This window comes from Sceloporus undulatus, chromosome 5 (assembly GCF_019175285.1).
Source record: "Sceloporus undulatus isolate JIND9_A2432 ecotype Alabama chromosome 5, SceUnd_v1.1, whole genome shotgun sequence".
Lineage (NCBI taxonomy): Eukaryota > Metazoa > Chordata > Lepidosauria > Squamata > Phrynosomatidae > Sceloporus > Sceloporus undulatus.
This window is the reverse complement of record NC_056526.1, coordinates 25,450,065-25,517,248: the sequence shown is the minus strand read 5'-3', so window position 1 is coordinate 25,517,248 and position 67,184 is coordinate 25,450,065. Positions and strand designations below refer to the sequence as shown.

The 67,184-nt window shown below is 41.6% G+C and overlaps 2 protein-coding genes across 4 annotated transcripts in view; one reads left to right on the top strand and one right to left on the bottom strand.

Moving 5' to 3' along the window:
- Positions 1-16,814: 16,814 nt before the first annotated feature.
- SLC37A3 (solute carrier family 37 member 3) lies at positions 16,815-50,229 on the bottom strand. 3 transcript variants are annotated; one of them, XM_042468992.1, is made up of 16 exons: positions 50,152-50,195; positions 39,842-39,969; positions 38,466-38,644; positions 37,227-37,341; positions 35,139-35,231; positions 33,244-33,327; positions 32,749-32,894; positions 30,808-30,904; positions 29,329-29,413; positions 27,256-27,473; positions 25,881-26,022; positions 25,074-25,175; positions 22,799-22,846; positions 21,787-21,938; positions 20,333-20,398; positions 16,815-18,602 (listed from the first exon to the last, which is right to left on the bottom strand). In XM_042468992.1, the coding sequence occupies exons 3-16, from the start codon at positions 38,558-38,560 to the stop codon at positions 18,510-18,512; spliced, it is 1,536 nt and encodes a 511-aa protein (XP_042324926.1). In that variant the 5' UTR covers positions 38,561-38,644; positions 39,842-39,969; positions 50,152-50,195; the 3' UTR covers positions 16,815-18,509. The 3 variants fall into 3 exon arrangements, with proteins under 3 accessions (XP_042324926.1, XP_042324925.1, XP_042324924.1); XM_042468991.1 differs by lacking the exon at positions 39,842-39,969 and having other exon boundaries at positions 50,152-50,229; XM_042468990.1 differs by lacking the exon at positions 50,152-50,195 and having other exon boundaries at positions 39,842-40,311.
- Positions 50,230-62,537: 12,308 nt separating this feature from the next.
- The window catches only part of RAB19 (RAB19, member RAS oncogene family), a 6,572-nt gene continuing 1,925 nt past the window's right edge, over positions 62,538-67,184 (top strand). Inside the window, 5 exon segments of the mRNA XM_042469469.1 lie at positions 62,538-62,739; positions 65,139-65,170; positions 65,172-65,208; positions 65,211-65,278; positions 65,280-65,316. Of these exon segments, the coding sequence (XP_042325403.1) occupies positions 62,538-62,739; positions 65,139-65,170; positions 65,172-65,208; positions 65,211-65,278; positions 65,280-65,316 (376 nt within the window).

Below are 67,184 nucleotides of genomic sequence, written 5' to 3'. Positions count from 1 at the left end.
TTAAATTTATTAATTTGCTTTTTAGAGGTAGCAGTTGGCCGTTTGATGATCACAATCCCTGTCATTTAAACTGACTCCTCCACCCATTCCTTCTTATCTCACTAATCCACACCCAAATTTGCATACATAGTTTATTTCCTGGCATGCTCTGGCACAAAATCAAAAGCATTACAAAATAAAATATTTTTGTTGTCTCTTCTGCACATAAATGGATTAATCAAATACCATCAGATGTCTTGTTTGTGTTGGCACTACACCAAGAACAGCTTGTCAGAACAAGATTTCAGAAATCAGGGAGCAGCAGTACAGGCTGTGCTCTCCAGTAGCTAAGGCTGCTTCGGGATGCTTTGTCTTCCTTTCAGCTGTGATCCTATACCAGACATATTAGTCCGGATTTGCAAAAGCATACATTTATCAACATATAATACCTCCAGGTTTGTCTGTTTATCTGATCTGGGGCACTTGCCAGGTATGTGTATTACTGGTACTCCTATCACAAAGCATTGCATAAGCTTGGAAAAGTTACCTTTTGGACTGTTGTTGTTAATCGCTGTTATGTCAGTTTAGGCATATAGCCATTAGAAGTTGTTGCTGTTGTGTGCCTTCTGACTTATGTCAACTTTAAAACAAACTTATCACAGGATGTTCTTGGCAAGAGTTGTTGAGAGGAATTTGCCTTTGTCTTCCTCTGAGCATGAAAAAGTGTGACTTTGGCAAGGTAACCCCATGGCTCTTCATGGCCAAGCAAGGATTTAAACCCCAGTCTATGAACCAGAGTGTTGTAATGGCTTGAGTGTTAGACTAGCTGGAGGCCATGAAACCCACTGGGTGACCTTAGGCAAGTCACATGCTCTCAGCCTCAGTGGAAGGCAATGGCAAACCTCCTCTGAACAAATCTGGCCAAGAAAACCCCATGATAGGTTCACCTTAGGGTCTCCATAAGTTGGAAACAACTTGAAGTCATACAACAACAACTCCAGAATCCTAGTCCAAAACCCAAACCACTACTCCATGGTAGCCTCAACTAGCTGAAGTTAGGCAATATCTTTATATGTCACAAAGTTGTGGCCTTTTGGTTGGTCCTATTTAAGGTATTACTCAGCTTTGTTTGTTGGTATATTAGACCTAATGAAGATATTGCCCAATTGTGAATTGTCACTAGAAACCAAAACGATCAAACTTAAGCTATTGTACTTTGGGTCTATTACAAGACAACATGACTCATTGGAAAAGATAATAATGCTGGGGAAATTGAAGGCAATCAGAACCAAGGAAGATTATATTGCAGGTGGATTGAATGCATCCAGGAAGCCAGAGTTCTGAATTTACAAGACCTGTTAATAACAAGGTGTCTTGGAGGTCTCTCATTCATAGGCTTGCCATAAGTCAAAGCCAACTTGATGGCAACTGGCAACCATCTATGTTTAATGTAGTTGAGTAGTGGACAACCAAACTTACATGAATGGTATATAGTGACCATTATATATTTTGTATTTTTCCAATGAACATTTTAAAATAGAAAGCACCACTTATGTAAGAGAAATTAAAGACCCAGTCATAAAACCCCATAACATAGCTTGGATGTGTATGAATAAGTTCGTGTTGATCTCTCTGTTAAGGGGCTGATTTCTTTTGTTCCAAATGCCAGTGCCGGAAGAAATGACTCTAGGGTCTGAATTTGAATTTAGAGAACTTAAAAGAAACTTCTCTATTCAATGCAACATAATTTAATGGAGCCATCTTGTTCTCATTTGCAAACCCTATGCAGAGATTTTGACAGGGAGAGCTCCACATAAGGTTGAGTGGTGGTGTTGGGAATTTAAAGGTATTTTATTAATCTTGGTACAAACAATGGCTTTTGATGACAGGTATTTGCTCACAGCACCATGGCAACCTGGGTCAAGCTGACACAGCCAAACCAGCTGACTAGTGCTTTAGTCAAGGCAACAGCAGTATGTCGACACAGTCTTTGGAATGACTGGCACCAAACTGGCTCCAACACCAAACTCAACCATGGCTCTTGCAAAATTCTTTCTTGGCTGCCTGGGAACTTTGAACAATTCCTAAGCAGTTTGGCTGCAGCCGAGCATAACTCAACTTATGACTAGCGCTTCCATTAAGGAAAATTATTCCCCACAGATATTTGTCACTTATTTCAATGGTATTTAGAAGGAACAGGGGGTTAGCACTAGGTTAAAACTAGTTTCCACACTATACAATGACTCCACTTTAACTGTTATGGAAGCCTTCAATGGGGTTCTGGTATTTGCATTTTCATAATATATTTATATTTTCTCTGCCAGACAGCTTGTATAATGTAGTTTGGGGAATGGATAACAACAGTGGTTTCACCATCTTTGGTCCTCCATTTGGGCTTCAACTCCCAGGGAACATGTTCATGTTCATTTCAAAATTGTGGAAACAGAGCTATGCATGTTGTGCCATCATGTATGGATGCCATTCTTCAGGGTCATACATTATACATGGTTGTGCATTGGATATGGATGCCATATGCAATGTCTGTGGTTGCACACTGAGGCACATAATGTATATTATACATTGGGTAGAATCATAGAATCATAGAGTTGGAAGAGACCACAAGGGCCATCCAGTCCAACCCCCTGCCATGCAGGAAATCTCAATCAAAGCATCCACGACAGATGGCCATCCAGCCTCTGTTTAAAGACCTTAAGGAAGTAGACTCCACTACACTACACTGTCAAACAGCCCTTACTGTTAGGAAGTTCCTCCTAATGTTGAGGTGGAATCTCTTTTCCTGGAGCTTGCATCCATTGCTCCAGATCCTAGTCTCTGGAGCAGCAGAAAACAAGCTTGCTCCCTCATCAATATGACATCCCTTCAAATATTTAAACAGGGCTATCATATCACCTCTTAAACTTCTCTTCTCAAGGCTAAACATCCCCAGCTCCCTAAGTAATTCCTCATAGGACATGGTTTCCAGACCCTTCACCATTTTAGTTGCCCTCCTTTGGACACGTTCCAGTTTTTCAACATCCTTTTTTAATTGTGGTGCCCAGAACTGGACACAATATGTGTGGGAATTTCTGCAGTTGCAGCTTTTCCTCACCATGACAAGCCATACTTCTACTGATGCAGCCTAAAATTGCATTGGCCTTTTTAGCTGCCACATCACATTGTTAACGCATGTTCAATTTGTGGTCTGCTTGGACTCCCAGATCCGTTTCACACATAGTTTCATTCAGCCAGGTGTACCCCATCCTATATCTGTGCATTTCATTTTTCCACCCTAAGTGCAGTATTTTGTATTTCTCTGTGTTGAAATTCATTTTGTTAGCCGTGGCCCAGCTTTCTAATCTATCAAGGTCATTTTGAATCTTGATCCTGTCCTCTGGAGTATTAGCTATTCCTCCTACTTTGATGTCGTCTGCAAATTTGATAAGTATGCCCCCAATTCTGTCATCCAAGTCATTGATAAAGATGTTGAATAGCACTGGGCCCAGGACAGAACCCTGTGGGACCCCATTGATGCATTGGAATGTATAATATCACTAGTCATTAACATGGCAGTGTTGTATAACTGCATAACTCCATGACAGTAAAGTTATGCTCTCTTTCCCCAGTGGAGGATCCTGTCAAATAGATCCCATTTTGGGAGAAAGGCAACAAATAAATAAATAAATAATAGATCCTAGCATTAGCCAGAGTTGCTTCCATCTTGAATCTGTACCCTTGCATGACTGAATAAATTCTATACATTTGTTTGTCTCCACTGAATGTCCCAAAACAAGGACTAGGTGTCCATTTGAACATCCAAGTGTTACTTAAAATATACTTTGGATTTAGTGCAGACAGAAATTCAGAGCCAGACTCATTGGAATTAAGTGATGAAGATATGGGAATCGGGGTGGTTTGGGGAGAATACCAGAAAGTGAGATAGTGAGGTAGAGATGTCTACTTGCAAAGCAGATCTACCTATTTTTAAAATGTATATTGGTTTCATTATCTCCAACAGCAGCTATTTTGCCCAGCTGCTGCAGACAGAAAAGCTAGATAGCAAGACTACCTTCATCAGCCTGTCTGGCACTAATGGCTGTTTGCTTCCTTCCCTCCTAACACTAATTCTTAAAACTACCATTCTCTATATCAGCTGAAATTGTATGAAAGGGTTATGCAGAATGAACTTCATATACTCCCAACTGTCCTGATTTGGTGGGGACAGTCCCAATTAATCTTCCAACATTACATTTTATTCACCTGCCTTTAAACTGTCCCAATTTCTCTCTCCTTCCCCCATTTTCCTTTTGCCCTCAGCTTACTTCAGTTGCTGAAAACTGAATTCAAAGTACAAAAGTAGTTTGCACTTACCGGTAACTCAGTGGGGGAGAGGTGAGAAGAGACAGAATCTTGTTCTTCCTAGTAGGCTCGGACCAAAGCAAACTACTGCAGCCTCTCCTAGCTTGTGTGTTCCTTCTCATAATGACTTTTCCCATCTCAAGCACACATATGGCTTGGCCCCATGTGTCCTGGTTTTCATTTGTGAAATGTTGGAGGGTCCACTTCTGGCAGTGCAGCATGAGGGTTGCAAACAATGCAACTTTTCTTCTGCCAGAAGGGTCACTCCAAAGAGTCTTGCTGGCTGAAGCATATGCTACAGCTGGGAAGCAGTTGGCCTGGTTCTTCAGAACAAGGCGTTGGACTCAAGGCATTGGAATCAAGAAAACCACACCAGTTGTTCTCCTTCCACTTTGCTAAGTAATGTCTGGCATAGAGCTCTCTGAGGCAGACAATTTTTGTTTGTTGTTGTGTGCCTTCAAGTCATTTGACTTATGGCAACCCAATCACAGGGTTTGCTTGCCAAGATTTGTTCAGAGAAAGTTTGCCATTGCCTTCCCCTGAGGCTGAGAGTGTGTGATTTGCACCCAGTGAGTCTCATGGCCGAGCACAAATTGAACCTTGGTCTCCAGATTGTAGTCCAACACTCAAACCACTAATATACTTTAAAAGGTTTTCCCAGAGGGGTCCTCAAAGCAAGGCATTAGCAAAATACCCTAGGAAATCACTTGTATTACAGAAGTTCAGAACCACAGGCAATCTGTTATAGCACCCTAGACATAGTGGCAAGCTCTGAAGAACATTCTCCACAGCCAGGAACCCTTAGCCTGGCTGGCTCTATGGCAGGTTTTGCATGGTTGGTGCTGCTCTCGTCAGAGCCCATCTCACTTTATGAAGCACACAGCTGGCAGGCAGTGGCGATTTGTTGTGAAAAATGAGGAAGCCAGGATTCTCCTTCCCCTTCAGATAACAGGAGAGCTTGGGCCACAGTTGGTTACCTGTGTATGGGTGTATATAGCTTCCTGCCCTCTCAGTTCTTTTGTCATTTTGGGTTGTGATTGCAAACCATTTGTTAAAAATGAAAGCCACCCTGATCTCTTCTACAGAATGCTGACATGAAGATTGGGCCCTTGGTATCTGCTGGGGTTTGGTTCCAGGATCCCTCATGGATACCAAAATCCATAGATGCTCAAATTCCATTAATACAATGGTGTAGTGAAATAGTGTCCCTTATATAAAAGACAAAAACAAGGTTTGCTTTTTGCAATTTATATATAAATTTAAACATTTTCAAGCTGTGGATGGTTGAATCCATGGATACAGAGGGCTGGCTGTACACAGTGATAGAAAGAGACTGGGCAAGTCAACAAAGAAACTGTAACTTCTCTGAAGAAGAAAATCCTGGGAGTTGTACCATAGTGAAGTGCTTAGAATTCAGTTAGTGACGCCTGGACTGTATTTGCTGTTGGCCAAACTCCTTCTCTGCAAAGAAAATAAGCAAGCTCAGAATGCACAGGGTCTTAGGGGCTGTACAGATTACTCCTACGCCTTGGTCTGGATCTTGACTTTCCACAGTGCAAAAAGGAGCCACGTTCTCTGAAGATGCCAGCCACAGATGCTGGCGAAACATCAGGAATAAACTCTTCTAGAACATTGCCACATTATCTGGAGAAAAAAAACACAAAAAAACTATGGATGCCAGCCATGAAGCCTTCAACTTCACACTAAAAAAGTTCCTTTTTCAGGACTATAACTTTCAGAATTCTAGCATGGCCATGGAGTTGCAGTGTAATGAATGCACTGGAGCAGTGACTGACTGACATTGCTGGGAAAGCTTTTCTCACCAGAGAATAGAAGAATGTGTCTCCATCCACCCACTCACTGTCAAAAGTAATTTTCTATGCATTCAGGAATCAGCTCTATTTCAGGGCAACAGATCATGACATTAAAACAACCACAGGAAATACTTAACTTCTCCGGCACTCTTAACTTCCCTTGAGGAAAGGTTTGTGTTTCCAAGCCTATAGAAACAATTCTTCAACAGTCTTATGATGCATTAGAAAGGTAAGTCTGACCACCTAGGTTGCTATTATTTGGAAAGAATCAATGCTATCAGATATAATTCCTTTTACACAATCCTTTCTTTCACTGCTGTGCAGCCAGTGTCAGGGGACTAATCTATTTTCCAGTAGATACACCAACCCAGTGGATATCTCTACAACCACTTACCTGGCAAGTAATTTTACTTATCTTCTCATGCTGTCAGCTATAACATATGTATGTGTTATTGTTGTTGTGTGCCCTCTAGGTTCTTTCTGACTTAGGCAACCCCAAGGTTGAACCTTTCACAGGTTTCCTTGGCAAGTTTTATTTAGCGGGTGTTTGTACCTTTGCCCCTTCCCCTAAGGCTGAGAGCATGTGACTTGCCAAAGGTCACCCAGCGGATTTCGTGGCTGAACAAGACATCAACCCTGGTCTCCAGAGTCATAGTCCAACAATCAATCCACTGGCATCATACTGCTCTCAGTATCTATTAACCAAGTTTAAATTAAATATACAAGCAGTGGATATACCAAACCCACTGATATAGAGATTGGACTTTGTACTCACTCTTGTTGACAATCAATGGAAGAATTCCAGTGACCAGTGACAGTGGGATGCCACAGGTTCTGTCCTGGGCCAGTTGTTCAACTATTTATCAGTGATGCGGACAGCTCAAAAAGGTGAATGTGATTCCAGGCTAGATCTACATAAGTATGAGTGTCTGAACAAGGAAGTAATACTGTACTCTATTCTGCTCTGGTCAGGCCTCACCTGGAATACAGTGTCCAGTTCTGGGCACCACAGTTCAAAGGAATGTTGACATGTTGGAGTGTGTCCAGAGGAGGGCGACCAAATGGTGAAGGGTCTGAACCATGCTCTATGAGGGAGAGTTTAAGAAGCCTGGGAAAGAGATAGTTAAGAGGGATGTGATAGCCCTGTTAAGATTTGAAGGGTGGTGTCATACTGAGACGGAGCAAGCTTGTTTCTGCTGCTACAAAGAATAGGATTCAAAGTATGGGATTCAAGTTACCGGAAAAGAGATTCCACCTAAACCTAGGAGGAACTTCCTGGACAATGGATGCAAGCTACAGGAGAAGTAATTCCATCTCAACATTAGAAGGAAACTCCTAACAGTTAAGAGCTGTTCAACAGTGGAACATACTCCCTCAGGTGTGGTGGAGTCTCCTTCCTTGGAAGACTTTAAACAAAGGCTGTGACCATCTGTGGGGGTGCTTGATTTCCTGCTAGTAGGGGGCCTGGACTGGATGCCCTTGTGGTCTCTTCCAACTCTATGATTCTATGACAATAAAAGGTTATTTGATCAGTGGAACTAACTGCCCTTGAGAGAGATTAGTGGGAGTCCCTCCTTCTTTGGAGGTCTGTTAAATGGAGGCTGGACGGCCATCTGTCAGGGATGCTTTGATTGGGAGTTCCAGGGCGGCATGGCAATGAGTTAGAACTGGATGGCCCTTGAGGTCTGCTTATACTCTATTATTCTAACCAGGGTAGGCAACCTGCGCCCGCGGGCGATGCGTCCCCGGCGAGGCCGTGGGACCAGGCCCCACCCGGTCCTGCCGCCGATTCCGCCGTGGCCTTTTGGGGGGCAATTGTCTATAGAGAAGCCTCAAGAAACATGCATTTATTTATACAATTTTTAAAAAAAACAGCAAATTTTTCGTGTGTCCTCCATTTTTTTAAAAAAGTGTCGTTCCATTTGAAATTTTGTCCTACATTTTGTCCTGGTTTCTTTTATCTTTTCCTTTTTTTTAAAAAATTCGTGAATCATTTATTTTTGGGCTTCCGCCCCCCCAGTTGTCTGCGGGCCCGCAACCCCCGCCCCAGCTCCAAAGGTGCCTACACCCCTGTTTCTAAAACCAAGAAATATGGAGGGCCAGCTGTAATATATAGACTGTTGATGGAGTGGGACACTACCTCTGCTATCAGACAAAGCATTTTGGACTTAGGGACTCTCCATTAAAGAAAGAAACCCAAAGCACCTCCCTTAGTGAGATAGATAGATGGCCCAGATTCAGTGGGAGCCTTTAATAATTGGGGGCAGGTTCACAGTTGATCCTGAAAGAGGGGAAAGAAATGAAATGGAATGGAACTTAGAAAGTTACTTTGAGCTGTAAGGAGGAGGAGAATAACAGAAGAATAAGACAGTAGTAAATTAACAATTACCATGGTGGCTCTGTATCAATGGGGGGGGGTGGGACAATGTAATTCCAAAATCTCTAGGGAGACATGGCAAGACGGAGCACAAGTGAATAAGCTGTTAGTGCTCCTAGCCAAAAGAACAAAACATACACAAGTATAAAATTCAAATTATATGTCACTCACTGAGATTCCAGGCAAGCGAATAACCTGTAGCAACGTTTTAGTTTTATCTGTACAGTAGAGTATAAAAAGGTACATTTTAAAGCAGAACAGACGCGATGGTGGAAAAATATCAATTATAATTGTATTACATTGTATTGTATTAATTGTACGGATCAGTCCTCTGTATTGCCTTGGATTCGTTATCCACGGATATTAAAAGATACTACGGCTTGGAAAAAGATTTGGTTAAAAAAGTATAAACTTTGTCCAAATAGCAAACTTTGATTTTGTCCTTTTATGTGAAGGAAAATCCATTTTACCATGCAAATGTATTTAATGGCACTGCAAAGATAGCCACTGATTTTGAGTATACACGGAGGGTACTGGACCACCCCCTAGTCGATAAGGATTCCACTGATTACACGTGATACATTTTTTTTGTTTTTTTTTTTTTTTTTTTCTCCTTTCCCTTTCTTTCCTCCCCTTCTTTTCCCTTTTCTTGTCTAATTATCTTCAGAGTAACATCTTTTAAAAGGGCATTTTTGGAGAAACATTTGAACTTGCTTTAAAAATCACAAGGATTTTTTTCCACTTAAAGGAATAAAAATGTGATGGTCAGTATCAGCCACTTTAAAAAAAACACATTTATGGAGCGTGGATTGGGAATCTATGGCTGTTACCAGAAGACAAAATAAAAGGCTGGGGCTTGCGAGTCACAGTGGAGGTAAGTATGGTTGTTTCAATTGATAGCATGGCGTCTAAGAGTCCAGAAGTGCCACAGCAAAGCCATGCTCCAGGGCACTAAGGACTGGAGGCATGGCTTTGATGTGTGTCGACTCTGGACTCTCTGAGGACGCATGCATCATTGAAACACCATACCTTCCACTGTGGACTCGAAGCAGCTTGAGTTTTGGCTGTCGTACAGGGCCTATCTTCCAATCAGCCAACTACTCTCAGTTTTGCAAGACTAGAAGAGTTAGTTACTTAAAAAGTCATGATTCATGTCCTCATTGTGTTTAATGTAACTGTCCTTACTTTGCAACACAAATTCTATGCAGGGAACTGCAATATAAAAAGGCCACTTAAGCAAACTCTGATAGGGAACAATTCACCTTGCTGGGCTAATCCTGCAAATCATTATTCAAGGCAATATCTACCTAGTATATATCAGCACAGTAGGAGTAGGAATACTACAGCCTCATAGATAAGACTGGTTGGCCACTCCCATCAACTGGCATAGTTAATGGTGAATGCTGGGAGCCGCAGTTCAGCAATATCTGGAGACCAGCCTGATTCCCACCTTGCAATAGAGGAAGACGTATCTCACACCTGCTCTCTTCTGCAGAGGCTAACTAGGTGAGGGGATCTTCAGAACATAAAGAGAAGGCCCCAGGCTTGAAAGAGGAAACTTGCTTCAGGCCTGAAATTACTAGTTAAGGCAAAGGACCAGGATTCAAAGGATTACTTTATATGTTTTAAGCATTTAGGCACACCCAGGGGAACACACATACACCCTTCTGGAACAGCAGATGCACACATACACAACAGGTGTCCCATCTGAAACAGCTTGTGAAGGTGACCTCTGTTTCAAAAGCTGTTTGCCTGAGGGCCGCTGTTCTAAAAGTGCACACACTCTCACCCACACACCCTACATCCCTGGCTGGGACACATCCTACGAGCGGCACAGTTCTTTGGATGCCAGCCAAAGTCCACAGAGAAACCTTTGCCTGGCAGTCAATCCCATTGAGGTGAGAAGGCAAAGGGCCCAGTTCAACAATGTTTGTGCCAGAGCCACCTGCACACACAGGCCTACAAGGGGAGCTGCAATCACATCCATCTACTTTTTCAGGGCTAAGGAGAATCTTCCCCAGGTCCTACCCCTTGCCCTGTAGAAGGCAGGGCCTATTGTACAGCCCCAGAAGTACACACCTTGCTTTTTTGCATGCTTTGCATGAGACAAAGCCAAATCTAGTTCATTTCCAAATCCCACAAGTTGAACACGGTTATCGCAGCAAAGGGATTGCATCACTTCCCACCCATGATCTTAATAGGCATTCTCCAGTTATCTGCTTTGCATTGCTCTGGGGAAAAGAATTTCATTTTCCAAGGATCAATATATTGATGTTGGCATTATTGTGTGCCCTCAAGTCATATCTGACTTATGGCAACCCTAAAGCCATAGGATTTTCTTGGCAAGCTATGTTCAGAGGAGGTTTGCCATGTGACTTGCTCTAGGTCACCCAGTGGGTTTCACGGCCAAGCAGGGAACTGAAGTCTGGTCTCCAGAGTCATAGTCAAACCACTACGCTATATAGGAATGAAATAATACAATTTCCCATCATCTCCCCTACACAGAATGTTGTTGTTGTGTACCTTCAAGGTGTTTCTGACTTATGGTGACCTTAAGGAGAACCTATCATGGAGTTTCCTGGGGATGAGAATGTGTGACTTGCCCAAGGTCACCCAGTGGCTTTCCATGGCTGAGTAGGGAATCAAATTCTGATCGCCAGAGTCCTAGCCCAGTGCCCAAACCACTACACCACATTGGCTCCTAAGACAGAATGCTTCCTTAGAAAAAGTTAGACCTATTCATCAAGCAAGTCAGAAATCTATATTTCTTGTTCAAGGGGGGAAATCCTCCCTCAGCCTGGTGCCTTCCCGGTGGTTGGGACTACAGCCTCCGCCACTCCAGCCTCCATGTCCAATGGGTCATACTGGTCAGGGAGTGATGGGAGTTAAGTCCAAAACAACTTTGGGACAGCAGATTGTAGAATCTCGAATCTGGAAAGACCACCATCTACACACGTCAGCAGAGTGAAGTCAAAGGCTTTCACAGCTGGCGTCTATAGTCTTCTGTGGGATTTCCGGGCTATGCAGCTGCATTCTGGAAGAATTTATTCCTGATTTCACCTGCATCTGTGGCTGGCATCTTCAGAGGGTGGTGGCATGGAAATATGTGGGATTTATATGTGGGGAGGACATATCCTCCCAACCTGAGGCCTTGCCATTCAACAACAGACCAACACACAGATTAACATGTAAATCAGTTCCTTCCAACCAATATATATACCCCATCTACTTCCATGCTACCACCCTCTGAAGATGCCAGCCACAGATGCAGGCAAAACATCAAGAATAAAATCTTCCGGAATGCAGCCACATAGCTTGGAAAACCCACAGAAAACTATTTACTTGCATCATGTATAATAACCTCACAAAATGCTTTATTTTATATTATTTTTTGTAATCAATAAAAATATATATTTTTAAAAAAAGAAAACTATTTCCTTGCAGACTTACTCTTTCCCTCCCTTTTGCCACCCAATTAGAATATAATTTTAATTGCTGTAAATTTCCCAATTTACCGCCTCTACCTCAGGTACATTCAAAAGCACAATATTTCCTAAATAGGGATTTCAGTGTTGGAAGGCTGCACCCTGCTGAGTTTTTAACTTGCCATGTGGCTTTTAAAGCTCGCCTGGGTAATGGTGGCAATTCTTCATTATCACTAACCACCACGAGCCTTACATGAAACCAGATGTTTAGCAACAAATGAAATCATTTCCTTTTCCAGAGATTTGATTTCTGTGTGTGATACAAGACTAAAACAGCATCAATACCATGTGCTATACACACCTGATGCCCACATGTGTAATGCTTGGAAAAGCTGTTTTTAAATTACAACCCAAGAATCCTCCAGCCACCATGGACATTGTGAAACTGAATGGTACGGTTACTTTTTTAATGTTTCCAGCCCAAGAGTCATTTTTATTTTATCTGTTTCATTTATGTGTCACCTTTCTCCCAGAGTGGGATCCAATGTGGCTTCTAGAAATAGTAAATTAAAAGCATTTACAATAACATTTATAAACAATGGAAATCACTACATTAAAATCATTTTAAAAACAACCAAAAGTTTAAAACAAAATAAAACATCCCCATTAAAAAGCCCCACCCTACGTATACAGAAATGTCTTTGACTGCTGGTGAAAGGAAAGCAGGGAGAGCCAGCCTAGCCTCCCATGGAAAGGAGTTCCAAAGGATGGAAGAAGCCACTAAGAAGGCTCTCTTTCCTGTCCTTACCAAGCGAGACTGTGATAATGGCGGGATCAAGAGAAAGCCTTCCCCTGGAGATCTTAGAGCCCAGGCATGTTCATATCGGGAGATATGGCCTTTCAGATAGCCTGGTCCCAAGCCATATGTGAAATATCTTCCCTCAAAGATCTGTTCAGCTGAAAAAAGTACCTTTGAATTGGTTTGTCACCACCAACACGGAGAGCATGGGAGTTACTTTTTTGGGCTACATGTCTCAGAATACCCCAACCAGCATATCTGGTTCCATATAAAGCTCATTTTCACACAGAAGCTTAGCCCGAAAGACAGACACTCCAAACCACATTCACCATGGGATTAGGTGACTGAGCCTATGCACACATGGTTTGTAATGCAAATATGACATTGATCATGTGACATCAAGTATACTTTGACAGCGTGTTAGAATAACCATAATTGTCCACCGTACAAAATAAATGGCTGTAACAATTTGTAGAATTGTTGTGTCACACACTCAAGTCAACTCCAGCTCATGGTGACTTTCTCACAGGGTTTTCTTGGCAAGATTTATTCAGAGGCAGTTTGTCATTGCCATCCTCTAAGGCTGAGAGAGTATGATTTGCCCAAGATCATCCAGTGGTTGAGAAGGGATTCACAAACTCTGGCATCCCAGAGTCTAACTCAAAACCATTACACCACACTAAGGATGTAATTCTTCATTAAGTTCCTTTCTGAAAGTATGATGGATAAATTCAGCAATTTTCTTCTTCCTACAACAAAGCCATGGAAAACTATGTTGTTTTCAGAGGCTATTCACAATTTAGGACTTATACTGTGCAAAATTTACACACTGTTATTTTGTGCAGAAAACAGTATTTTCAGTGTGTAAAATAATATTTAAATGCAGAAACATTAAATAAAATAAAATGTTTTCTGTGCAGAAAAGAAGCTGAAATTGGGGATTTGTTTTGCACATGGTTGTTTTGTGCATAAAACAGCATTTCCTGCATGGAAAATAATATTTCAACACAGAAATGGGCAGAAAATGCTGTTTTCTATGTCAATTGATTGTGCAAATTTTACACAGAACAAATAGCCTATTACAGCTTTTTTCTGTGCAGAAAACAACAGCATCTGAGCAGTAATTGGTATTCCTGCATTGAAACATTATTTTTTATGCAGTGCAAAAATAACAGTAATTTTAAAATGCTGTTTTGGGTGCGAAATATACACATGTGAATTTTACACAAAGTCCTGAATTGTAAAGATTCTTGACAATGCAGGATTCTTCTCATCAGGGCTTCTCAATGCTAAAAAAATAAACTTATACTTATAAACTTTGAAGAATTGAACCTAGCCTACAATAATAATATAGAAATGGCAGTATATATAGGGTAAATATGATTTGGTTGGAAGTCAGGGAGTCAATTTATGTATTTGTTTAGTTAAGAATGGGGTTTAAATGTGTTTTTTTGTTCTTGTTTGTTGATGTATGTTTAGTATGTTTTGTGTGTTTTAGGATATAATGTTTTGTTGTGAAGTTGTGATGTAATGTTTTTAAATCAATAAAAGTCTATAAAATGCTTAAAAACAAGCAAACATGTTTTCTGACAATTTTTTGAATAGTCTTTCCATCCCTACACCACTCTGGCTCCAACATTTTTATAGCAATTTCAACATATTGCACTTTAAAGTCACATCACATGTTGCCACCACAATGACATCTGAAGGGGGGGGATACATCATTCAGTGTCATCTAAATAGTAAAAAAGAAAGAAAAATCCACAGAATTTAATCTAGATAAAGCAGGAGGCCCTAAAGGGGATGGGAAGGCGGTGGTGAACCAGGGGAAGTGTCTAACTGGTTTTCAATAATCAAGTACAATTGTTTCAAACCATCTTGTAGGGCTAATTTGTGCCCACCTTTGAAAGGAAAACTTTGCAGGCAGTCAAATGCAGTGTTGAGGTGGATGATTTATTACTAACACTTACAGCTAACCTGGGCTGAAGGCAGGGAGACATTCTAAGCATTATTGAAATTAAATGTTTTCCAATCCAACCCAACTGTCAAAACCATTGTTGTTAATCTTTCCCAACCAACGCCTTGCTGATCTTTGGTTGCAATGACTATCAGTGACCATGCCGGCTAGGGATGACAGAAGTTGTAATCCAATGCACTTGATGGCCCACCAGGTTGGAGAAAGCTGCTTTGGAATATCTCCGTCAGCCAAGGAATCCATGGTGCCTTAAACCAAAACACAGGGACACTGTGCAAACATCAGGGGGATGAATATGTATTGGATCCACATGTACAATCCCATTCTTTGTAGATTTCCCCAACCAATGCTAACAAAAAGACAGAAACGGGTTGTGTGCCTACATTATACAACTGGGGAGAAGTATCTATTAAAGGATTAAAATTCAAAGCATACTGCTTTCATGACAAAATTAGACTGTTTACATGTTTTAATATCTTCAGTGACAAAAGTAAAATGTAACAGTGAAGAGTTGTTTAGCCAATGTTTCAACTGAGTGGTAAGAGGCAAGGAAGTAAAAAACAATCAGATCTACACTTTTGGGCTGCAGGTGGATTGGATTCCCAAACACAAATCAGAGAAAATAACCCCTTCCAAAAAGATTAGGCAGGATTGGGTGAGACACCATTTTAAAAAAAGACACCCAGAAATTAAGCAATCACAAACAGAAGTAATCTGGAGATGAATAGCTCTGCAGAAAGAAAGCGACATAATTCAGTAAGAGGCCCTTGAGGTACCAAGAATACTTCAGTTACAACAGCCATAACATGATTAAACATTTACATTCATAAATAAAAATTTTCAAAAAAAGTATCACTGCATCTACATATTTATAAAGGCAGTTTTGGAAGAAAAAAAATTCACAGATAATTGTTTCTGTCCCCCTCCCTCTCAGCTACAAGAACAAACTAAGCTGAAAATTCATTGACAAGAAGACATCCAACTCAGCAGATATAACATGGGGGATTCAGGATTTGAAAGCCAACCTGGGGACCCCAAAAGGTTAGTGCTGAATTTAAGGTCCTAGAGATATAAACATCTACACCTTACAATGTATGGCCATCTAGGACCAAACTTTGTGTGCCTAACTGATGAATAGGCAAGATAGCAACAGATTTTTTCCCATACATGCGGGGGTAATGGCATACCTTTGCTTCAGATCATTCTAAATACCACATGGGAGCATAATGGGTATGTCTAAAACCCCATAATTGCAGACAAGCTCATATAGCTACCTGCTCATATAGCTACCTAACACGGCCCCCAATCCCAAATCTGAAATCTGAGCAGAGACTAGAAAAGTGATTTAGTTCAGAACATGGCAGCCAGACTGGTCTCTGGTACATCCAGAAGAAACCATATAACACCAATCCTTAGATCACTCCACTGGCTGCCCATCAGTTTCCGGGCCCAGTACAAGGTGTTGGTTATTACCTTTAAAGCCCTAAATTGCTTGGGTCCAACCTATCTTTGGGACTGCCTCCTTCTATATAATCCTCCCCACACACTTAGATCCTCGGGGAAAAACTTGTTACAGCCTTGTAAAACTAGGCTGTCCACGACCTCCCAGAGGACCTTTTCAGCTATTGCCCCCAGACTGTGGAATGGCCTGCCAGATGAGATCCGTCATATTACCACCCTAAATAGCTTTAAAAAAGCAATAAAGACGGATCTCTTTTGGCAGGCCTTTCTTGAATAGTCTCCTGGCCATCAGAAGGAAAATCAAATGCTGATTCACCACAGTTTATTGAATTGTTTTTAAAGTATGTTTTATGTTTTAAATTCCACACTGTTTAATTGTATTTTAAGAGGGGTGGGGTGGGGCTTTGGACTGTATATTTTAACCTTGTAAGCCGCCCCGATTGCATTTTGCAGAGAGGCAGGATATAAATCAATTTTATTATTATTATTAATTATTATTATTTTAGACTGCAATTAAGAATCTAACAGCCAGCATGACTACAAGATTCTGAAGCTGTAGTCCAAAAAGTAACATTTCCAAGCTCTGAACTAGTTGACAGACCCTTTGTTTTTTTGGTGTGTGTGTGTGTGTGCATAAGAGAGAGAGAGAGAGAGAGAGATTGAGAGGCAAGCAAATATATACTTTGTCCAAATGTCTGCAAGAGCATGCCAAGTAGACAAGCAGAAAAGGTATATTCACAAAGCTTAAGACACCAGATTTGAAGAAAGATTACATCCAATTCAGCCAAATAGATTGTTATCCCTATCTGCTGAACATATAGGTCAGGGCTAGTCATGAAGTAGAAAGAACAAACATGAGCTGGCTGCCCAAAACGACAACCCCACAGTGAAGTTCCTTTCTTCCTTCTAGTCACTTACATCTCAACACTATCACGCTGAGTACCTCCCTGCCCTCATTCAAATGCCACCAGGACATGAACTACAGGTTACATAGCAAGAGAAAGCTGGAAAGAAGGATGTGACTTGGATGTCTTCCTGACAAGAAATTTGGAGGTCTCTATCCATCTGAGAAATCACCAAAATAAGACCATAAGCTATCACAGCTAGTCAAACAGAGATGATCACAGGTAAGTAATTACCTGCTTACTTCCCAATCTGCTTCTAAAATCCATTTAAAACCACAACACAAGCATTTACCTTAATTTTAAGGACTCTGGTAAAAACTTTGATTGCCACTTTCTAGCTAAAATATGTTTGCCTCCACAAATCTCTACAGATGCAGCCTCATTTTCCCTTAACATTAGGCAGCTAAGAGAAGAATAAATCAAGTATGGAATGCAATTGCACTGCTGAACCTGGGAAAGTTAAATTACCAAGGGCAATAATATCCAGACAGGACAAATATTTAGAAATCAAATAAAAAAGCCTACTATATCCATTCTTTTTACATGAGCATATGAAGGAGCTGGCTTGCTTCCACAGTTTTCTGCTGTGTGTTGTGTAAATAAAAAACCAGGTAAGTAATAGGGAAAGCAAGCTTTTGGCACAATCAGTTTGTAAAAATCTGTGCTGGACTGACCTGAAGCCAATCTGAAATGAGGTTTTGGTACCAAATGACAAAAGGTATTTCTCCCTCGTTGCTAACAGGAATCACAAAGTGGGGTGTCAGTTTTCTGCATTTGGCAACTGAAAGGTGTCCAGACATAGCATAAAGATCCAAGCAGATAACAGTAAAAAGAATATGGGACAGGCAGTTTAAATGGAGTCATCAGCAACAAGTGGTCAAGTTTTTTCCTGGACAATTTTGCTGCAGGCAGCAGTTCCAATCTGAATTCTCCCCGCTCCCCTCTGGGACCCATAGATAGCATTGACTTGGTTAAGAGATAATAAGAAGACAATCCTGAACTCTTTCCCTGGACATGCTCCTTTTCTTTTGGATTTCTTTAGCAGGGGAGAGTTTGAAGAGGAGATCTCCTGGTTGAGGCTCAAGAAACTGCAGCCCGAGCTTGAAGACTTGATCACCATGACTACATAAGCTGGCCCTGAGAACAGGAGGTAAAATTTTAAAAAGAAAAAAGAAGAACCTTTCTTCTACATTCAGCAAATCCATGTTACAGAAGGCTGTAGTGTATCTTCACATGGGATTCAGACACCAACATCTGGGCAGCTAGATCCCTTTGTGGCCATGTTTAACCCTGCTTCCGATCTTAGTGGATATAAATAAGGACGTAAAGGTGAAGCACCAAAGCCCCTCTCCCCTCAGCAACCTTCCTTGAGGAGTCCCGTTTAATGGTCCAGAGAGAGGGGCAGAGAGAGAGGGTGGTCAGCCAGTCAACCTGCGCAAGCGCCTGGACTCCAGGAGCATATTGACATCCTTCACAATTAAAGGTGTGATGAACAGCACTGTTAAAATGATCTGTGAAAAGAAAGGGGATGAAGGATGTTAAGGCATGTGTGCACTCCAGTTCTGTGCCATGATGGCATTACCTCTAAGACTCATTTCATATACTACACACAGCTAAACAGCAACAATAATGTTTGTCAGTCCATCTGCAGTTGCTCCCAGATCACATATCACTACTGCAACAATAGGGATTTTTTTCCAGAGATGCGGGATCTCAGCTTGTAGTCTTGATATTTCGCAATTTTTTCCTTTTCCATGATGCCGTTGTCTGTGCAGTGCCTGCATGCACCCCTAAAGAAAGAGCAAGCAGCCTGTGGTGCTGAGTTAAATTTCAAAAGGTTGCTGTGAGTAATCAGTTCAGGTGCCCACTGGTTAGGTGCAGAAGGAAAGAAAGAAAGAGGCAGAAATAGAGAGAATGAAACAGACAGAGAGAGAAGATGGCAGCAGAAGCAGTGCAAGAAAAATAGTAAGCACCTCAACATTTGCTACGGGCTCCACCCACTACTGGCACACAGTCCTAACAGATTATTCACATGGCCCTGATGGGGTGTTGGGGGTGGGGATTACCCATCCTAAAACATTTCACAGCACAATATTGGATGGATTTCCTCACAAGTTTCATTTAAATTCAATGAGGCATATTCATTTATTAAGCATATTTAAGACTGCAGTCTCAATGCATAGTGTGACCCTAAAAATACAGTCTCTAGTGATTGCAAACACTGGCAAGTAGTGGCTGAGGTTTCCAGCTGGGCAATTCTTTGAGGGAGAACTTCTCACATCACTGTCAGGCAGGAAACAGTTCAAACACAAAAAAGGTACCACCTCACTTTTCACACAAGGCTGGTTCAGTGTGGAACAATCGGTCTTGTGTGAAAAACAGATCAACCACCCTATCCACTTCTCTGCCTCTGGCCTCTCTCTCTCTTCACCTTCTTTCAACTGCATTATTTCAGCTACATCTCAGGCCACCTGCCTTGGGAAGAAGATTGAAATTTACATCTCTCTGATGGGGTTCGCATGAAGCAGCAAAGGCTTGGGATAAAAGAGAGGATCATGAAATCTCATCACTCCATTTCTTCCCAGAAAAAAACCTAGCAAAAGGTTCATTAGAGGAAAGAAACTGGGCACTAGGCAGCCACAAGTAGCATAACAGCTATAAAGCAAGGCTATGAATCAGGACATTCTTGGGTTGACTTTTACTTCTGCTGCTAACTCAGTAGGGCTGCAATCCTACATACATCTGGAACTAAGCCCTACTGAAGGGAGCTGCTGTCTGAACAGACATGTGCAGGATTGAACTTAGGTGACATTAGCCAAACTCTCTTAGCCTCAACTTCCATCTGTAATGTGGCTATAATAATGTCTGCCTGTCCAGCAGTGCTGTAGTCAAGATTACAGCAGGATGGGTGAAACACACAAAAGTGATAATGTAATCCCTATGAGTTGTTGGTTTGGCCCAGATTATACTTACCTGTCCAGTCTTGGAAAGATAGTGAGCGACTGAAACCTGGAGGAGAGATGAGCTATCTTTGCCAAGGATATGAGTTAGGCCCTTGTCACCTGGAATTAGCTAATATTAATTTAACATGTGGATTTAGGAGGAAATACAAGGGTAAAATAGAAGGGAATGTACACCTTCCTTTTTTTAAAAAACTAAATAGTGTCACTTCTCATGAAATTCTCATCAAGAACTGGTTCATTATTCACAGCCTCAAATAAAAAAAAATTAGAGTCCTTACCATCAGGATGAAGAAATAGAAATCCCACATCCATCCCAAATTCTCCTGGATTAAAGAAACCAGGTACTAAAAAGAAGAGCAAAAAAGATAGTGAGACTTTGGGTCATTAAGTAATGCAGTTTTTCTTCCTTTCTTCCTTGCACCCACCTGTCAAACCTCAAAAGGCAAACAGTGAGCATGTAAGGGTACATTTGGGTGAAGGTGGTCCTTAAGGTGCCAGAATCCAAGCTGCTTAAAGCTTTCACAATTGAGACCACTGGTACACTGGGGCAAAACAGACTGCCCCAAAGGGGCGGCTTCGGGCCGCCCTGAGAAAGCTAGATTGGGGCCATGGCATTCACACACTGCAGCCCCAATCTGCCTTTTTGCCAGCCCAAAAAGAAGTGGCAAATAGCCACTCATTTTTGCACTAGCAAAAAGCCAGCCTTTCTACCCCACCGCGGATGGAAGCCAGCTTTCAGGCACTCTGGGGCATGTGGTCTGTAAACACAGCACTGTTGGAGCGCCTAGAAGCTAGCCCACGTGTGGGCAGCCAGGCGTTGTGAAGCCAGCTTCAGAGAATGTGGCATCAAAGGGGCAGTCTGTTTCGCCCTACTGAAGTTGAAGGAAAATAATTTTGCAACCCCCCAGATGTGTTGGACTGTATCTCCCAGAAGTACTAGCCACACAGCCAGTGGTACAGAATGATGTGAGTTGCAGTCTTACATCATCACGAAGACCACCAAATTCCCACTGTATTCTAAATCTAACATTGTCTTTCTTCTCTCCACTGTCTCATGTGGGAGATCTTTTCTCACATGCTGCTTATAACACTTTCACTAGATATCTGAATGATGGGTTCTTGGCCTATGAACCATTTATTCTACCTCTGACCTGATTTTTTCGCAAATTAAAAACTAATGAAGTTTGTTACTACTGTATGACAAAGTAACACAATTAACACAAAGTAATTACAATTAAGTAAGAATTTTTTAATTAAAAAACCCACAAAGTTCACACAACTGATAATATTTGGACACTTTTGACTAAATCAGGTTGCTAATTCCAACAAGAACGGACTCACTGAATCAATGGGGTTTATTTAAATGTTCACTTAATATTCAGTGATGAAAAATGGATTTACTTTAGTTGAGGTTAGCAACTGGAGTTGGTCCTTTCAATACAGAACTATGATATATGTTATTTTATATTATTAAAAGCTATGTGTTAATAAAAATACATTTTTAAAAACAGAACTTGAGATGCAACCAACATTACGATCAAGAGATACTTTTAGTAAAATGCTATTAATGCTATTGAAAAAAATATATATCATTTTTTATAAACCTGAACCACCTGGGCAATATGTTTCACCCTTTCAAAAAATAAATAGAAATCAGATCATGATGATCTCTGTAATCGTTTACAGGTAAACATTTAAGAGATGATTCTGGGTCCTTCTGTATCTCTCTCACCTGACCCACAGCTGCTCCAATGCTCCCAGTGCCATCCACAATCCCTGTAACAGTTGCCAGAGCTTCACTGCTTCCCCTCACCATTTCTTGACGCCCCAAGTCAGCAGAAATGGCAGAGCTGATCATGTTGGAAGGGCCACCAATGCAGCACCCTAATGACCACCAAAGTAGAAGGCAGAAAGACATGAGAGCTCTGTAAGGACAGACACTATTCTTGAGCAAAGCTCAGAAAATTAACCTTTTTGCATCTCCCAGAATCCCTCAGACAAGGCCAATGGTTATGCTGGTTGGGACTATACTGGGAGCTATACTTCAAAAGCATTACTTTTCCAAACTTGGTTTTGGAGACAAAGCAATGTGTTTGTTGCCATGTCCCCTACAGCCACTAAATTCAGGCACAGATTGAACTGAACTGACTTCATTTTTATTTTATTTTTTAAAGGTGAGCAACTTATGACTTGTAGTCTTGACTCTGCTACCAAAAGTTCATGGGAGTTCATTCAACATTATCTGCTTGGCCACAATCTGCCCAGACCAAATGAAAAGCATTGTTTTAAAGAAGACAGAAAATGCATGTATGTGAACTATCAATGGTGCCTTCAATCATCCAGGAAGATTGTGGTATATTAAAGACGAATAGATTTATTATGGCAAAAGCTTTTGTACATTTTATACATCTGTAAGCGCTGTGATTCTACTTCACTGGCAGGTTTATAAACACACACATACACACAAAGTGATTAAACAGGAAAGGCTGGCACTGTGATCTTTTCTATTGTTCAGGAAGATGGGGGAAAAGAATATTTCTTTCTCCTACAGCTGAAAATATACAGCTATACACTAGAACCACTAGAGATCACATTTTTACTCTTATACCAATGAGACAAAGCCTTCCTCATCTGTTCTGTCCCAATAAAATAGTACCATTTATTTTTCACTTATTTGATTTTTATTCTGCCTTGCAATTAAAAAACACACTCCATATAGCTATCTAATTTCATTAAACGATTACCTGTTAGTGCCATGAGAAATGCATTGATAGGTTTGCTGTTTGGTGAATCTGTAAAAAATATTTTAAAAATTTTTTTAACCATGTTGAGTTCATAATTCCTCTTTGCCACAGACATGCCAGACTAAGACTAGGGAAACACAAGTCAAAATCCACACACAAATATGGAACAGTCACCATCACTCTACTTAAACTACAGTACCCTTTGGCTACTATGAACATGAAAGAAAGGTCAGTCATATACACTTTGATAGGATTTTTCCAGAAAGGATGGGATTAAGTTGCAGAAAATAAAAAGTAATATGTAATAAAAAATAAATAAAAATTAAGTGCCACCCTGGGAAAAGGAAAGGGGAGAGACTGCAGGAGTGTTTTACTCTGTTTAGGCTTTTATTGAACCCATGGAATAATTCTGAATCCATTTTAATTTGTCAGAAATTCCCAAGAGTTGAGTTTAACATCTGCAATAGTATTTTCTACCCACCACTCATCTGTGTGTTGAATGACAATAAACTCAACCTGGTAGACCATTACACACACAGTTAATATAGGCCAAGTCCTTAGCCCCTGGAATGAAAAATATGCTTCTAGTTTTATTTTCTGATATGTATGTGCATCTACGTATAGATAAAGAATGGGCAGTGTGGGTGGGAGGGAATCATTTTATTCCCTATGATGTATTGAACCGTTTTACTGTCTCAGAATGCATCAGAATCTTTAATATTTTTAGATTTAAATATCTATGTTGACAGGTTATCAAGTTAAGAGAGGATTTCACCATTGCCCATGAAATTCCTGAAGTTATTCTTTCTAAAAACCTTAGAAAGCCATTCCTCAGTATCAGCCTCATCAAAATTATGAGAAGCATCAATGCTTCTTTCACTAAAACCTTAGCTGGCTTCTAATCTGAAACATGTCATCTCCTGTTCTTCTAAGTGATATGATGACAGTCCCATAAGAAATACTTGTACTTGAGTCCATTTGTGTACTTAGCCATGCATCATCAGTTCTGACTGACAGCAATGGCTTTCCAGGATCTGAGGCAGAATTCTTCCATAACTCTCCCTGAATACCTCTGCTATTTCCTGGGGATCTCCCTCCAAGAATTCCTCACATTCAACCTGTGCTCAGCCACCAAAATCTGACAAAACCAGCTGTCTTCTTTGTGGCCTGCTGAAAACAGGCAAACAGATCTTTCTCCTGTCAAAAGATCACATTACACAAATCTTTAAGAGGCAAAGTTGCACTCTGTTAAACTCTCATGTTTGCATAGCATAATCCTATGACAACAAGAGCCCACGCAAGAAAAGACATCCCATGCAGCAGAGATGGGGAAGATGCACCTACAAAATACAACCCCTGGCCATTTTTATGCCCCACAGGTTTCCCAATTTTGTGAGAGGATTTTTTTAATTGTCCCCAAACAATGCAATTTTTCCACTTGTTTACTGCAGCCCCCAACCATTTTAGGCCCCGGAGAGGTGTTTTTCCAATAGGATGTAACTAAGAATGTGTCTCCAGGCTTACTTCCTGTTGGAAAAAAAATAAAAAATAAAAACATAATTTCAGGGGTGTGTAGAAAGGAATGAAGCCCTTCCATGTCCCTCATAGGGCCCTTACCCTCAACAGGTGTCCATGCCTGCTGTACACCTTGCCTCCCAACTCTTAGGATCAACATAGCATCAAGACTTTAGCACCAACCTAGGGTTCTCCAGATACTGTATATTGGGACATGATATCCATCTTCCCACAGCCATATTCAGAAAGACCAAGTCAGGTTGACTTTGCAGTGAGGTATAATGGGAAAGATTACTCTTCCTTCTAGCTATAAAACTGCCATGTCCAGCCCACCCATCTTCATAAAAAATGAGTCTGACACAAAGCACAAGGAAGTGCATGTGTGCACATACATACTCTCTAAAATAATCATTTTTCCTACGGAGCTCATTCCAAGAAGCAGCATGAAACACAGCATCTTTCAGGTGCAGACCTCCAGAAGCATTTGGACAGCTACTGGTGCAAACAGGATGCTGGAGCAGATGATGATGGACCCTGGTCTGATCATCCAGCAGCCTCTTTTGATATTGTTTATCAGAACCTACAGAGGCGCCAAATTCTGGTTTCATTAAAGTCAGAACATGACTGTAGCATACCTCCATCACCTCTTTAACCATACCTACATGGGTCTACACCATAAATTGGAAGAAAACAAGAAAATAAACAAGTTAAACCTGAGCCCAACCAATTCAGCACAGGCCCCAGAAAGAAAAGTACTCACGGCTGTAGCCAACAAGACATGCAATAGCCAACACCAGGCTGCAGGCTAACACTGGTGATCTCTTCTGCAGCACATCAGAAATTAAGCCCTGGATGGTGCCACCTGAAGAAAGAAAAGGAAGGTAGGGCCTTCTGTTTAGGAACGCACAACACTCAATGTTGTGTTTTAGCAATCATAAGCTACATCACAATGGCAGACTGATGTGTAAAAATACCACTATCAACAACAACACTAAAGCTCAGATTTTATGATTTAAAAGCACAAGTACCCCAAATTTAATCTGGCTCTTTCTTGGTTCTTCTCATGGCTCCTAGTCCATGCTGTATTGAAGCATGCAACTGTGATCTACCAGATGTTTTTGGATTGCAAGCTGTATCAGCCCTAGCCAGCATAACCATTGGGAGGAATTCTGGGAGTTGAAAGGCCACAGTTGCCACTCCTGTCCTTCTGTCCCACTCCTGTCTTACACATAGTCATACCACTGTTTCCTTACTCCTTTCTCATCTTTGATGCTTGAAAAATATACCAATTACTGCAAAATACACAACAAATAAGTAGAAATACAACACATTCTACATTATGCAATATGCCCACAAGATATTTTTGGACCACATCTCTCATGAACCCTGACCACTGCTACACTTGTTGGGGTCTATGGATGTTGCAGTCCAAAATGCCTAAAGGGTTTCAGGTTGTCTGCCCCTGGAGAAAATGTGAGGTTAAGTTTAGAATTAAAAATCCTGCTCTGCTACATCCAATCTGACTTTGTCAGATACAGCGGGGGGGGAAATGTGTTCAAATTCATACCTATAATTCCTCCAACATCATACCAAATTGAGAGCTGATCAGCTTCTGCCTCCTTCCATTTAAATTTGCTGCTGAGGTAGAAAGGCAGCCAGAAGAAAAAAGAATAGTTCACTAGTTTCAAGCAGGCATAGGCCAGAGAATACTGAAACAAAAACAGAATGCCATTAGAACAGAAGCAAGGACAGTATAAGAGTCTTGGATCAGACAGGTCTGGGTTCAACCTGTTCCATCATAAGGCCTGCTAAGTGACTCAGAGATCATCAGCATCTCTCAGCCAAACCTATTTCACTGCTATGAAAATTAAAATGAGAAGCACTGAACAAAACCATCTACCCTACCATGCTGACAGAATTTCTCCATGTCATTGCAATTGCCAGTATGAGAAAAGCTGGGTAGTCTTACTGAACACAGGTGGGAATTACTGTATATAATGGACTGTAAGTTGACCTCATGTATAAGTTGAGGGCAGGTTTTGGGGCCAAAATTATGGATTTTGCCATGACCCATGGATAAGTCGAGAGTAAAACTTGGAGGCTCTTCTAGTATGTGTATGTGTGCACACAGCAAGAGGAATTCTAACTGAGGCTTTCTGCTTCAGAGTTTCAACTTTGATTTCACTCTTGACTCCCCAGACAGCAGCTGCCAGCGCAGGATGGAGAGCGACTGTTTTTTTGTTTAACAGCAATCAATCACCCATGACTCTTTCTGTTTGGCTCAAGAGAAAAAGAAACTATCTCCCAACTGCATGGAGAAATAAAAAAAAATCTGCTATCACATTACCATACTAACTAATCAGTAAGTCGACCTGGGATTTTGGGGTCAATTTTTGGGCATAAATTTTTAGATTTATAGACAAATATATATGGTATGCTGCCCATAAACCATACGCAGCCCACAGAGTGGATTCTGCAGCCTGCAGGCCCACTCTTCCCATGGCTGGAGACCCCCCAAAATGCCTGAAAATCAAGAAATGCTGCTCCTTGAAGCCTCTAGAAGTGTCTAAAGAAAGCTTAAGGGCTTTGCAGTACTCTCATTGACATTTTCCCACTGTTCTTTCAAAAATGGAAGTAAATTTCTGTCACTTTCATTTTGGGGGGGGGAATGAGAAAAATGCATTTTAGAGGGGGTTTGGCTCATAACAAGACCCTAGGGGAGCAAAATTAGCCCCTACACACATTTGAAACCTACACTGGAGCTTTACATCTCTAATAAATACAGAACTTGAAGGAATTACTTTTGTACTACAACTCCCAGACATCACTAGCCAGCACTGAAGTATTATGGGAGTTGTTGCCCTGCCCCTCCCCCCAAATAATAATCCTACCTTTTCCAAGCCTGGGTAAAAACATTTCATAATAATGCTGGGAGTGCTCACCAACATAACACCAGGAAGACAACACGCCTGAAAAAATCCAATGGCCTCAGGCTGAGGATCACTGTTGATGCTGCTGCTGCTACTTAAATCGGTGGCCTGGATGGAATAATTTGGATCTTCATCCTCATCATCATTTTCCCTATCTTTGCCACCAATCAAGGGCTCTGTGGCATCTTCTTCAGCATCACCATCAACTTCTTCATCAACATCAGGGAGCCCTAAAAGAACACACACAGAGTTGCAGACTGAAAACAACAGAGAAGAGCATCCCCCTCTCCCAGCATTTGCTCCTCTAGGTCAATTTTTTCCTCCCTTCTGATTTGCTTGCTTGCTCTCCCCATACCTCAAGTCTTTCTCCTTTGGCTTAGAAATGCTTCTAGATGGTGCGCTGCAGAGTCGCCAGTTTCTACCCCTGGTCTTCTAGCGCTCTCCAAAGTATCCTGTCTGATCCTGGAGCCGGCTCTGTCTGCTCTGAGTGTCTGGCCATTAGTTGGAAGACACAACAAATTAGTGCATTCCCCTATTTAACTGGGGGTGAACTTTTCCATCTGCAAGATCTACAGCACCATCTGCACTGTTGGCTGGTATCAAAGCCAGAGCTTGGAAAATGTAGCCAACCAAACTACTAAACTTTTCTAGGCTCTGCCCAAAACAAAGATACTGAAGTCTACTAGCAGCCTTTCTAGTAGATGACCTAAAAGGAAGTCTTCCCCCCCCCCCTCCCATGGTAGGCTCTCTAAAACTGTCTGAGCTAAGATCTCCAAGTATTCAGTTATCAAGGTCATTACATATCCACTCATCCTCTGCAACTACTTCAGATCCCTCTGTCCCTTTCAGGTACACACATTTCATGTAGATCTAATTACTGAGCTTGCCAGCTGCTAACCTTGAACAGGCCCTGGATCTGCATTTAATAGCTGCTATAAATAAGAACTCTTGGGAAGTGCTGTCTTGTTTATTACTTTTTATCAGCAGCCATTCTACCTGGCTGCATCAGAGTGGCAGGGTGAGATAGGTAGGGCCTATCCCCTGGCTGAACCAATTTTCATTCAGAGCCTCCCTTCCAGAACTGTCTCTGTTAGCAGCCATTCCAGATCAGAGACACAATACAGCAAGGCTGCACCCATCTACCTGACTAGGACCAAGTGTAAGGTGGCTCTTCATAAGTCCAAAACATCCAGAGGACCAAGGTTGAAGGCTACAGCTCCAGGCAGTCAGGTGGCTATGTTAATTACTAAAACTAAAGGTGCTTGCTTGTCTTATTTATTCTAAGCATTTTTACTCTGTTCTTCAGTTGAAAAGAAGCTCCCAGTCCTACCTAAAAGATCACTAAGATAGTCCTCGTACTTAAACTTACAATCAAAAAAACTCAATAGACTTCTCCAATAGAAGTGTGCCTAAATATCAAGATCATTGACAAAGGTTAATCTTTCTGTTCCAAGCTCATCACTGAAGGACCCAGATAGAGGGCCTTTTTAGTGGCTTCATCCAGACTCTGCAGGTCCCTGCCCAGAAAGATCCATCTCTCATTTCATAATAGTCTTTTGCCTCAGTGCAAAGAACATCATATCATAAAGGCCTTTAGCCATTAGTTGGTTTTGTTAATTTTGATTTCAGATGTTCATTCATATACCTATCGTTTTATCATTTTGACTTCTGTTGCTCTGTGTCTTCTTTAAAATGATTGGTTTTAGAAGTTTTTTTCAGCTTGGGCTACTTCTTTCACTTTGTTAGTTGTCTCAAACTTGGTCAAAACGTAGCAAACATGCTTTAAACCGGGGTTGGCAACTTGTGGCCCTGCAAATATTCTTGAAGTACATGTCCATTATTCCTGACCACTGGCTATGTTGGCAAGGGCTACAGTCCAGTAACATCCCACCCACCCTAATCTGAATAAGCAAACAGATACTGTGCCATGTGGACTGAATGTCACAGGCTGGCACAGATTTTTTTCCCCAGAAACAGTTAAATGGTGTGCCAAGACAAAATTAAATGTGCCCTTAGTCCAATACTGGGAATTTGGCTTTGAAAGCTGGGAAGTCAACTGAGGCTTAAGACAAAACATCTACTCACCTACTTCTTTGGGAGAAATCACAAGGCCAAAGAAGACAATGACTCCTCCAGCAAACTGTACCGATGCTGTCACCAAGAAAGCATACTGAAAGACAGAAAGCAAAAAACAGATTTCTGTTGTATAATTCTTAGATTTCCTCACAAAAAATTAAGTAATTTGTGCTTCCTTTTAAAAGTGTTCTGTGCCTCTGCAGGTACTTCTAAATTGGCAAAACATAAATGATAAATCCATTAAGAACAGCCTCATGTGAAAGGGCTAAAAGCAATACTTGAAAAGGGGAATAGACATGCATCATGTAGCCTTTGTTCACATAACATGATGGCAAATTATACTAAGCATTCTGCCACCCCGCCACCCCACAAAAAACAAACAAACATAGGGTTTATTTCCACTTTTTTAAAGGCTATTCTGAGCCAGCTTTTCAGATCTGTCCAATTCCCAGGTAAAATATTTTAATAAAAATTGACAGAGCTGAGAAAATGCAAATGAAGAGCTAATAAAATAACCAATAAAAAACTAGTCATGAAAAAATGGTATAAAATAGAAATAGGCAGTTTGAATAAGTCAGGCGTCTAGACTAGCACACCCTTCTGGCAAGCTGCTTCCAAAGCTTCATGGCCACCATCAAAAAGTTTATTTAGTAATAACAGTTAACACAATCATCAGAAATTTCTTATCTGGTGATCCTAGTGGACATAAAGAAGGGAATGATTCAAGATATCCTGTTGGATTTTCACAGCCTTTAATAGTGAGCATAATAAATCAGCATGGAAGCAGTACAATGGAGATAAGAGGTTTGCAGTGGTCCATTCAACACACTGAAACACTAATCAGGCTGCCTTGTTTTGGATTCATTTCGAGACAGTTTCCAGACAGTTTTCAAGAGCAGCCCCAGGCAGACTGTTGGAAGTAGTAGAGTACTATGTCACTGCTTATACATCTGTGGCTTTAATACTAACTCTCCAACACACCTGAAGAAATAGAATGAAATGCAGTAAACTCATACTAAAATAAGGGCCCGAACAGAGAGGCCAAAATAAAGCTGCTTTGGGTCACTTTGGAGATATGCTGTTTAAATGACACATGCATCTTAAGAGGCCAAAAGCTGTGCCAAAGCTGCGTTCCATTCTTTAGGATTGGAACATGGCTTTGGCGTGGCTTCCAGCATACCTCCAAAGTGACCCGAAGCAGCTTTATTTTGGCCTGTCTGTTTGGGCCCTAAATCAGTTACTTTTAAAACTGTTTGATTCCCCTTCGTCTCCTTTTTTCCTTATATTGAAAAAGACTAACATGGTTATCTCTCTGAAATTCATCAGATATCCAATAGTTTCATGTAGAAATTGAGCATCAGAGGCAATATGAATCCCCCAGGGACATGAGAACTGAGCTCTCAAGCATAGAAACAATAATTTGCAATACCAGAAGTCATGAAGGGGCCCAATAGATACAGAAGGCAAATTACAGGCAGTTCCACCCACCTCGTAGCCATATTGCAGAACTGAGGATGCAAGGAATGCTCCAATTATGTTGCCCACGGATGCGCAGGCACTCCAGAGGCCAAAGACAAACCCTCTCCTGAATTGAAATAAAATTATCAGAAGATAAGTGAGCTGAACAAAAGTCGGGATGATAAGTCATTTTCATGTTCAACTTATGATACTTGAAACTGTGATACACAGTGAAATTTGCCTCCACTCCCCACAAGAAGCAAACTTAGGCCCTATACAGACAGGCCAAAATAAAGCTGCTTCAGGTCACTTTGAAAGTATGGTGTTTCAATGATGCATGCGTCCTAAGAGTCTGGAAGCTGCACCAAAGCTGCACTCCAGTCCTTAGGACTGGAGCATGGCATTGGTGCGGCTTCTGGACTCTTAGGAAACATGTATCATTTAAACAGCATACTTGCAAAGTGACTCAAAGCAGCTTTATTTTGGCCTGTCTGTTTCAGGCCATGGTTTATCTTTTAAATGACAATTTCAGTCATGACGACTACTGATGTTATTAGTTCAGAGATACTTAATGGGCACATTCAGTCTTGTCAGTTATCTCACAGTGTTTATAGCTGTTAGTCTGAAGTTTTGTACTTTTGCTGTTGTTCTGTGCCAAAGCACTAGTTCTAATAATCATTTTCTTCATTTACAAATACATACAGTTTATATGTAACTGAAACTCTCTGTTTGGGTGAGAGGAATAACCAGTAAAATTATAGCACAACAAAATATGTGAAGGAAACACAAAAATCATTTTCACATGGAAAAGAGGGGAAGGACTAATAAAGTGAAGACAGCAGAATAAAAACCACAGTTAAAATAATTTTAAAAGTGTGAGAAAATAAAGGTAATAGCCTAGTGCCAAGTGGGGTTCTTTATTTCTTCAGCTAAAGAGTCCTTCCCACACAGATATTCCCACAATAACCCTGTGAGGCAGGTCAGGCTGACTGTGTGTGACTGACCCAAGATCACCCAGTGGATTCCATGGCTTGTGGGGACTAGAACTAGTTCTCCCACATCCTAGTCCACTACTATCTAGTGCACCACATAGGCTATAACTAATGGGAACTATTCCATGGGAACTAAACCCTGTTTTTTTACTGACTGATGCCTGAATTATCCAACTGGGAAAGAAAATCAATCAACTGCTAGGACTGGCTTTTTGTATGTTGCATACAGTTTTTATGGCAAAGCCAAAAATATCCATAGGATAAGCAAGGCAAGAAAAAAACTTTATTTAAAAATGGAGCCTGTTTATTCTATCATTGTTGTCATGTGCCTTCAAGTCATTTCCAATTTATAGCTACCCTAAGGTGGGATTTTCTTGGCAAGAATTGTTCAGAGGAGATTTGCTTTTCCCTTTTTCCAAGGGTGAGAGAGTGTGACTTGACCAAGTGGGTTTCCATGGTTGAATGCAAACCTTGGTCTCCAGAGTGATAGTCCATTGCTTATTTTCTTGCTTTGCACTTTCTTGCTTTTCACTGGAATAAGGAAGGTCATAAAGGAGTACAACCTCATGCCATTATAATAGAAAATAGTAGAACCTTAAGAATCTTGAAGCCGGGTTGTAAATACAACTGAAGTACACATTTTGCAAGCAACTTCAGTAAAGACTCCATTCGGAAATGTTTAAGTGTTATATTCATTTTATTGGATTTTGTAGGAGTAAACACAAATAAAATATTTAAAAGGTGGTATGGGGAAGCATGGACTGCCAGCCTATTTTTCCTATGGGTGTGAAAAAGGCATACAAATCTGTGTTTTCACCAGGAAGAGTAGGAGTGTTCATAAGGAAATAGTGCAGGTTTCTTAAATTCAAACACCTACAAAATGTAGATACTCAAACCATATGGCAATGAAGGCTCTGTTGTAAAGCACACATAAGGAAGAGAGATAAAGCACTAATGAATAAAGGAGGAACAAACATACCCAGCTTTGCCAAACCAGTTTCCCATGACAGCTACGACACAAGGCCAGCCAGTGGACTGTAGCAAGCCATTCACAATCCATACACAGCAATAGAACCACTTGTTATAGAAATGCAACCATTCAGTGACAGTGCCAAACACAAACACCTGGAAAGGAAAGGAACAATTGTAATTGCATGAGGAAAGCAAATGAGCCTATAACAGTCACTAGCCCATCCTATTCACGTGTGGCCTAGAAGAAAAAGCATAAGTCTTTTCTAAAAACGTCTCAGCTTGGTTACCTGGAAATAATTTCTGCTTGGCACAGGAAACCAAGTCTCCATGTTCTATTAAGCTGCAAATCTGAGATGTTTCTTCTTAGAATTCCTGGCATTCATTCTCTGGCATTCAGAAATAAATCTGAATATAATGTTAGGGGATTCTCTAAGTCAAAACTAAGTTCTGTATAAATATCATCCCCTCCCAATGTGGATAATGTCAAGATCTTCCAACTTACCACTAATGCAGAGGAGCACATGCCAAATGACAGGACCCAACGCATATTCAGACGATCCCCAACAATACCACTGACAAAAAGACCCTGAAATTAGAGGACACTTTTATTCAATAAGAACTGGATCAACTAACATTCAGTCCGAGAAAGTTTTACATTATCAGAATATCACAAATTATTTGGTGTTTTGTGTAAGAGACATTCAGCACCAACATGAAACTTTATATAGTTCCGGGAAAAGACATTAGCACTGCCTCTATGTCTCCTCAGCTATGAAGCTCACATTGGACCACTCATAATCACTTAGGTAAGTGGAAACACATACAGAAGGAAAATATGGAGAAAGCTTTGGATTTTTCTCTGATAATTGTTCCGAGGGAGGGGGGGGTTGGGGAAAACACACAAAAAAGGTCTTCTCTCAAATATTTTTTCTAGTAGAATGACTGACATGCTTTTGAAGACAAAGGTTTGCTCACTCATCGTATACAGTAAAGATATCTATATAAAACAATTTACAATATTAGAGAAAGATCAATCCTTTGTATAATGTAGGCTAGGAATGGGAAAACTAGAGGTCTTCAGATGCTACTGAATTATACCTTCCATCATGGTTCACCATTAACTATCTAGCTGGAGCTGATGACAGTTGCTCTCTAGCGGACCACACACCCCACACCTTTTCTGCAGATATACAAAAGCTTCCCATTCCTGATCATTTCATCCTCAGCCGCCCTTTCCATGTATGTCAAGCTCCCAGTACCTAACTTGTCCCTTTTTTAAAACTATGAGCCTGCCAGTAACACATGGCTTTAAAAAAACCAGGAAAAGTGCTGAAATTTTTTTAAGCGTTGCATGAATTATTGAAATGACTCAGTACTTTCCACAACCAACAACAATGTGCAGGTATGATCACATACCATTCAAAGTCATTAGGATATTGGAAAGGCAAAACGAAGTAAAATACATTCCTCCAACTAGCCTTCTGCCATTGTTAGTGTACCTCCTCACTGAGTGGCAGAAAGGCTCCTGGTTCAATCCCTGGCATCTCCAGGTAAGACAGTGAAAGCCTCCTGTCTGAAAACCTGATGCCAATCAATGTGACAATAATAAGCCAGATTCAAAGGTCTGACTCAGTTTAAGTCATAAAAAGCCTTGTAGAAATGTCAATATGGTGGCTTGCTGAAGTCAAAACAATGCAAGCCTTCTTGCACCAGAAGATTCACAGGTATTATCTCGCATAAACTTCCATTGATTACAGCGCACTTCCCATCAAAAGCATGACAGAAATGTTAATACAAATGGTTAGATGGATAGGTGGGGGAAATGGGCAAAGAGAAATAAAACAAGTACCAACATAGGTGATTATCTTAACGATGTTCAGATTACCAAACAATGGTCTGGAGGCCACCAGGATACTCTACCATAGATAAAGAGATTAAGATATGTTTCATGATGAAAAAATTTTTTCCAAACCAAGTATAAAACAAAGTTTAATTTCTAAATCAGGACTGGGAAGTCAAAGAGACTTCCAATTCACTTCCTGTTGGGTAGTAATACACACATTAATGAGATGATGAATATATTTCATGAGCTTAAAAGTCTTTGACTCTACTCACAACAGTTTCTTGTAGCACCTGTAAAGCTAGTCAGCTTTATTATGGCATATGTATGTTGTTGTGGAAATGGTCCACTGGCCATAAAGTTTTATGCCATTATAAAATTGGTGAGCCTTTAGGTTGCCACAAGACCTTTCACTGTTATTTGTTGTAATAGGCTAACTGAAGTGGTAAATAAAAAACAATTTCCAATTTTCAAAGAAACTATGAATTTACAATCTTGGAGTTTGATTTCCTTCTCTCTTCAGGCTTCTACAGCTGTATGGAAAAACATCTACTCACCACAGCATAAGAGAACAGGAAGATGGTGTCCAGTGTCCCAAGAAAAAGGGTGGCTTCTTTTTCATCAGGAAATAAATGACTGCTGTTCCAGAGCTGCAAAGAAAAGCAACATCGGTGTTAATGAGTCATGGTCTCAAATGTGCTGTGGGACAAAATACTGTCTCACACCAGGGCAAGAACGAAGAGGGACAACTAAAGAGCCATGCTGGCTACGATATATCTGGGAGTTTTTCCTAGCTCTGTTTGGAACGTGACCAGAGAAGAGCAACCAAGGTAATCAAAGCTCTGGAAACCAAGCCTTGGGAAGAACAACTTAGGGAATTGGGTATGTTTAGCCTGGAGAAGAGAAAACTGAGGGGTGGCATGATAGCTCTCTTTAAAGATCTGAAGGGATGTCATATAGAAGATAGAGCCAGCTTGTTTTCTGTTACTCCAGAGACCAGGATACAAACCAATGGATTCAAATTACAAGAAAAGAGATTCCATCTAGACATCATGAAGAACTATTTTTTACTGTAAGAGCTGTTTGATAGTGAAATAGACTGCCTCAGGGAGTGGTGGGCTCTCCATCTTTGGAGGTCTTTAAACAGAGGTTGGATGACCATCTATCAGGAGTGCTTTAGTTGTATATTACTGCATGACAGGGGCTTGGTCAAGCTTTCACAACCATACATAGAAATAGACAATCCTTGGGGTGCTTTCCAATTCTATGATTCTAAGGCCTGTTACAGACTGTCAAAATAAAGCTGCTTCGGGTCTCTTTGGAGGTATGCTATTTAAACGATGCATGGGTCCTAAGAGTCCGGAGTTTGCACCAAATCCACACTCCATCCCTAAGCACCGGAGTGCAGCTTTAGTGCAGCTTCCGAATTCTTAGGATGCATGCATCATTTAAATAGCATACCTCCAAAGAGACTCGAAGCAGCTTTATTTTGGCAGTCTGTAACAGGCCTAAGTGTTACAAAAAGAGGCACATAAGTGATTGCAGCCTTAAGCTGGAGCCATGCTAATTTGTGGAGCAACATTCAGTGCTGTAACACCAGTTCCTGCCACAAGAGGTCAGTCCATTTTACAGATGTCTTTAGATTAAGGGTGGCTAACTACAGCTCTCCAGATGTTGCTGGGCTGCCATGCCCATTGTCTCTCAGCAGTGCTGCTTCAAGTTGCTGGAAGTTTCCGTCCAACATCTTCTGGAAGGGCGCTTGCTCATCACCTCAGCTTTGGATAAATATATTAATCCCTGAAGATGGTGAAGATGCCCTGGCTCCTCTTATTTTGACAAAGATTTCCATCAGAAGTTTCCCAGAGAGGGTTGATTCACACATTAAGTTTTTAAAGGATATGTAGTTCCCATTTCATCACTACATACACAGAAATGTCTCCTTAAAAGACTTGTCTGTTGCTGCAAAAGGACCTCGACCTGATGCCTCCATGGTTTCTTTTAAGGAAAATTTCCATTCCCTAGAAAGAGCGGAACATTCCTAGAAAGCAAGTAATGTAGAAATGGAGGACATCATGTGGTTTCCTTTCCCCTAGTTTTCAGGAGCTTAGCTGTACCAAATACATCCAATGTCCAACAGAGTAAATATTTAACTGAAGCAAGATTACCTATGCACACTTGCCTGTGGAAGAAAATGCTGTAAATTCAGTGAAAAGATTAATGATAAGGCATGTCCCTCTCCCCCAGCCATTATTTTATTTCATTGTTCCTTAATCCATGTCATGCAGGCCTCAGTGCATTGAAATCAGCCACGTGGAAGGTGCCATGAACAGGCAGCAGATCACGCTTCTGTAAGTGTGCCAGTGTCAGAGTGACACCTGAGTTTAAGTGCTGGACAAGACCCAAAAAAAGCACAAAAGATTGGCTTTGCCTTCAGCACTCTTGCAGAATGGAGAAAGGAGCTTCACATGAACAGCTTGGAGAGACAAGATCTACAACTCCCAGAATCTCCCAGCCAGCTATGGTCGCAGCTGTGTTGGGTTGGGGGTTCTGTGAACTATAGTGCGAAAAAGAACAAAAAAAGCAACTTTGCTAAGCTTTGCAGAGTGGACATAGTTTGACAAGGTCAACAAACCTAATACTCTCACCTCATAGGGTTCAAGATTGAGGGCAGAATCGTTAAAGCAGGAAGGGGTCCACTGGCTGGAGATGCTGACCTTGACATTGCTGAATGTCTTCCGAGAGGCATGAAGCAGAGAGTAGCTGGGAATTTAACAGAGTGAGGAAGAGAAAATAAGAATAACACACACAGAATATTATATCAGACTTGAACAAAAAGCTTTACCGAGAGAGGCAGTGCTCTTGCTTTCCCAAAAAATACTTTTGGTTCAAATTGAAAAAGAATCAACAACACCAACAAAAAAACCCTGAAGCATTTGCATGTGCAAACATATGCAGATGGGTAAAGTGTGGTCACCCAGATTTTGCTGGACTCACATATCTCTCACCACTAGCTTTCCTGGCCTGGCCTGATAGGAACTGCAGTCTGACCATGTTTGAAGGGCCAAATTGATGCAGACAAAGTAAAAGGAAATCTAGAGCAGCCCTGTTGGATCAAACCAGAGGGCTACCTAGTTTAGCATGAAGTTTCCGAAACAGCAACTAGATGCCCAAAGGAAGTCCATAAGCAACAACCTTCTCCTTCTGTTATGCTCCAGCAATTGGTATGGGACTTACCCAGATCTGGAGGGGAAGATGCTCTTCTTTCTGCCTGACAGTCTCATGAAGCCCAATAATTTGGGGGAGGGGTCTTCAAAACATAAACACTAACAGAAAAGACTACTATCAAAGTAGATGTATGAACCCTGATGGTTTAGACATAAGGCCTCTATCCTCTTATCAGAAAACCAACAATAGGCCTCATCTGTCTTTGCTCCCACGTAACTGGCATTCAAAGCCACGCTGCCTCTGATCTGGAGATAAGTATACAATTGCCATGGCTTGTTTTTATTTCTTTATGAATTTCCAGTAGAAAAAAAAATTGGCTGAAAAATGAAGGTGTAGTCATCACAGACAATGACAAGACTGCAGAGCAAGAGGTGAAGAACCTTTGAACTGCACGATATTTTGGACAATTACTCTCAAAGTCCTTTACCATTTGCAATCTGGGTAATGAAGTCCAAAACTTCTGGAGGGCCATAGGTTCCCTAATTCTCTTGCAGAGAACAGAAATCAGAACATCCAATACTTACCAACAAGCAAAAGCAAATCACTAGCAAAGACTATATTGATTGGCAAAGTCCACAACAGTTTCTGCACACCTCTCTGCATCTAGAGAGTTTGAACAATGAAATGGCTGTCACACATATGCAACAGCAACAACCTACCTGAAGAAAGTGAGCAGGAACACAGCAAGATGATAGTGTGTGAACTGTGACATATAGGCCCTTTCTGCAGGCTGCCTCCTCAAAACTCCAGGCATTGCCACCTTCTAGCTTCCCTATTCCCACCCCCAACCCCTTCGCCCTTTTAAGGCTGAAAGGCAGGTTAGGTCATTCTCTTCTCTCTGAGGGAAAAAAAAGAAATAAAGTTAAGCCAAATTTAAACAAACACTGGGTGTATCCATGTTGCACAACTGTAAGCAGTTTGATTTGACTTTAACTGCTTTGGCTTCATCCTATGGAATCCTAGGATTTGAGAACAGAAATCAAATCCTTCATTCCCTTGAACTACAGCACTGGAGCTTACTGACAGAGGAGCCTAAGTACTTCACCAAATTACAAACCCCAAGATTCCATAGGGCACAGCCTTGGCAGTTGAAGTGGTATCAAAGTGCTATGACTGTATACAGTAGTGTGGATATATCAAAGAGTCTAAGACTGCACATGCCTTCAAGCTCCCTACTGACTTATGACAACCCTGTGAATCTCTTAAGAGTTATCTTAGGCAAGGAATACTCAGAATTGGGTTGCCATTGCTTTCCTCTAAAATATACCCTACAGCATCTTATCTTCTTTGGCAGTCTCATATCCAAATACTAACCAGGGCTGACTTCACCCAGCTTCCAAGATCAGATGAGATCTAATGCCTACAGGGTATTTAGATGATCTAAGCACACTTACTATGGTATAGGTTAACTACTGTACTCCATGCCTATGAGGAAGCGAAGCGGTAATCCATAAAAGCTCATGACAAAGTAAACTGCTAGTTGTAAATATGTCATAAGACTTTTCTCTTTTACTAAGGAATAAATCCCACTAAACTCACTGTGAACTTCCGATTAAGTCTTACCACTCTAGCAGGTTAAATATATTTATGTAAAAACAACCAAGATTTTTCGTGTCAGCTTATAAACTAACAAGACTTATTTTGCAAAATACTGTAAAATAAAATAAAATGTATGAACTGTGTACTTTATCAGATGAAGTAACAGTTGGCAGATATGTATATGCTTCCCAGAACAGGATGTGCAAGAATTGAAATGTAACAACATCAGTAATGATTTTAACAGTGATCAATTAGCAAACAGTGGCTGGGAGGTGACAAGGACCTGACAATAGATAAATGGACTACCCCACATATGGCACTGAAGTCTTTATCCAATCCAAGTATAAAAGAATTTTTAAAATGTTGTTGTGTGCCTTCAAGTTCTTTCTGACTTATGGTGGCTCTAGGTGAACCCATCACAAGGCCTTCTTGGCATATATTTGTTCAGAAAGGGTTTGCCTTTACCTGCCTCTGAGGCTGAGAGACTGTGACTTACCAAAAGTCACTCATCCATTTGGTTTCCATGGCTGGGTGATGATTCAAACCCTGGTCTCCAGTCACAGTTCAATACTCAGACCATGTGGGCTTACAGACATACAAGATGGAATGCATTTATGCAAATTCCTATGAAATCAATAGACACATTCTATGCATTTATTTAGAAAATTGAAGGTAATACATCACAAGCAATGCCTATTGCAAGCTCATTCTCCAGGAAGCCATTTCTTCTCTCATTTTTGTCCATTTTGCCCCTTCTCCTCTCCTCTTCTTTGCTTGCATAGTTGCCCTAAACCATATAAGGTTCATCATCTCTTGTTTCCATTTCTCTTGTACAGAACAAGAAAATCCAGTCCATCTTAACCCCCTTCCCATCTTTTGGTTCAAGGCAGGAAAGGGTGGAGATGGGGAAAAGCCAAGTGGACCATGAGCACACCATTAAAGTTATACATAGGCCCCTGCTGGATCAGACTAAGGGGCAATCTAGACAGGTATCCAATTTCTCACAGAGGCCAATCAGATGCCTATAGAAAGTGCACAAGGAGAAGGATTTCAGGGCAACAGCTGTCTCTTGCTGCTGTTCCCTAGAAACTGCACAGCTTCCTGATTGTAGAAGTAGCACTTTATGCTTAGCAGCCACTTATAACCTTATCCTCAGTCAATTTATCTGCCTCCATTTTAAAGTTATGTTGGTGTCCATCTTCCATATCAAAAGAAGGCAATCCCACCATTATAATACTGCACTGCAAGACTAGCTCTCTCCACTGGATAGAGGCTCAGGGAAGAAGATGAAACAGAACTTACTGTGGCAGAAATCACAGAAGCAAGGAATTTATGAACAAACGTAAGGCCCAAATGTTTTGGACTCCAGTTCTCATAAACCTTGGTCATTGGCCATGCTGGGTGGCACTGATAGGAGCTGAAATACAAAACATTTTAAGGACCAAAGGATCCTCACCCTGGCTTTGATATAGTTCACTACTCTGTCTATCCTCCTTGCTGGTTATCAGTCCTCAACCTTTGTTTTGCTCATCTAAATTTAACCTGCAAGCATATTAATAAAGACACCCATAATTTAGTTTTCTTTTACCAATAATGCAACAGCATAGTCTTGTTGTTGTGTGCATTCAATGGGATTTTCTTGACAAGATTTGTTCAGAGGAGGTTTGCCATTGCCTTCCTCTGAGGCTGAGAGTGTGACTTGCCCGAGATCACCCAGTGGGTTTCCCTAGCCAAGCTAGGATTCAAACCCTGGTCTCCCAGTATTTTAGTCCAATGCTCAACAATTACACTACACTGGCCCTCAATGTACATAAGAAGCTGCTTTAGACCATGAGATCACTGGATTCCCTAGCTCAGGTGCATCTATACTAACTGCCAGCAGCTCTCTGGATTTCAGATGGGGTCTTTCTTGGAGATGTTGGATCTTCGAATGCTCCTGAATTTACAACTAGCTGGGAGATTCTGGGATTTGTAGTCTAACAAGGCCAAGTTTTTATTCCAAATCCATGTTTTCACTCTAATTTCCATAATCCTTCACCACTAGCTCTGATGGCATGGGGTGCTACAAGCTACAGCATAATAACATCTGTAGGGCCATGGCTTCTTATTCCCATAGGGTATGCAGACATGCCAGCCACAGTGCTGTACAGTCTTTACCATAATTGAGGATAGACAATAGACTAGTAACATACTGTTTCGTGAGTGTTTCACCCATGTCTTTGGCTCTGATGTTGTTGTCTGTCTGCAAAGTCATTTTTGGCTTATGGTGATCTAAAGTGAACCTATAGCAATAGCAAGTACATTTCTATACTGCTTATCAGTAAATTACCAATCTCTAAGCCGTTTACAATGTGTAAGCCAATTGCCCCCAACAAGCTGCGTACTCATTTTACTAGCCTATGAAAGGATAGATGGCTGTCATTGGATTATTTATTTATTTATGGGGGGGTTCAGAGGGGATTTCTCATTCTCATCCTTTGATGGTTGAGAGAGTATGACTTGTCCAAGACCTCTACACACAACCATTTTCTGAAAAAGGGAAAGCAAGGTTGAGATGGAAGTAAACCCCCACAAAAGCAAAGATCTTGTGACCACAGTCTTCCCACTGTTTGTCTCTGCTTCTCTTATCATTTCCAGAGGGACTGAGAGGGGGAGAACAAGGAAAATTAATTGCAGGGGAAAAGATAAAATCAGATAAGCTACAAACTAAAACAGTAGCCAGCAATTCCCCCTTCACTGCAGTGTGTGCCATCTGTGACTTCCAGATGGACCTGCCTTTTGGTGGAAGAGTCTTCAAAATTCTCAACAAATATGGTAGAACTGTCACCATGTGATAAAATGAAACAGGCAGAACATAATGTTCAGCTCTCTGTGCAAAAGACTAAGTGGGCAGAAATCTGACACTAGAAATGTCAATCATAAATAGGGGACACACTTTCAGTCTCTGGAAAGGCTATATCAAAGTGGCAATCCTAAAACAATAACTTTAAAAGAAATAGCTTAGCAAGAATTCATCAAGGAGTTCAACTCTATCTTCTGTAGCCTGAATAGGGGCTTTGAAGCTCTCTACACACGTTAATCAGCTCATCAGTACAAAGATTCAATTACTACCCAACTGCTGTTTGCCAATGACTGCTACTGAAATCACTATCACTTCCTACTTTTTGCATTTGAGTTCCCTCTCTCCCCACTCATTATATCCTACACTCGCAAGAACTCACAGAGGTTTACTTCTACAGTTTGTGGTCTGAATAGGAATAAACTACTTCATTCCCACTGGATGCGAATATCATCTCAGCAATACAGGGATTTCTTTTTACATCTAACTTCCTTTCACCTACTGATTAGATTCCACCCACTCTCACTCATTCAGAAATATGCCTAATAATCTGATTATAAAGACAACATATACATCTAACACAGGTTTTGTTTGGTCCATGAAACCTTATACCAAGTTCATTATCTTTAAGGTGCCATAAGACAGTCTTTGTTATGTGCCAGAGACCATTACTATATTTGTGCCCCTTGGCTCAGGGACTTAGCCAAGGGGGCAGGGGGTGTGCCACTGCACCACCATGCCCAAGCCCCATTATAATGGTGGCACTTATTCTGGACACACACCCCTTTTCCCAAAATCCTGGCTATGTCCCTGCTTGGCTTCAAGTGCTTAAATCTTTCCTGGATACTTATCATGGACCAACAACTGATGGCCTGCGGACTGGCATTTGTTCACAAATCACCACTTTGAGTAGCGCTACCCTCGATCATGTGTTGCTCCTGCATCTTCTCTTACCCACTTTCCTCTGCAAAGGCAGAGCCTAGTGATCAAGAGCACAGATTGTAAGTCATGAGTTGTGTTCTTGCAAGTTGTTTCCAACTTATGGCAACCCTAAAGCTAACATATTGTGGGGTTTTCTTGGGGTGTGCCATTGCCATCCACTGAGAATGAGAGACTGATTTGCCCAGGGTCACCTAGTGGGTTTCCATAGCCAATCAAGGATTCAAACCCTGAACTCCAGAGCCGTAGTCCAGCACTCAAACCCACTACACCATGATGGCTCTCAAGCCCAAGTCAAATGTTACCACAGTCTAGGGTTGCCATAGCACGCCCCCCCCCCCCGTGACCAGCATGGTTTTGGGGGGCCCCTCCCGGTCACGGTCCGGTTTGGGCCCCCACTCGTGCCTGGTCCCCTGTTTGAGGGCCCGCTCCGGCCATTGCCGCTGCCGCTAATGCGGCTGCTGCGGCGCCAACCCACCTCCTCCTCCAGCTCGCCTTCCTCGCCTCCAAGGCGAGGGCTTGAACACTGCCCAGCCCAGGCCTCAGTAGGGGCCAGTGGCAGGTGCGCGCGCGCGCGGAGGGAAGTGGGGCAGGGAAAGCGAGGCCCCATTCCCTTCCCTGGCTTCCTCCCCTGGCGACGGAGAAAGCCAGGCAGAGGTTTGGGGCTTCGCTTCAGCGAGGCCCCACTCCCTTCCTTGGCTTCTTCCGTCGCTGGCGGAGAAAGCCAGGCAGGGGAAAGAGCCTTTCCTCTTTCTCCTACTCCTTCTGCCTCCTCTCCTCCTCCTTTTCTTCCTCCCCTTCTTCCTCTTCCTCCTCTTCCTTTCTTCTTCATCTTTTTCCTCCTCTTCTTCTTCCTCCTCTCCTCCTCCTTTTCTTCCTCCCCTTCTTCCTCTTCCTTCTTCCTCCTTTTCCTCCCCTTCTTCATCTTCTTCTTCCTCCTCCTCTTCTTCTCCATCTCTTCTCCTCCTCCTCCCCTTCTTCTTCTTCTCTACTTCCTCTTCTTCTTCCTCCTCCTCTTCTTCTTCTCCTCTTCCTCCACCTCTTCCTCCCCTTCTTCTTCATCTTTTTCCTCCTCTTCTTCTTCCTCCTCTGCTCCTTCCTCCCCTTCTTCCTCCTTTTCCTCCCTTTCTTCTTCATCTTCCTCCTCCTCCTCTTCTTCTCCTCCTCCTCTTCTTCCCCTCTTCCTCCCCTTCTTCTTCCTCTCTACTTCCTCCTCTTCTTCCTCCTCCTTCTTCTCCTCTTCCTCCTCCTCTGCCTTATCCACTCTTCCTCCTCTTCAATGCCCAAATGTGCTGTTTGGAATGGGGGAGGCAGGTTGGCCAGAAAGGGAAGTCCATTTCTGCCATCTGTCTAGGAACAATGTCAAAATGTCCTCCATTTTGATCATGCCTAAGAAACATGAATTTATATTAACACTTTTAAAAAAGCATCATTTTTTGTATGTCCTCCATTTTTTTTCAAAATATGTCCTACATTTGAAAATTTTGTCCTACTTTTGTCCTACATTTGTCCCAGTTTCGAGGTCCAGAATTATGGCAACCCTACCACAGTCCCAATTTCATTTGATGGCCTCAGTGGGATAATCAGGAAAAAATGAAAAGCACATATTCGCAGTAGAAGAATGGAAGGAAACAAAGGTCCAAAATACACTGCAGAAATAATCCAGTATGAGACTGCTTTAACTATCTTGGTTCAATGCTAGGGAATCCTGGGAACTGTAGGTTATTCTAGCACCAGAGCTCTCTGACAGAGAAGGCTAAATGTCTCACAAAACTACAGTTCCCAGAATTCTCTAGCATTGATCCAGTTAGAGCTGTCTCAAACTGGATTATTTCTGCAGTATGTTTTGGTGCTATATGATGGTCCAAAAACTTTCATTTATTAAAAAGCCCCCAATTTTTTATTTCTTAAAAAAATGAAGAAATAAAAGTTTTTGACCATTCCATTCTTCCTCAGTGGGATAATGCCCACACCCTCATATTTTATCCCATTCTTGAAAGGAGTGCTTACTTAGTAAGTGAGATAATACCAACGCCCTTATGTTAAGTGATCTGAACACTTGAAATTCTGTTTCTTAATATTCTCACAGAGGATAATGTGTGAGCACCTGGCCAGAAAGGGGTCCAGCCCATCTTGGCTCTCTTCCCTTTTTCTAAGTTTAAGGCCAGGGAATAATAAGAAATGCCCTGAGCACCACACAGACAGCAATGGGTGAGAGGCAGGGAAAGATGAGGCGCAAAAGTCAATCAAGGGGTGTGCAAGATGAATAACCACTGAACTATAAATGGGTAGAGTTTTTTCCTCCCTGTTTTAAGAGATAAGGGACTAACATGTCAGTGCTGACACACAAAATTATACACCACTGCTAGCCATCCCCACATCCAAACCAAAGTGCATCGTCTCCAAACCAGCTAATTCATTTTGTTACGTAAGTAGGTGTACCTCTCTTCCAGTAAAAATATGAAGTAAGTAATGCTACTACAAGGACAAAGGAAGTTGTCTTACACTGAGTCAGACTATCAGTCCATCCAACCCACTGGTTGGCAGTGACTTTCACAGGAGTCGCCTAAGACCATCCGAAAACATATACAGTATCTGCATATAGCAATGAAAATAATTTTATGGCTAGGGGTCACCACAACATGAGGAACTATATTAAAGGGTCGGGGCATTAGAAAGGTTGAAAACCACTGCTACAGGGTCTCAAATCATATAGTTTTTCTAGTCCTACCTGAAGATCTCTAGATTCAAACATAAATCAGGCCTGGCCCAGCTTAGTTTCCAAATCAGATGAAATCAGCTGTATTCAGAGTGATAAGATAACCTTTCCTGACACTCAGAGTCAGGTGGCTGACTCACTCTGCCTAATGATAAGGCTCCCCTCTGAAGAGTATGCAGGAAGAAAAACAATTCAAAGGAGTACAGATGTCTGCCTCTTTCTCCGACTACCATTGGGAATGCTGAAGGAACTAACATTTTACAAGTTAAGAGCAATGTTAACATTTCACATGACAGGTTTTTATTACCAGCCCTGATAACATCTGTCTTGCCTATCCAGCTCAGGACACTGCTATCTTTAAACAATTAAACCATTGAACAAATAATGGACATTACAAAGAAGGGTTTTTTTTAACCTTTTTTTTAAAAAAGCAGTTGTATGATTAGTTGTGGCAGTCGTGAAACTTGATTGTTTGGAATGAGCCAGTTCCAAGCAGTCAAGGAGTCTCTGTATGGCTGGTCATCGTGACCCACTTACTGAGAGAGAAATGCCCAACCTGTATTTTCTCAGCCACAAATCTTTGTAGGAAGCAGAGGTTCTGCCAGGAACTAACAACTGGAGAAAACACCATTATTTATCAGGGAAACTGTTGTACACACTTCTCAGAAGTATACAGCATCCACATAAAAACAGACTCAACTTCATGCATACTTTGCTGCTACAGCTTACTCTACAGCAAGGCTTAGAAATGTGTGGCCCTACAGATCCTAAAAAATTATACACCACTGCCCATGCTGTCAGGGGCCTATAGGAACTGGAGCCCAATAGCATTTATGGACTGTGCATTTTCCCATGCCTGCTCTATCTGAGAATGAAGAGAGAAGCGACATTGATTTTCTAAAGGGAAGATTGGTCTTACATCCTAGATCTCCTTCATAATCTGCCTCATAGAGTCTGTTAACAAAGGTCCAAAACACACTGCAGAAATAATCCAGTTTGAGACTGCTTTAACTGCCCTGGCTCAGTGCTAGGGAATCCTGGAAATTGTAGTTTGTTGTGGCACCAGAGCTCTCTGACAGAGAAGGCTCAATGTTTCACAAAACTACATTTCCCAGAATCCCCTAACACTAAGCCAGGGCAGTTAAAGCAGTTTCAAACTGGTTTATTTCTGTAATGTGGTTTGGACCAAAGTTCCACACATAGTTCTCCCTTCCATCATCCCCTATTCAACCTCCCTTCCATAGTTTGGTTAATCTGTGTTAGAGCTAGTATGTAGAGAGATTTTGTAGCACCTTTGAGACTCACTGAAAGAAAGAAGTTGGCAGCATGAGCTTTCATAGGCTTAAGTCGACTTCCACAGATGCATTTAGACTCATGCTGCCAACTTCTTTCTTTCAGTGAGTCTCAGAGGTGTTACAAGATCTCTCTGCATACTGATTCTACAGACTAACACGGCTAATCTTTGATTCTACCTCTCTGTTAGTTCTAATCATGGTTTGCAGGATGAGATCACCTTAGCATCTAAACTATGGCTTACACAAAACCATTTGAGAAGGAATTTGCACACAAAGGAAAAGAGGCAACATGAAGGAAGCCAGACAGTGGGTATGTTCTCAGTCTTTGAAATCACTGGTGGTAAGGCAATGTCTGTGTCAGTGAGGAGGAAGAACACATAACAAGCTCCTGGTCTTGTCTTGGAACAGAACTCAGGTCAGCAAGATTTAGTGAATGTCTTTTGTTCCCCATAAATCAGCAGCACCATTTGCCAAAAGAACAATGTCAGTAGCCTGATCGGGTGCCTCTTGCTTTTGACAGGGCTGTGACATTCCAAAATAAATACATTTCCTTATTAGCAGTAAGTGTCCATGGCTAATACCAGCCAGACACAAGGAAACAGCTGGAAGTATTCTTAGACTGCAATTCCACAACCTCTGACTAAATTTATGCTGAAATCCTCAAGCCTGCTTGCTTAAAAATAAACAGAGACCTAAACCGAATTCTTAGTCCCAACTACAGCAGACCCACAGAATCAATGGGGATTGGTTTAATTTCCAACACTTATTTTATTCCCACTGATCAAATGCGTCAATGGAGAGAAGAACTAGAAATAATCCAGGTTGATGCCACTTTAACTGCCACAGCTTTATGCTATGGAATCGAGGGATTTGTAGTTTGTTCTGGCACCAGGACTCCCTGACAGAGAAGGCTGTATGGATTAGCAGTGGGCTGAACACAGATAATGGTTTCCTGGCATACTACACACATTTCAACATTATCTAACTCCCATTCTCATGAAGGCACCCTTGGCCAGTTCATCACATCTCCTTTCTGTTTCCCACACTATATTCCAATACTCATCCCTGGCTTTAGGCAGTGTCCTTCCTCCTGCCTTTGACACGGTGACCAGATGCCCTAACCGCAAAGGAGGTGAAGGCTATGCAAGACATAGGGCATTCAAGAAAAATGGAGGACTTTACCAAACACAAGCTAAAAACATTCATATAAATGTAAATCCATGCTTCTTAGTGATGCTCAAAATGGAGGGCATTTTGAAATTCCTCCTAGAATCATAGAGTTGGAAGAGACCTCAAGGGCCATCCAGTACAACCCCCTGCCATGCAGGAATGCACAATCAAAGCACCCCTGGCAGATGGCCATCCAGACTCTGTTTAAAGCCCTCCAAAGAAGGAGATTCATTCACACTTGGAGGGAGTGTGTTCCATTGTTGAACAGCATTTACTGTCAGGAAATTCTTCCTAATGTTGAGGTGGGTTCTCTTTTCTGGACAAAAGGTGGACATGTAGGACAGGTCCCAGAAAAGGATGACATCTAGTCACCCTGTATGGAGCAAAGTTTAAGCATATCCAAAATTCACACAACAGTGATATCTTTAATGGGGCTAGCCTAGGGGGACCAGGTGTCTTAACTGCAAAGAAGGATAAAGCACCACATCTCAGTGATGCTCAAAAGGAAGAACGTTTTAGAAATCCTCCCAGACAGAAATCTGAAATGTCGGGCATGTCCTGGAGCAGGAGGACGTCCAGTCACCCTGCCCAACATCCATCATCAAGATCGAACTTGCTGCTTCATCTTCTCCTTACCTACAGGTTTTGCATTTCCATGGCTATTCTCACACACAGCCTGCTTATAGTTATATACATCTGTGTCTGGACCCTCCACTCCATGTGTCTGAGGAATTACGATCCAGGTCTAGGAAAATTCACGCTGCCAGCTTCTTTCTGGTCTCAAAGGTGCAACAAGATCCCTTTGCAGGCTGATTTTTCCAGAGTAACACAGCTACTGAAATCTCTTTTTAGAGAAAGGCACAGAAGCAAGAGCTGAACAGGGAGGAGGAGGAGGAGGCCACTGATTCAACTGCTACGTGGCAAAGGGATGCCCTTAAAGGCAGGGATGGAAGAAGGAAAGAGAAAAGGGAATTCCCAGGACTCCCTGCAATCTCTTTCCTGCTATGAAGACACCTCAGGATCCAAGTGCGTGTCTGAACGCATGGGAACCAGAAAGTCCAAGAACACACTGCAGAAATCATCCAGTTTGAGACTGCTTTAACTGTCCTGGATCAATGCTAAGGAATTTTGAGAATTGCAGCTTTGTGAGACATTGAGCCTTCTCTGCCAGAGAGCTCTGGGGCCACAATAAACGACAATTCCCAGGATTCCCTAGCATTGAGCCAGGGCAGTTAAAGCGGTCTCAAACTGGATTATTTCTGAGGTGTGTTTTGGACCTCAGTTGGTGCAGACCCTCCAGGTCAGGCAAAAAGGAAGTGTCATCTGTCACTCCTCAGGTCCCAGGCCCAGAGTGGCCAGATCTCCCCTCCGCAGACAGCAAGGCCCCCTAAAAAGGTAGGCCCTTTGAATAAAATGAGGGACAGGACCCAAGACAGAGCTCCTAGAAACACTCCTAGAAATGTAAAATCCATGCTTCTTAGTCATGCTCAAAATGGAGGGCATTTGGGAATTCCTCCTGGACAGAAAGCCTGAAATGGAGGGCGGCTCCTGGACAAAGGAGGACATCTGGACCCAGGTAGTAAACCCCTGCTCTGCCATGGAAGCCCACTGGGTCACCTGGGGCCAAGTCACACTCTCTCAGCCTCAGAGGGAGCCCACAACAACCACCTTCTCTGAACAGATCTTGCCAAGAAAACCCCATGTTATGGTCACCATAGAGACTTGAAGGCACACAACAACAGCAACAAACAACACAACAGGAGCCGATCCTGATCCTCCTTTCCCAGCCCTCTCCCCTTCAAAGCAGCCACAAAAGGGCCCCCCTCCTCAGAAACCCCTCTCACCTGCCCTCATTTCCAAGGCAACTTCCAGACGGTCACATGACCAGGCGGCCCTCTTCCGAGCTCCAGCCCCGCCTTCCCCCCCTCTCTCTCTCTCTCGCGGAGCACTCTGGGAGTTGTAGTCTCTGCTCTCAGGCTGCTCCTCCCTCCCTCCCTCCCTCCAGCCTCTGATTAAAGACCTCAAGGGAAGAAGACTCCATCACTCCCTGAGGAAGGAGTGTGTTCCCCTGTGGAACAGCCCTGACTGTCAGGAAGTTCCTCCTAATGTTCAGGTGGAATCTCTTTTCCTGTAGCTTGCATCCATTGCTTCGGGTCCTAGTCTCTGGAGCAGCAGAAAACAAGCTTGCTCCCTCTTCAATATGACATCCCTTCAAATATTTAAACAGGGCGATCATATCACCTCTTAACCTTCTTTTCTCCAGGCTAAACATCCACAGCTCCCTGAGTCGTTCCTCATAGGGCATGGTTTCCAGACCCTTCACCATTTTAGTCTCCCTCCTTTGGACACGCTCCAGTTTCTCAATGTCCTTTTTGAATTGTGGCACCCAGAACTGGACACAATATTCTAGGTGGGGCCTGACCAGAGCAGAATACAGTGGCACTATTACTTCTCTTGATCTAGACACTATACTTCTATTGATGCAGCCTAAAATCGCATTGGCCTTTTTAGCTGCCGCATCACACTGTTCACTCATGTTCAATTTGTGGTCTACTTGGACTCCTAGATCCCTTTCACGTGTAGTTTCATTCAGCCGGGTGTCCCCCATCCTATATCTGTGCATTTTATTTTTCCGCCCTAAGTGCAGTACTTTACATTTCTCTGTGTCGAATTTCATTTTGTTAGCTCTGGCCCAGCTTTCTAGTCTATTCGGGTCATTTTGAATTTTGATCCTGTCCTCTGGGGTATTACATGTTACAAGCTTTCAAAGTCACACTGGCTTCTTCATCAGGGAAACAGGACAAAGAAATTGAAGATGTTAGTCATAGGCCTGCATTTTCTGTTTCTGGTCTCAGTTCGGATGGTAGGGAGGGCTATCTGCAGGATGGCATTTCCCCCTTTGGCCATGCAGTCACTGGTAGATTTTTGAACTTCAATGAAATTTAATGTCCATTTGCAATTCAAAGATGTTTCCTTGGGATCCAGCATGTCTCCTTCCTTTGTGAAGCCACAGGCTCCTACATAGGTAGACTTGCCATTCAGTGCCAAGATTGGAAAAAAATGCTTTACCTTTGTTGGAGGCAGAAGCCTCAGATGGCAAGGTTGGCATGCCTTGCCTCTAGACCACCTGAAGTTTTCCTGATGCAAAACATGAAGACTGCTCCAGAGAACAGGACCTGGAGCAATGGATGCAAGCTGCAGGAAAAGAGATTCCACATCAACATTAGGAAGAACTTCCTGACAGTCAGGGCTGTTCAATAGTGGAACAAACTCCCTCGGAGTGTAGTGGGGTCTCCTTCCTTAGAGGTCTTTAAGCAGAGGTTTGATGGCCATCTGTTGGGAATGCTTTGATTGAGAGTTCCTGCATGGCAGAGGGTTGCACTGGATGGCCCTTGTGGTCTCTTCCAACTCTATGATTCTATGACTTCAACTCCCAGAAGCCCCAGATAACTTGATCAACAGTCAGGAACTCTGGGAGCTGAAGTCCAAAATATCTGAAGGATCAAAGTTTAGGAACTCGCTGCACTGCATTGTTATAGCGCAATAATAATAACAACAACAACGCACTCATCCCTCTATATTTGCGGCTTTGATATTTCCGGATTTGATTATTCTTGGATTTGATTAATATGTTCCCTCTAGGAATCTCTAGGTCCTCCAGTGCAACTCTATGGTCAACTTTAAAAGTTGCACTGAAAGACCTAGAGATTCCTAGAGAGAATACTCCACTGGGCATTTGTAGCTCCTCCAGGGCAGTTCTATGGTTAGTGTCTGTCAGACACTGACCATAGAGTTTCACTGGAGGACCTAGAGATACCTAGAGAGGTGTCCTCTCAGGTTAAAAACAGGGTATTTTTGTTATTTGCAGTTTTTCCATATTCACAGGGATCAGTGCCCCTAATCCTAGCGAATATGGAGGGACAAGTGTATTTCTTCTTACCTGACTCTCCTCAAGGATAGAAGCAGGGAACAACAACAACAATAACAACATTTTTTTCTTTCTCTTCTGCTTTATTTTTTCAGGTGTATGTAATAGGGGAGGTTATCACACAGAAAAAAGGGGGGAGCAAAGCAAATCTCTTCCATCCTTATCACGTCGCGCTTATCCTGTCCTTCTCCTGTCGGTGAAGTAGAATGGCCTCGTCGCTTTGTATTAACGGGGGTTTCTGTTAATACACATTGATGGGGCCATTCCACTTCACTGACGGGAGAAGGACAGGATAAGCGCGACATTGTCTGATAATCTTCACACAGTTGTGTGATAAACAATGGGAGCAATTCGCTTCACTCCCCTCCTTTTCCGGATGTGATAATCTCCAGGATGTGGAGACAACAGGCAGATTAGGATCTTGGCCAGTGGGAGCAAAGCCAGGAAAAGGTGGAGGCTTGTTCCCAGGAGTGAGTATATAAGAGGGAGGAACAGGTTTGAAAGTAGTTGATGTTTATTGTACCCTGAGGGGTGAAGAGCCATTGAAACTGGTAAAGTGAATTGAACAGAGTATTCTGGGAAAATGCAGGGCTGGCTGTTTGAAGCACAGACTCAGAGCACTCCACACTATATTATTAGAAACCACATTACCGCACTACCTTCTTATAGTGCTGCTATTCCCCTTTTACTGTTCTGGCTGCCTCCTGATGCATTTTGGGGTTTATAGTTCAGTGAGGACCAAGATCTCTCTGGCTGAGAATTCTAAGTGCCTCTCCTTAAACTGCAAATCCCAAAATGAAACAGGAAGCAGACAGAGCAATTAAAGTGGAATAACAGCACTATTAAGTGTAGTGCGATAATCTAGATCTGTGGTCCCCAAACTGTGTTCGTTAAGGGATTTTGGACTTCAGCTCCCAGAATCCCAGACCATTGGCCAACATGGCTGAGGGTTCTGGGAGCTGAAGTCCAAAATCTCTTAAAGGGCACAGTTTGGGGTCCACTGATCTAGATAATGTTTGGTGACTAGTGAACACCATCAACTAAAAGAGATACTGTTTTCAGCCTGACTTGTAAATAAATTTATTTCTTTGTTTCAACAAGCAGCTGTCTGAAGTGATTTCAGAACCACATTAAAAACGCTACCAACATAGAGAAAAAGTATTTTAGGTTTGGGACATATTAGATAGCAGGTGCGTGGCTGTCAAATAATTGTTGGTGCCAAGCTGGGGGAAAATTTGTAACCCAGAGGGGTGGCATCTAAAGAGAGTTATAGTGCAGGAGACACTTAAGAGAGTCCCGGGTTTGAGTCTCACAGTGAAGAATTGGTGTGATAGTGTCCATCATCTTCACATAATTGCTAGCAGCAGTGGGATGAAAAAGACCCATTGGGCTGCCAACCGAGTAAAGAAGTTGAGTGGGCAAGTCTCACCTTCACATAGGGTTGCAAGAGAAAACTGGAAGATGGTGTTTAGAATCAAGTTTCCTGAGTTGAGAAAGATCCAAATACACACTGCAGAAACAATCCAGTTTGAGACGGCTTTAACTGCCCTGACTCAGTGCTAGGGAATCCTGGGGAAAGTAGTTTATTGTGGCACCAGAGCTCTCTCGACAAAGAAGGCTAAATAGCTCACAAAACTACCAGTCAAATACAATAGCAATACAGATTGTTTTCATATCCTCGATACTTCAACGCCATAATACTCAAATATCACAATATCTCAATCATCCAGTTTTCTTGAAAGAATAATAATAATAATATAATTTATATCTTCCATTATTCATATCATTTATTATAGCTTCACGTAAAACTGTTTTATAACTCTCTATCCACTGTTTTTCTCCCTGTTATTTATATTCTATTTTTATTCCTCTTCCAAGCCATTGTATTTCCCATCACTTTGTACAGACATGAGAGCCAGACAGTGAGGAAAGCCGATACAAAGAAAATCAACTCATTTGAAATGTGGAGCTGGAAGAAAGTGCTGCGGATATCATTGGTGGCCAAAATGACAAACAAATGGGTCCTTGAACAGATCACATCTGAACTCTCCCTGGAAGCCAAGGTGATTAAACTGAGGCTGTCGTACTTTGGCCACATCATGCGTAGGCACGACTCACTAGAAAAAGATAATAATGCTAGGAAAGATGGTAGTGGGTGGTAGAAAGAGAGGAAGATCACACATCAGATGGACTGACTCCATCAGGGATGCCACGGCCTGAGCCTGCAGGACCTTGAACAGAGAGAGAGAGAGGATAGGGGGGCCAAGAGGTGTCATATTCACAAGGTTGCTGTGAATCGAAGTCAACTTGAAGACAGTTAACAACAAATCCTGTATCACACTGGTCTACTGTCAGAAAAAGACTTGTAAACATATACCCTATAGATTTATTCGTGGTTAAATGCCTGTATTGCAGCCACTCACTCAAAACCATAAGGTTGCGAATTCAATACCAGCAAAAGGGTTCAAACTCAACTCAGGTTTGTATCTTTCTGAGGAGGTCGCTAAAATGAGTACCCAGCTTGTTGGAGGCAATTAGCATACACTTTGTAAACTGCTTAGAGTCCAGGAGTGCTTAAGTGCACTGATAAGCGGTATAGAAATGTACCTGCTATTGCTATTATTGCTACATTTCTAGAAGTCTTGTGCTGCTCCTTTAACAGCTGTGTGCCAGAAGAAAGCCAACAGGTGATTTTCCCCCCCAGTAAGTAATACTGGGCACACAACACCTGGGGATTTTCTGATTATGTAAAGGGGTAGACCTCCAGGGTCCAGACCATTTAGAAAATTTGAAACCCTACTAGGAGCCAGCCATAACCACACAATCCTGGACAGGAAGAATGTGAAAATCCACAAAGCATGGAAAGAAGGTGAAGGAGGATAAATAATGGTTTCTGCTGCTAGACTTGAATAATGCTTCTCTCTAGAAATCTATAGAAAGTCAAGAATTTTTTGACAGCTTGGTTCTCTTTCTTCTCTCTTTCAGTTTGGAGAATTTTTTTTATTGAGTCATTTGCCTGTTATATAAAACAAAAGGGATTCTTAGAGCAGTTCATGGGAGATATTGTCTTGTTTGTGAAAGTTCTTCAATTCCATTCTTAAACAGATACATTTAATATTAGTAAATTGGCCTTATAATCCAAGCAGCGTCTCTTACCAAAGTAAAGTCGTATACCCTGGATGTGTATCCTACTGACTTCAATGGGACTGCTGAATAAATATGTATATTTAGGACTTATATTGGTAAGTAAGAAAGAGGTTGAGAAGTTTGTAGTAGACCTGTACCTGCCTTTCCTTTCTTTACTTCTCTGGATTTCCAATGTTTCTTGAACTCTGCTGCAGTGTTATTTGTTGAAGGGGTGGGGAAAGTGTGCTCCTGTAGTTAATGTTGGACTGCAGCCCAAATCAACTCTTGCTAACATTGCCAATGGTGAAAAATGCCCTTTTCTTCTGCTTATGTCCCATAGCTAAGATAAGAGTAAGAACCCCAAGAACTAAAATGCAGCTTCGATTAAACATCTTGTTTCCCACAACAGTGCTTCCGGATTAGAGAGCGTGCTGTATTAATTTGTTTGAAGTGTTTAATATGTTTTTCTCTTGTATAAATGAGTTCTTAATTTTCAATTGGCTAGATTGTTTATATTGTTTTAAATGTGTGCTGCCCTGAGATTTCAAGTGAAAAGAGCAGAATAAAAATATTTTAATAAAAAGTAAATTAATAAAAGACAGACAATGTGTAGCTGAATTAATAATAATAAATAATAATAAAAGCTTTATTTTTAGCCCGCCTTTCCTGGGATCAAGGTGGGTCACAACAGCCAAAAACACGATACAATCAATTGTTGTGTTATCCCAGCCTTTTTGTGTTTACTCAGTAGGAAGGCCTATAGAGTTTTAATGGTCTTTCTCATAGACAAGGGTAGGTCATTTTACAGCTACAGCTCATTTTAGCTCGTTGTGCAAGAGAATAAACTCCATTGAACTCCATGAAGCTTCCTCCTAAGTAGACAAACAATGGATTGTGCTAAGTTTTGTTCTGACAATGTGGCCCTTTCTAGTAGCATGTGTCGCATACAGAACACTTTCTTTACAGAAATAAGAAGGATCTTAGCTAGGAAGTGGTTTAACCTCAGGTGCTTGGTGTTTTTTTCTAACGGTGCTACGAAGCAAGGTTGAGTTAAGTTGGCCTGACAGGCAGGAGATAGGAAGACGTTGAACTTGTAGAACTACATTTCCCATCAGGCAATAAGAAAGAAAGGGTGGGAGGAGAATATAAAGAGACTTCTACCTGTTCATGCAGGTAAGAGATATTAAAGGGAGGAGGGTGAAGAACGGGTAAAATAAACTTGGAAGTTGAGGTGCCCAGTTCCTTTCTTCTGGCGCTTTTATGTGATGTTGAGGCATATTAATGTTTTACTGTGTTGATTAGTGATTGCTTCCTTTTAAGTTTCAAGGAGGGAAACTTTTACAGGGGCAGGTAACTGAGAACAGGAATGGCAAGAAGGGAAAGTAATGATGGCTTCACTGTTTATGGCCTGTTCATAACAGAGAAGCTGTTATCTCTGTGGCTCTGCTTGCTGGAGGCTGGAAAACAGACATTTGCCTTTGCAGGTGTAAACACACAAGAAGGATAGCATGAAGGGGTGGGACTGAAAAGCCATTCTCTTGGTGTGTCCTTTGGTACTGGTGGGTTGTATTTATGCGCTTTCTACTTGTCTTCAAACATAAATATCAGATATCCTAATTATGGGAGAAAATGCTCTCTTGCGCAGTTTTCTGTCTCCCAAGAGATCAATTGATTTTTGTTTTCAAACTTTCCAGCATATATTGCTTTTCCCATCAGGGTATTATAGATTATGTTAACATGGAGGATGTATTTTGGAACTTTTTTTTTTAACTGGGTCAGATGCACCTCCTAGTTCAGGTGTGGACATATCTGAGGTTTATGGAATAGACTGTAATAGGTTTTTTTTAACTATGATTAGGACATCAACCAACTAGAGTTAGGTGTAAAACAGAAGGGTAAAAATCCACAAACTTCCAAATATCTATTTTCTATCCCACCTTTCATTTTAGACACTCATGGTACCCTAGCAGTACCTTTCTTAACTTAAGGGGGTTGAGGGCAACTCAGAGAGCCCTCCTGCAAGAATCTGAGAACTGACTACACTATAGTAGACATACTCTGAGGTGACAAGCATAAATCTGAATTAATTATTATGAAGAATGCACTATCCAACTTAAACACTCCCTTATTTGTTTTTTAAAAAACTGACAGTCCCAACCTCTTGTAGATCTATTGCAATTCAGCCAATGCCTTACCTGTCGATTTTGCACCACCCTCTGTTCACCTATCCCCTAGTTTATCCTATTGCTGCAAATGCTGATTTACAAGTTTTCTAAGGTTTTGAGCAACTGTCTGTCCTAGACTTGATGCCTGCCTTCTTCAAAACAAGATGCCAGGTGTTGAACCTGAGAGCCTCAACAGACAATGAATGCCCTTGATTCTTGTTGAATTATGAGCATTCTCCCTTTTATCTCGCAGTTGGTTGGCTTAGTCATGGCACCAGGCCTGTAGAAGCCTCTGGTTATCAATCTATCAGTGTTTATGCACTTCTGAATGCTCCTGACTTGCATTGCTCTCATTTGTAGATAGGAAAAGAATAGGCCAGGATTTAATGTTAGCTCTGTGGGAGATTTGAAAGAGTTTGCCTATCTGTTGTTTAACAGTGGCAATTACAAAATGACTTCTCCTGCTTCTCCAAATATACTGCTGGATGTAAAGACAGATGGTGTAGGAGGCAGGAAAGGATTTGTGTGTGCTTTGTTGTGTTCATAGAATCGTAGAGTTGGAAAAGACCACAAGGGTCATCCAGTCCAGGCCCTTGCCATGCAGGAACACACAAAGCACCCCTGACAGATGGCAATCCAGCCTCTGTTTGAAAACCTCCAAAGAAAGAGACTCATCACTCTTTAAGGCAGCATATTTCACTCTTGAATAAGCTCTTCCTGTCAGGAAGTTCCTCCTAACGTTATAGTACTCAAAACAAGTGTTTAAGAGAATGGAAATCAGAGTTGTTGAGACAATAAGTACTGTATATACTTGACTATAAGTCAACCTCATGTATAAGTCGAGGGCAAGTTTTGGGGCAAAAATTGTGGATTTTGATATGACCCATAGATAAGTCGAGAATAAAACTTAGGAGCATGTAAAAAAGGATTTAAAGGATGAAGCAAAGGAAAACAATGCTAAAAAACATAGAAAATTCCAGCAGACATAACTGTTTGTGCTCACCCTAAAGGTTGGATTGATGAGAGAGTGGAGCGGGGGGAGACAAGTGCTTCCAAGACAGATCACACACTTGCTTTTCACAGAACGATTCCTTTTTTAAAAAATAAGAGCTAAAGTACAGAACTTACATTGACCCGTGCATAAGATGTTTGGGTTTTTGAGGTCAATTTTTTGACTAAAATTTCTAGACTTATACATGAGTACTGTATATACAGTACTTCCCAAGCAATCTTTTTAGGATCATTTGAAGGGATTATGTGACATTTTCTCTTATTTGTTTTGACAGATTTTAAAATAATACAATTAAGCAGTATTTTTAAAGTTACACATGATGGGTAAAGTTAACATGTTAGATTTTTTCAGAGTAGCAACTGATGCCAACACTATAAACACTCCAATCTTTACTTAAGACAAATTTCAGTGCTCAATATTCTTTAATTCTATATGTATATATTTTGTATCAGGTTCTAACTGGTGGATTCTGGTGTTTTTTTACCATTTTTTTTAAAATGCAAAAGTGATCCTACAAGTCTGAAGTTTTTCCAGCCATCGCTAATCTACTGATGTTTGGTTGATAGGGCATGCCAACTGTCTTGATTTGGCAAGGACAGTACAGATTAATCCTATGTCCTCCCACTTTTCAGCTGCTTTTAAAATGTCCTTCTTACCCTCTTCTCTTCTCCTCCCACCTTTTCCCTTTATCCTCATCTTACTTCAATTCTTTCAAATTGAATTCAAAGTGCAAAGGTAGCTTGCACTCTACTCAGTAGGGAGGAAAGGAAAGGGCAGCATCTTGCCTTTCACAATAAGCTCAGGCAAAAGCAAAGCACTGTAGCCTCTCTTAACTTGTGTGTACTTCTTCATTAATCACGTTTACCATCTCCACCACACTCTGATGCTGCATGGCCACACATGTCCTAGCTTTTCAGATGTGGAATGTTGCTGGGTATTGTAATGGACTGTGGCATAACTCTAGATTGTGGTAGTAGAACTACAGTAATGAGCTGGATAGATGGCCAGACTCCTTAAAAGGCAATTTTCTACATTCCTAGGCCCTGGCTGCTTGGGCTATAGATAGAACTACTGCAGTGTGCTTTACATGAGGGCACTCTTGTAAAATATTTGGAAATGTTTATTGATCCAAAAATATTACCTTCAGATTGTTTGTTTGTTGCTGGGCTGTCTCCATTACAGACTCAGGCAGTGGTGCTGATTCTTGTTCTGTACAAGGATATCTCTGACATAGATGTCTACTCCACTTTCTATGTCTCTTTAAAAAGCAAGATAAATTGACTTAGAGCCTGAACAAACAGGCCAAAATAGGACTGGAGCACAGCTTTGGTGTGGCTTCTGGCCTCTTAGGAAGCATGCATCATTTAAACAACACACTTCCAAAGTGACCCAAATCAACTTTATATTGCCCTGTCTGTTTAGGCCCTAAATCTTCATATATGCTACTGTGTGTTTTCCATTTTCAAAATTCAAAATGACCTGAATACACTAGAAAGCTGGGCCACAGCTAACAAAATGAAATTCAACATGGAGAAATGTAAGGTACTGCATTTAGGGCAGAAAAATAAAATGCACAGATATAGGATGGGGGACACCTGGCTGAATGAAACAACACGTGAAAGGGATCTAGGAGTCCAAGTAGACCACAAGTTGAACATGAGTCAACAGTGTGATGCGGCAGCTAAAACATTCAATGCAATTTTAGGCTGCATCTATGCAAGTATAGTGTCCAGATCAAGAGAAGTATAGTGCTACTGTATTCTGCTTTGGTCAGGCCCCACTTGGAATATTGTGTCCAGTTCTGGGCACCACAATTTAAAAAGGACATTGAGAAACTGGAGCGTGTCCAAAGGAGGGCGACTAAAATGGTGAAGGGTCTGGAAACCATGTCCTATGAGGAACGACATAGGGAGCTGGGGATGTTTAGCCTAGAGAAAAGAAGGTTAAGAGGTGATATGATAGCCCTGTTTAAATACTTGAAGGGATGTCATATTGAGGAGGGAGCAAGCTTTGTTTTCTGCTGCTCCAGAGAACAGGACCCGGAGCAATGGATGCAAGCTACAGGAAAAGAGATTCCACCTCAACATTAGGAGGAACTTCCTGACAGTAAGGGCTGTTCGACAGTGGAACAAACTCCCTCGGTGTGTGGTGGAGTCTCTTTCCTTGGAGGTCTTTAAACAGTGGTGGATGGCCATCTGTCGCGAATGCTTTGATTGAGATTTCCTGCATGGCAGAGGGTTGTGGTCTCTTCCAACTCTATGATTCTGTGATTCTTGTTCCACAAAACAGGAAGCTAGAGACCTGGGCTATTCCATTACTCATTACTCTGATCACCCAACAAGTCATTACTAGTTATTGTATCTGTAACCCTCAAAGGGAGCTCATTGAAATACTCATTACTACAAAATTACTATGAATGTTACTATTACACTAGGAGAAAGTAGAGTTGACCCTTGGTATGCACTGAGGGTTGGTTCCAGGATCTCCCCTACATATCAAAATCCATGGATGTTGGAGTCCCATACAATTGATATTAAAATAGTGTCCCTTACATAAAATGGCAAAATCAAGGTCTGCTTTTTGGAATTTATATATTTTTTAAATATCTTCAAACTGTGGATGATTAAATCCCTGGACAAAGAATGCATGGATATGGATGCCAGGTTGTGCGTCAAAATGATTTTGGTTCCCCCAAGTGGCCAATTATGGAGCTATTTATTTCCCCTCTATATTCGATCTGTCCTCTCTGATCAGAGGTCCTGCTACCACCAGCTGAAATGTGACAAGGAAATACGTATGAGAGACAGGGCTTGTTCAGTCATGGCATTTGCAGTGTAAAATGCTCACAATATGGAAGTCTATTAGCTTGATCCTTGAAATTATTTCATCATCCAATCAAGATATAGTGGTATTTTTTTTTCAGGGGTGGGTGATGCGAAACAACTGGTTTGAGTTTGTTTTTTTTCCTTTTCAAGGGGGAAAATGCATCTGGGATGAGCTACTCGTGACCTGATTATAGTACATACAGTATATTTGTGTGCTGCTGCTCTGTTTCATTTTTTCCATTTTGATATCTAAATATTCATTAGTATTTGTGTTTTTACACTATCATTAGCTATTTTGACTTTATAAAAAAAGATAGGGTGCCACATTTAAACAGTGCACATTTTAGTCAGTAGAACATAGCACTAACATAAGACATAGGCCTGTTACAGACAGCCAAAATAAAGCTGCTTTGAGTCACAGTGGAGGTATGGTGTTTCATTGATGCATGTGTCCTAAGAGTCCAGAAGTCGCACCAAAGCCATGCTCCAGCCCTAAGGACTGGAGCATGGCTTTGGTGTGGGTTCTGGACTCTTAGGACGTATGCATCATTGAAACACCATACCTCCACTGTGACTCAAAGCAGCTTTATTTTGGCTGTCTGTAACAGGCCAAAGTTTAACATTTTCAGTTACCTTTTGTACAATTTCACTAATTTATCATTATTCAATCAGGAAACGTCATGATTATTCTTTTAAAAAGTCCATGCTTAAGTTTAAAAAATCTTTACAAAGTCCTCTCAAATGTTTGTTGTTTTGCCTCTGAACCTAAAAGGCCAGTTATTCCTGAACCCTGGTTGCAGTAGGCTGAGCCTTTTGTGAGTAAAAAGGAAAGAACTAAATTGGCATAATCTGTAATTATGGAAACAAGACCTACTGGACGGAGGAAACTTCCCCATTGACATCACCTTTGCTACTCACCAGTTCAGTGAAATTTTCCATTATCTTTAACAGTAGTATCTGATAATGATCATGTTTTTAAAAAACAGAACAGAAGCAGAAAAGCAAATATCCTTTCTCTTTCTGTGTTATACAACACAGTCTGGGAGAACCTAAGCCCTTAAACATGTTATGATGTGCTTGCCTTTAGTTGTTTGGTTCTTTCTTGCATTCCCACAGTTTTTTCCCCTGTGTTGAATCCAGGACCAAGTCAAGGCTCCAGTCAAGAGGGACGATCATGGCTTTCTCAGACTCTGAGGTGGATGAGGCCTTTGACTACTTGTTCAAGATCATCCTGATTGGAGACTCAAATGTAGGAAAGACATGCGTGGTCCATCGTTTCAAGTCAGGGCAATACCATACAAAGCAGCAGAACACTATTGGAGTAGACTTCACGGTGCGCTCGCTAGAGATTGATGGCAAGAAGGTCAAGGTAAGTGGTACGGTCTCTTACTAGAAGAGTAAGCTATCATCATCATTTCCTCCAATCTTTCACAGGCAGAAGAAGGGATGTATTTGCGTTCCACAAAACCCATATCAAGGATTGCTGCTAAAGCTCCACTCTGTATTACAGCACATCAATGAATGCTTTATTCAGTGTGCTAGATTCTCTTAGTCTGCAATGGTCTTTCCAGCAACTCAAAAACAAAGAAAGAGTCTATTCTTCAAATCAGACACTTAATTAAAGTAATTATTAGACATACAGTTGGCCCTGTGTATTCACGGATTCTTTGTCCACAAATTCAAGCATCTGTGGCTTGAAAATATTCCCCCAAAATGTAAATTACAAAAAGCAAACCTTGATTTTGCCATTTTATATAAAGACCACCATTTTACTATGCCACTGTATTTAACTAGACTTAAGTATCCACAGATTTTGGCCCAAACACCAGTGGATACCAAAGGCTCACTGTATTTTTCATTAACTTGTGTTTATATCCAGCATTTCCTCCAGAAAGCTCAAGCCAGTTTGCATAGTTCTCCTTCCCATTTTTATGTTCATGACAACCCAGTGAGGTAGGATAGGTCTGAAACACTGACTAGTCCAAAGTCACATTGTGAACATCTTGACAGATGCTTAGTTGATAATGCTGGTTATCCACTACAAAAAAAAAAAGACATAAAGCAGGAAAAAATGTACAGAAGGTTGTCAGAATATAGCTCAGAGTCTGACGCTGGCCCTAAAAATTATGTCTGTAATCTATTGTGCATTGGGTTTTATTGGCTTTGGCTTTGTGTTTGTATAATTACATAATTTGGCTGTTGTTGTTGTTGTGTGCCTTCAAGTTGTTTCTGACTTGTGTTGACCTCAAGGTGAACTTATCATAGGATTTTCTTGGCAAGTTTTGTCAGAGGAGGTTTGCCATTGCCTTCCCCTGAGGCTGGCAGAGTGTCTTGCCCAAGGTCACCCAGTGAGTTTACATTACCAAGATGGGACTCAAACCCTGCTTTCCAGAGCCATAATCCAGTGCTCAAGCCACTACACCATGCTGGCTCCATACATAATTGGATACAGGTCTGTATATTTCACTGACAGCCAGCATGGTGTAGTGGTTTGAACACTGACTACTACTCTGGAGACCAGGATTCAAGTCCCTGCTTGGCCATGAAAACCCATTTGGTGATCTTCGGCAAGTTACACATCCTGAGCCTCAAAGGAAGGGAATGGTGAACCCGCTCTGAATAAATCTTGCCAAGAAAACGCCATGATAGGGTCAACATGTCAAAAGTTACTTGAAAGCACACAATAACAAAAATTATGTCTTTCATAGCGTCTTAAGAAATGGAAGGGGCCACAAAGGCCATCCAGTTCAACATCCTGCCATGCAGGAATCTGCAACAAAAACCTGTGTGCCATTTCCAAACATGGCTTTATAGACTGGAAAGAATTTATTTTTTAGTTTCAAAGGGGAGTTTCCTGATCATGGCAATATGAAATATTGGGTATTTAGCAGCTGGATTTGGTGATCACATGTACGTAAACCTCATGTCCTTATTCAGCTATGAGATTTAACTATGTTTTGAAATTTTGCAAAAACAAAAAACAGAGAACCAGGAAGAAAGAAACAATAGGCACCTCGTGATTTCATCTATATATGTAGGCCCTTCAGCAATGCAGATTGCAACTATTTCACATTTATTCATTATATTTTTAGCTTATCTTTATGCTAAAAAATGGAACTTGAGGTACTTATTAAACTGTATTAAAGCAGTTTGAATGTCATGGAAGAGTAACAAATTTTAATCAGTTTCAGTTATTTAATTTGTTGCTATTACTGTACATTTTTACTACTACAGTATAGAGAAAAGTGTTTCTGGGATTTCCTTCCTTCAGTGCCAACATAATTGGACTGGTTTTGCTTACTATGCACTTTGATTTCATACCCCCCAACATTTTCCAAATGAAAACCTGGACACATCTGGCCAGATAACATTACAGTATGGAAAACATAGCAAAATGTTATTAAGGAGGAAGAACACACAAGCTAGATGAGGCTGCAGCAGTTTGCTTTAGACTGAGCCTACTGCTAAGTTGAGTACAAAAACACTTTTGCACTATGAACTCAGTTTGCAGCAATTGACGTAAACTGAGGGCAAAAGGGGGAAATGGGAGGACGAGAGAGAAACTGGGACATTTTTAAAGCAGCTGAAAAAGTGGGAGGATAGATCTCTCTGCCAAACTGGGAGAGTTGGAGAGTATATGATTTTGCTGCATGGGGCTGGGAAACATGCCATTTGCTGCTCAGATTCAGAGCAAACATAGTTTGGATGAGCCATGTGCACATGCTTTGTATACATGAAATAAAGCTTTCTTTTACCATTTTCCTTTCCAGATCAGGGTGGGATACAGCAGGCCAAGAACGCTTCCGCGACAATAACCCAAAGTTATTATCGTAGTGCCCATGGTGCTATCTTGCCTATGATATGACCAGGAGATCCACGTTTGAGTCTATACCTCATTGGATTCATGAGATTGAAAAAATACGGTGCAGCTAATCTGGTCCTGATGTTGATTGGTAAGTGCTGAACTCTCCCATCCAGAGTATACATTTCCATCTTCCTTTGCATCTTCGGAACACACACAGTCAGGAAAGGGAATCAAAGATCGGTTTAGCTCTATCATTAGGCAAGTGAGACAACAGCCTCCGATGGAGATACCGAGGGTAAGAAGCATGTTGTAGGAAGACAGCACTGCGAGTGAGTATACCTATCTTGCACCTCACTAAACAACTACTTCAGAAGAGCCGGAAAAAGAGCTTGCAGGCATGATTCGGGAGTTATAGTAAAAAATTCACTTTGCAAGCTCTTTGAAGGACATTGTCATCATGAGCAATGTTCAAACAGAGTCCACCTTCACTCCCGTTGGCTAGAGCAGGGGTAGGCAACCTTTTGAGCCGGGGGCCGGCTGCTGTCCCTCAGACAACTGGGGGGCCGAAGCCAAAAATAATAATTAAATAATTTTATAAAAAAAATTAAATAAAATAAACTGGGACAAATGTAGGAAAATTTTCAAATGGAGGACATATTTTTTTTTAAAAAAAGGAGGACACGCAAACAAAATGCTGATTTTTAAAAAATTTAATTATAATGCCTGTTTCAGCGGCTTCTATAGACAATTGCCCCCCTTGCCCGCCGCTTGCCCCCCCTTGCCTGCCACTTGCCCCCCCTTGCCCGCTCCTCCTGATAGGCCAAAGGCTCCAGCGGCCATCGGCGGCAGGACCAGGCTGGGGCCCAGTCCCAAGGCCTTGCTGGGCCACATCGGCCCGCGGGCCGCAGGTTGCCACCCCTGGGCTAGAGGGACGCCAATTTATCCTTTTCTTATGCAGCAACAATATTTTCAGCTTACCTTGGAAATGATATAGAAGAAAACTTGTACACAAACTCAAGGAAAGCATTCTTTCTCAACTGTAAGCAAAACTTACTAGTAGATGTAGGCTGCTGAATGTGATTTAACTTAATTCTAAGCCAAAACTGTTTGGGAAGGACTGTTACCGTATTTCAGGACATTCACATTTTAAAACAGTTTAGCAATCCGTTGTTAAACATGGACAATTAACATGTGGATTGTTGAACTGTTTTGAAATTATGACTTTTTTAAAAAAAATTGCTAATCTGGAAACATAGAAAATTCAGGAAGAGAAGAAAGGGTACATTTTGAAAAAATAGCTACCACTTCACTGCTTTTACAGCTAGATGAACTCAATGCTTTGTCAGCTATTTATTTATTTTTAATTCTGCTGCCTTGCCCCCAGAAAAGCTTAAGGAAAATACACAGTGACCTTCTCATTTTTATCCTCTCTGCAATCCTGTGAAGTAGTTAGATAAGAGGATGGCATGTCTACATGGGCCAAATGAATCTCTTCCCCCCGCCCTCAACATTGCCCTGTCTTCGGACACAGGGCCAAAGGTCTGATTCAACTGTGGCAGTCTTACACCGGAAGCAGTCCTGCAGTGAGTCTGGGTCATCCCTGCATAAAATAGAATTTACTCACCATTTGCTCTGTTCTTCCAAAAAAATCCAGGCACTTCAGAGTGATGACTGGCAGTTTTTTACATAGCATCCTGCCGTGCAGGTGGCACAGCAGGAACACCGCAGGCCATGGGGAATTCAGAGCAGCTTCAGGGCCAAAAAAACTCCAGGAACAGCTTGGATTGTTCTGGCAGTGTAAAGCCACCCTAAGATAGTGGTGTACATCAACAGTTGTAGAATAAACACAGTCTGACATCCCCTTAAGTGCTGTCATCCTATGAAATCTTGGGGAACATGTAGTTTTTCAAGGTCTTTAGCCTTCTCTGACAGAGTGTTGCTGCCTCACAAAACTACTAATCCCAGGATTCTGTAGGATGGAGCCATGGCAGTTAAAGTGTTGTCCAACTACATTAT

Excerpts from the sequence above, each read along its gene's own strand:
- SLC37A3 (XM_042468991.1), bottom strand. The coding sequence starts at position 38,560 with ATGCCTGGAGTTTTGAGGAGGCAGCCTGCAGAAAGGGCCTATATGTCA. Across the intron at positions 37,342-38,465 it reads TTCCTGCTCACTTTCTTCAG|CTACTCTCTGCTTCATGCCT; the intron begins GTAGGTTGTTGC and ends TTAAATTCCCAG. Across the intron at positions 20,399-21,786 it reads TTGGAGCAGCTGTGGGTCAG|TACCTGGTTTCTTTAATCCA; the intron begins GTGAGAGAGATA and ends TCTTCTTTTTAG.